This window comes from Camponotus floridanus, unplaced genomic scaffold (genome assembly GCF_003227725.1).
Source record: "Camponotus floridanus strain SB8 unplaced genomic scaffold, Cflo_v7.5 scaffold34, whole genome shotgun sequence".
NCBI lineage: Eukaryota > Metazoa > Arthropoda > Insecta > Hymenoptera > Formicidae > Camponotus > Camponotus floridanus.
The window spans coordinates 901336-973424 of record NW_020229481.1 but is presented as its reverse complement, the minus strand read 5'-3'; the positions used below and the strand labels follow the sequence as shown (position 1 = coordinate 973424).

The 72089-nt window shown below is 28.0% G+C and overlaps 4 protein-coding genes, 1 long non-coding RNA gene and 2 pseudogenes across 5 annotated transcripts in view; 1 reads left to right on the top strand and 6 right to left on the bottom strand.

The window, feature by feature from the left end:
• The window catches only part of LOC112638656 (cytochrome P450 4C1-like), a 13087-nt gene extending 4998 nt beyond the window's left edge, over positions 1-8089 (bottom strand). The window contains exons 1-4 of the mRNA XM_025410736.1: positions 7968-8089; positions 6756-7052; positions 2607-2716; positions 2283-2373 (exon numbers count right to left, since the gene is read on the bottom strand). Coding sequence (XP_025266521.1) covers positions 2283-2373; positions 2607-2716; positions 6756-6909 — 355 coding nt within the window. The 5' untranslated portion in view covers positions 6910-7052; positions 7968-8089. The remainder of the gene's footprint in view (positions 1-2282; positions 2374-2606; positions 2717-6755; positions 7053-7967) is intronic.
• On the bottom strand, positions 873-2276 carry LOC112638660. The gene is made up of 3 exons (XR_003123111.1): positions 1897-2276; positions 1659-1825; positions 873-1357 (listed from the first exon to the last, which is right to left on the bottom strand). It is a non-coding gene; the product is annotated as an uncharacterized LOC112638660 (long non-coding RNA).
• Positions 8090-10200: 2111 nt separating the features above from the next.
• Positions 10201-12537, top strand: LOC105253505 (annotated as a pseudogene).
• Positions 12538-12735: 198 nt separating this feature from the next.
• LOC112638657 lies at positions 12736-22076 on the bottom strand (annotated as a pseudogene).
• Positions 22077-28688: 6612 nt separating this feature from the next.
• On the bottom strand, positions 28689-30168 carry LOC105259173 (probable cytochrome P450 4s3). Its single transcript, XM_025410741.1, has 4 exons — positions 30013-30168; positions 29679-29769; positions 29371-29483; positions 28689-28769 (listed from the first exon to the last, which is right to left on the bottom strand). Exons 1-4 carry the CDS (start codon positions 30163-30165, stop codon positions 28737-28739), a joined length of 390 nt encoding a protein of 129 aa, XP_025266526.1. The 5' UTR covers positions 30166-30168; the 3' UTR covers positions 28689-28736.
• Positions 30169-32787: 2619 nt separating this feature from the next.
• LOC105259175 (cytochrome P450 4C1) lies at positions 32788-40409 on the bottom strand. The gene is made up of 13 exons (XM_025410738.1): positions 40240-40409; positions 38983-39211; positions 37785-37894; positions 37431-37521; positions 36312-36497; positions 35902-35995; positions 35273-35375; positions 35006-35111; positions 34670-34776; positions 34522-34590; positions 34085-34253; positions 33311-33490; positions 32788-33064 (listed from the first exon to the last, which is right to left on the bottom strand). Exons 2-13 carry the CDS (start codon positions 39134-39136, stop codon positions 32898-32900), a joined length of 1536 nt encoding a protein of 511 aa, XP_025266523.1. The 5' UTR covers positions 39137-39211; positions 40240-40409; the 3' UTR covers positions 32788-32897.
• Positions 40410-47347: 6938 nt separating this feature from the next.
• Positions 47348-52802, bottom strand: LOC105259172 (cytochrome P450 4C1). The gene is made up of 12 exons (XM_025410739.1): positions 52501-52802; positions 51161-51270; positions 50839-50929; positions 50413-50598; positions 49820-49913; positions 49204-49306; positions 49005-49107; positions 48658-48764; positions 48513-48581; positions 48109-48277; positions 47724-47903; positions 47348-47650 (listed from the first exon to the last, which is right to left on the bottom strand). The coding sequence occupies exons 1-12, from the start codon at positions 52652-52654 to the stop codon at positions 47484-47486; spliced, it is 1533 nt and encodes a 510-aa protein (XP_025266524.1). The 5' UTR covers positions 52655-52802; the 3' UTR covers positions 47348-47483.
• Positions 52803-72089: the final 19287 nt, after the last annotated feature.

Genomic DNA, 72089 nt, shown 5'->3' with positions numbered 1-72089 from the left:
ATTCTTTAAATGTATTTTCTTATGAAATTTCTACGTTAAGTATTAAAAGTATGACTTGAATAAAACTTGAATTTAATTATTATTTTGTAATTAAATCTTTATATCAATCAAAAACAAATTGCAGAAGGCTAAAAACCAAGCGCCCATGTACGAGCGTAAAAATAAAAAAATATGTAATTTTATTATGAATAATTTACATTAAATTATAATAAATCAAATAGAAAAGTCGAGTTACAAACATTTCGGCTTAATCCAGGTTCTTATCAATGTCATTACAAAAATGTTATAAAACATGAGCAAAAAAATTATAAAAAAATATAAAATCGTAATTCAAAATTTAAATCTTTACAGATTGATAAATAAAAAATATACTAAATTTTATTAAAAATGTCTGTCACGTAATGATGTATGATTTACTTTTGAAAATTTTAATCGGAATATCTTATAGAGAGATCATCTGTATTACTTCTATTTAATTGAGAATATGTGTATCCGGCAAAATTATCTCTCGAAATAATCCCATTTGCAGGTTTCTTTTAAATTTATTAATTCATGAAACGATATTTATTTTTTTATAAAACGATATTTAATTATTAATACGATTTAAACGATATTAAATTTATTAATTTATAAAACGATATTTATTAGTTTATAAAATGATATTATTATTAATTTATAAAACGATAAAGTTTTGTAAGTTATATTATATATATTCATCATTTAAAAAAGATAATATTTAAATCTAATTATAATATTATAATTATAATATTGTAGTTATTTTATTTTTTGTGACAAAAATAAATTGCAAACTTTAGTGCAACCAAAATAATTAAGTATTTCGAATGAGAAAAATTATTGCAACAGGATGTGAGTCTTATTAAAATTAAGTGTATTTGTACAATGCGTAATTTATTTATATTGTCACTCGAAAATTTCGTTACTTCAAAAAATCATGTTTGCTCCGACAGGATTTATTTAGTATTATTTTTTACAATTTTAACGTTTCGACCAGTATAGCAATTTCTATTATTTTTTTTATTTATTTAGTTCATTATTTGTCTTCTACTTTGCGTTGTTATGTTGACACAAAGGGGTACTAAGAGAGTGTTCTAGTCTAGAAGCTGAATTTTTATGTTACTTTTTCAAATTTTTTTAAGTAAGTTTTTTGGGATGTGGTTTTTCTCACCGCATCCCAAAAACTTATATGTACTTGAAGTATATTTCCAAATTTTTTTACTAAAAAATAATTATAAATAAATGTAATACACAAAATTGAATAAGGTAATAAAAAAAATGTATTCTTATGATGACTGTTCTGGCATGGCTCTTATGATTCTGGCTATTCTGCTTCTAAAATCTAAAACAAAAAATCAGAGAGATTCTTAATTAGTATGAGTTTGGCTATAGCAGATATCGAAATGAAAAAAATATTGAAAATTTAAAAACTGTAAAAAGGCTCTATAAATAAAAAAAAATATTTTGATTTGATTTTGGGAGGTGCTTTAATTATACTTATGCTGAAGATGTATGCATATACGACTCAATTGATCAACTGGTTTTAGAGATATCATGAGATATCATAAGATATGTGACAGGCAAAAATTAAATAACGTATTTAAAGTTTTTCATAATGATTACACAGAAATAATTTTACTTACTATCAATCAGCTAGTGCAGGGCCATGCAGGGGACCTTCTTCCTGCATATAATAGTCTTACTGCGCTGTTCTCTCTTCCCTGCGATTTAATCTCTTATCTTTAAGGAAATCAGTTGAACGCCGTTTCGTGCGAGTTTTCTTCCGAAAATTTGCGTACATCTCCGCATGCTGTGACCAAAAGTCACTCATAAAGTTCATAACTTTCAAAATATAAATCCTGCATTGAAGATAATAACTACCAGAAAAGTTGCCACTTCAATCTTTGCCCCAGAATGAAGATGTTTTGGAGCAAAAATCCAAATCAATACATTTAAAAAGTTTTAGTTATTATTTTGTGTTTCTCCTAAACAACGTTTCAGCAATTCATTAGCCGAACCTAACCAAAACGCAGCCGGAATGCTGAGCGCGCGGCGGAAATCGCTCCTTACCAGGTGCTATAACTTTATCAATTTTGTGAATCGAGCTAAATCTTCTTGCAGACATATTTTCTATATCAAATATTTGCAAAATATGCAAAAAATCATTCTTTCCGCTAGACTAGAATATTTCCGCAATACACGATAACAAACTGTAATAATGTTTGTACGTTTTTATATGTGAACATTATTATAACATTATAACATACCTGTACTGGTGAGGAGACCTGTGCCAAACCAGGGTTGTAGTATATTATATAAACGACTTTTCTCGATGTGCCTAGTGCTGCTTAATATCTTCTATAATCACCAGAAACATTTATTTATTATAACATTCAATCTCAGATGCACAAATAATTAATTAATTGTATCTCATACTTTAATCTAATCTGTATAGAGTTCTGTATTGATCTTTTTTATGTTTTTAAGGAATATTTTCAACGAAAATCTTCTTGTGAAATACAAGATTCTGTAATCTCTAGTTAAAGTAATGTCTATAGAGAATTAAATCTTGTCAGAAATTTCTTTATTACCTCCAGATCATCTGGATGACGGATAGACACAACAAATTCGTGTAATCCCCATACTTTCAGAATAGGATAATACTTATCAATTAGTGTACAAAATAATTTCCATTGTTCCACTAAAAAATATATTAAATATCCATACAAATAATACTAAAAAATATATTAAATATCCATACAAAAATTAAATAAAATAAATTATAATTAATTAAATTTGAATAAAATTGAAAATTATTTTGAATAATAATAATTAAAAATTAATTCAATATTGGCAAATTTAAATACACAGCGCAGTTGGAGCGCAAGAAAGAAATAGCATTTCTTTCCTTCTAATTATTCGTATATTTCAAATTAAATATAATTACACTGACAAAAGCGAACGTTTTGAATAATCTTTTGATTCCCTCACAGTTCAATGCGATAACGCATTAAATTATAAAAATATAACGAACTGTCTTATAACGATAAATAACGTTAGAATAACGTTGTGTAGATAACGTTAAATTATATCTCGCAGATATCTGATACATTTTACATTATTTTAAATAATTCCTCATATTATAGTACTGTAATGTGCCAATGTGTTAAATCCAGAATCTGTAAACTCCTTTGTTGGAATTTGTACCAGCGTTAGTAACCTATCTAGAAATCTGCTTTCAGATAATATAAACTATATTCCGAAAAAATCAATATGGTGGATCAAAATACCATAGATCAAATACGATTAAAGACATGTGTTACAATATATTGTTGTCAATTGTAGTGTTAATTAATTGTTTAACACTACAACAATACATTGCATTACCATTACATGAAACTTTATATATTGCTGCATGAAATTTTTAGCATTATGTTTTTATGACAAAAACTACGAAATTTATCTAGGCCGAAATAAAATAATCCCGTGTAATTATCGCTTATAAAAAGATGCCATGCACAAATTTTTAAAAATTGAAAATACATTAGAGAACATACCGAAGAAATGCCTGGTACAAGTCCACAACATTCATGTAAAATAGTTGGAAGGACAAATGAAAATCAGGATTTTCAGGATTATATTAGTTTTGATCATAATCTTGAACATAATCTAAGTAGAATTGTAAGTATATCAAAAAAATTAGTGCTGTTTGCACTAGATTTAAGAATAATGATAGGCTAATTTATTTATTTATTTATTATTCATATATTAACTTTCTTTCACATGTGTTATATAAATTTTTGTTTTAAGAAAACAATAAATACTGAGAAAGAAAATACAAGTGCTGTCGATTCTAAAAAACTTAAAGATATAGGTATCTGGCCATTATGTCTAACTCAATCTCAGATAACATTTTTAATAGAAAAAGGCCTTGAAAGACATTACATACATTACTATCCAAAAAATGACAAAAACAAATCCTTTTCTAAGATATATTATAACAGAAAAATGAGCAATGGAGAACTAATTGATAGGGCATGATTAATATATTCATAAACAGAAAAATTGTATTTTTTGTTTCCGATGCAAGTTATTTTGAATTGGTTTCGGTCAACTTGAAACCAATGGTTTTAATGACTGGCAGCACACATCAGAGAGATTAAAGCAGCATGAATTGTTTAAAGTACATTTTAAATCGATGGATATGTAGAATGACGCACACAAAAGGCTTACAAACAAAAATAATATTATTCACGTGTCTAAAAAATTATTTATCCAAGAAAAACAAAAATGGAGGAATATTTTAGAAAGAATAATATCTATTACCCAATACCTATCCGAGCGTAATATGGCCTTAAAAGGTTTGTCTGTGCTTTGCACAAAAAATAATGGGAATTTCTTAGGATTAATTGAACTTATGTCTCGATACGATCCTGTTTTGATGGAACATGTCAATGCAGTAAAAAATAAAAATATAAAGTTTATTATCTCAGCAAAGATATACAGAATGAATTAATAACATTGATAGGAAATCAAATTAGTAATACGATCGTGATCGTGACTGATCGTGTGAAGGCTGCCAAATATTTTTTAATTCTCTTTGCACAACTGATACCTTCCATGAGGAGCAACTATCCTGCATAATACGTTACGTTTATGCACATGAAGACGAAGTACAAATTTGTGAAAGTTTTATAGGTTTTTTGGTTGTCAAAGACAGTAGCGGATTGGGATTAACACAAACCTCAAAAGAACATCTCACAGATCTTGGACTTGATTTAAAAAATTGTAGAGGACAAGGATATGACAATCGGGCAAATGTGAAAGGACACAAATCTGGTGTTTAGGCACAATTATTACGAGAAAATCAAAGAGCATTTTTCACTCCATGTGGTTGCCATAATTTAAATCTCGTACTTTTCGATATTGCTAGTGTTTCTTCAAAGGCTATTACATTTTTTGGAGTCAATCAACGCATATATACTTTTTTGTCAGCTTCTAACTACAGATACGATATTGCGAAAAATATTTAAAGTTTACACCAAAATTATGATCTGAAACTAGATGGGAATGCCGGACAGAAAGTATAAAAGCTGTACGGTTCCAAGTTAAAGAACTTATAAAAACATTTGAAGAAATTTTAAGCGAGAGAGAGAGAGCGAGAGAGAGAGAGAGAGAGCCTAAAGACGCAAAAGTTGTTAGTGAAACACAATCTTTGTTGAAAGAAATTAAATCTTATCAATTTATATTATCAATTGTTATATGGTACGAATTACTTGTAGAAGTAAACGGAGCGAGTAAATTGCTGCAACAAAAAAGTATGCAAATAGATGTCGCAATATTACTTCTAGAAAAAAGTGTTATATATGTAAAGTGTTATATAAGTGTGTAACGCATGGAATTATAAAAATATTTGCCCTTGACCCGTAAATTAGAACGCATGTAATGTACCAATGTGTTAAATTCCAAAAGATTATCTGAAACGTTCATTTTTGTAATTAATGTAATTTATTATTATTTAATTATATTTATTTTAAAATATATAGAGTAATCAAAAGGAAGGAAGTGTTGTCTCTTTCTTGAGCTCTAATTACTGCGCCGTCCCTTGTAGAAAAAGTAATAAGGTTTTAAAAAGGACCTGATTAATATACTTTAAAAATTAATTGGGCCCTACTAGTATAGAACACTTGGATCCTACATGGCTTGTAACAAATGGCGCTTTAGGACCTGATAGGGAAATGTTATCAGGACCCTAAATGGAAACACTATCAGAACCGCATAAGAAAATTTTATATTGTTTGCAATTGATATTCATTTCTACATGGATATTTATTCTGTCTTCTACGATATACAGGGTGTCAGGAACATTTTTACAGTCCCGAAGTGTGAAGGTGGATTGGCTCAAATAAGAAGAAAGATACTATACTATTCGCAATAATTAACGAAAAATTAATTAAAAAAGACCGGCCAATACACGAAAAGTATGAAATAAATAAGTTTTTTTAAATAGAAATTTTTTGTTAATTGAATTCATTGTTCATTAATGTTATTATTAATGCAATATTATTAACTTTTTTTGAGTTTTTTATAAATTAGTATTACATGAATTCTTCATTTTAAAAATGCGGCACAGTTAAAAAATCTTTATAAGGGCCTTTCTAATTATTTTCATTAAAGCCTAAGTTTCAAAATTATTTAATAAAATAATTTAATAAAATGTTAAATTAAACTATAAACATTGGATAGTTATTAGTTTTTTAATTATATGTCCTTAGTAATATTTAATAAGGCCTCATATTGATGATGATAAGATAACCTTTTCTATGGCATTCCTATATTATTCTTATCAGGGCCAATAGTTTCATGTAGTCCTATAAATTCCAATAGTTTCGTACTAGCCAATAGTTTCATACTAGCCCTAAAAATTTTTTACACGGGGTGTCTCTAATTTGTTAATTTTGATTTAATATTTAATTATCGATTCAAAAATTTTAGTGAGACTAATTTTATTGTTATTTTTAATTAACGCATTTTAATCTTGGAAATAGACAAATAATAAAAAAAATTAATAACAAATGGTTATTCCAAAAAGAAATGCTCAGATATGTAATCTGCATGTAATAATCTTGATATACATTTAGAGCAAAAGATTTATAAATTTAATATTTTTGCTTAAATATATGCATGAATGACGAGTCATTTGTCAATTAACGCAAATAGAGTAGAAATTTTGTACTTGCCTGCTGAAACTTGGGCTAGGAGTGTGTGACCAAAAATCGGAACGCTCGGAGGTCCCGGTAAAAGATGAAGAAGTCGTCCTTTTCTTCCATAATGTACGTAATAATAATATATCGATATAATAAATATGAATAATAACAATATATTTATAAACATCGTTTCTTAACGTTGATATTTTTAACTGTCAAATTAAGCTTCTTCTGTTTATTGTTTCTTTGATTCTTCACACATGTCACAAAATAAATGGTATTAATTCTCCGACAAAATTGATAATTATCTTGTTATTCTAAATGTTAATCCTAAATAGAAAGAGACATAAAGAGAGAAAGAATAATAGAAAGATCACTGAAATGCGGAATAAATCGTATATTTTTTTTATAATTAACTTTTACGATTAACTAAAAGATTCATGAAACAATATGATAAATTTGTTCATTATTTACGTAATAAAAAATCTATGAATACAATAAAAATATTTTAAATTTTTCGACCATTATTGCAATTGCTTTTTATTGTAAAAAATAAAATTTCGAGAACTTATTGCAAATAATTAATTAAGGCGAGTATTCCTTATCTCGGGAGTTTTCCTCATATCAATTCTTATATTAATTCTTGTGGCAAACATTTATAAATTGTTTTTAGCATTAGTATTTTAATTATAATTTTATTTAATCCATAGCTCTGTATAAATGTATAAAAATCTTAAACAATTACGTCACAATATCCACTTAAAATTCTCTTGTATGCGAATCTTTGTTCGAAAGTATCTTAGATCTATAAATATACTTTCATTATTTTATAAACAGAGTTTTTGTTATAAACCAAATCTATTTAATTTAGCATTTGCAAATTGTATCAAAACAAAAAATTATTTGATTAATTTTTATATGATTTTTATTAAAAATCATTATTTTATTATATTGTGTTTTCATATACTATACAATTTGTATTATCGTAATTTCTTAAAAGAATTTCTCTTTCTGTTTTGTTGTGTATCTAATTGTTAAACATATTTCTGTAAAAATACTTTTGTTATAATATACATTTAATAAAATTATAACAAAGAATAAAAATCGTACAAAACTGACAGCTTGTAATATTTCAAAAATTTATATAAAATATTTATATAAAAATCATGCTCTTAAAATAATTATATTATCATTAATCAGTTGGGATTTTACAATAGTATTATAAAATTTTATTTTATATATTACCTGATAAATTTTCGAATAAAACGATCAAATAAAACACTCGAATATTTAAAATGCAATTGCAAATCTGTCCAAGCAGATACACATGTCAGTAAAACAAATCTTCTCGAACTAATAATGTAAATCTCAGACTTATACTTTATATCCGTTCATCAGCTCATGAGCACACCTGGTAAAAAGTTTTTCATGTATATTCATGCAGCATTGAATATAATTGTACAAAACTATATATGCAAAAATAATTATGCAAAAATATGTATAATTATAAATAATAGAGTACAGGAGATATTATATAATTGCAATAATATTACATATAATTATATATAATTGCGCATTTTGCATATATAATGTTCACAATGTTTTTCAAAAGTTTTTCATGTATATTCATGCAGCATTGAATATAATTGTACAAAACTATATATGCAAAACTAATTATGCAAAAATATGTATAATTATAAATAATAGAGTACAGGAGATATTATATAATTGCAATAATATTACATATAATTATATATAATTGCGCATTTTGCATATATAATGTTCACAATGTTTTATGTATAATTATACATGGATTTTTGTTAGTTTAATATATAATTATATATAAGTCTTGCGTCATATATAAATATGTATAAGTAACAAATATAGTTTAGATATAATCATACATAATTGTATACGATTCTATATAAACGAGAAATTTTGATCGAAATGTATATATATCTTTCTCTCAATGCACTCATGAACAACGGATAGGTGAAACATTTTGTTTTGTGCTTAATGATATTAATAATCAGAATTGTATGCCTTTTGACATACCGACGGTTGAATAATTCCACATTCCTTAAGCCATTCAGACCTGAATTTTTTATGGTAATGTTATGTTATGTTATGTTATGTTTTTGTGCACAATTATGTGCATAGGGTCTGAATAGGTTAAAGACACAACACACACACACACACACACACACACACAAAGAGAGAGAGAGAGAGAGACGCGCGCGCGCGCGCGCGTGTGTGTGTGTATGTGTCTCGATTAGTTCATGTCATTAAAGAATATTGATATTGAAAACAATATGATAATAAAACAATATGTCACTTCCACTTCCAGAAAAATTGTTGTTAAAGTGTTTATAGTGCATAGATATGTATATAAGTGTATACGAGTATATTGTTTAAGTCTGCTTTTTTTCTATAAAAATAATTATATAACTTTTGAAAATTACGTTTATTAGAAATACAAGAATTACAAAATTATATTTTTGATTTATAATGTTTTGAAATATGTTATATAAAAATGTTATATAATAAAGATATGTGTAAAAATCATAGAAACTAATCAACCGACGCGGTAGTATCGTGATGTCAAATACATAACAATAAATGAACTGGATCTGACCGTTGAGAGTCACTATTTCCGATATATCGAGGCGTTATCAAGTAGTTTATCCGGGATTTTTTTATAAATAAACTTCCGATTAAAATATCTCAGAAACTAAAGTCATAATCAAAAATTTAACAACATTTTGTAATATTGATGCAATTTTTCGGTTGCGGCTTTTGAGTTTGAATAAAATTAGTGCAATCAATTCTGAAGTATGATAATCCTGTACCAGTTGTGACATTTTTCAACATTTACACACTCTTGCAAGCACATATGCAAAGCGATTTTGTCTCTAATAAAAATCGCAACATAATTTATAATTTACGATTGTAAAAATCTATTAGCGATGTTCACAAAACAAGAGCGGTTGTTTAGTCAATCAGAGATCAAATAACTATTTTATCGATGCATCAATGATTATGAATGGTTATCAATTGTCTTTTGTTTATAATGATTTATAATGATTCTTCCGAAAACGATCATGCTCCGATTTGAGTCAAATTTTGTAAATAGGTTCCTTTATTAAGGCAAACTGTTTAAACGTAATATTCACTTTCAAAAAAAAGGGCGTAAAAAGTGCCTTAATTTTCGAGTCACCAAAAATCCTTCTCGTATACTTCTTTTATACTTAAAAGGAACCTATTTACAATTTGACTCAAATCGGAGCACGATCGTTTTCGGAAGAACAGCCATTATTATTATTTATATAATTATTATAATTAATAACATAATATTAAAATTAATTAATTAATATTTTAAAATTGACTAATCTTCCTGTAATTAAATTTAATTTATTTTCTAATTTATTTCCTGTAATTAAATTTAATTTATTTTAAAATGAAATTTTTATATTCATCAATGTTAATTCGTATTGAGGAGAGTCCAGACGAGGACCGAAACGTTTACGTTAGAATTTTTTTTGTTAATATTATGTGCGAAATTAATTTTTCAAATCATAACTTTTTAATTAATTTTTTACTATGCGAACAAATAATATGATTAAAGCTAACCTATTTAAATTGTATTTTTTGTATTAAATTAGACATACGTTCGTTTCTAACTTCAAAGTTTTTTTTTTTTTCTTTTTTGCTCCTCAAGCCCGATTAATTACTGATTGTTATATATAGGAGCCACTTCATATATTTATATTTAATTGATTTTCCTTCATTTTCTTTCAATCATTCTGATTTTTACACATCTCTTTCCTCTTTTTTATTTTCTTATTCTATACAATCTTCTCTCTTTCTTTCTCATATTCTCATATTTCTTCTTATTCTTTCCCAATCTTTTTATTTTCTCTCATTCTATATAATTATATAATATATAATATATAATATATATATATATAATATATATAATATATAATTATATGCACTGCTTAGTACATAAATTGGTTAGTGGAATCCATAAAGGAATTGACGCAAAAGTTAATGTTCTGAAGTCTTGCTTGATATTTCTAAGACGTTTGATAGAGTCTGGCAAATTGCAATATAAGATGAAATAAAATTTATCAATCAATTATTTTACTGTCATATTATCCTACTATCCTACAAGATAAAACAAAATCTGTCAATCCATTGTTTTAATATTCTATAATTTTACCTTAAAGCTCGATATTTTATGAAACAAGATGATGCGGTCTCTCAGCTTTACGGTGTAATTTTTCAGAACAGCGTGATTGGCTCTTGCTGTACTTTTACTATATACTGCGGACTAGTAATTATTGTAGGGATTTTTAGATTTTCCGCTATTATAGATGGATAGTTAATAATTCGATTGTATGAAGTCGGATAGATCGCCGAAGGCATCGAGAGAGAGGCCGCGGGAACGGTTGACAGAGTCGAGATCGAGTGTTTAAAACAACAACACACGGAGATTTGAGCCGTTACCGCGATTATTGCCGACTCTTTGCTGACTCATCTTCTTTAATGTACTTTTATGTATTTTTATTTAAAATAAGCACATATGGAAAATACCACATTCCTTCCAATAAATAAACAATTTTTCTTCCTATAATTTCAAATATTAAACTGTATAAAAATATGCTGAGATTTTTATAAACGTTTCACTCTCCTTTCTTGAGAACAAATATTTAAATAACAATGATGTGGAAGTGTACCCTTTAGATGTGCTTAATTTGGACGATTTGCTTAATTACTCGCACGCAAAAGCATTCCTACACGTAATCAACAAATTTTGCAAAGTACGTTTCACGTATTTACGATCACGTTGATTTGCGCAGTTCGATGAAATCTTTTATGTATATTTGTCATTTTTTATTATATTAATATTTATTATTTATTTACTATTTATTATTTATTAATTAATACTTATTATTTTTTATTTGATCGAAAAAGAATCTTACTACCATATGCATTTCAGTTGGATATACACGTTAATAATGCTGGTCGAAATCAACGAACGCAAAGGGAAAACATTCAAATAGCAGTCGATAGAGAAATATTTGAATTGAATGTATTGTCCATTGTATCTTTAAGTAGATTAACAGTTAGGTATTTTTTACAAACAAGCTATGGCTAAATTGTCATCAACTCTAGCGCCGCGGGATTTTTTCCGGCAATTATGTCAGGGTCCTATAATGGTATTAAACATGCGTTATACGTACTTTTAAGCCGTATACGATAATTTTGTTGAACGAATAATTTTGCGAAAATTTTTAAGAGAAATAGGTAGTAACATTATATTATTTGCAGGGTTATTTTAAATCCTTAATGTTAGAACACTCTAAGCATATCGATGTGACAATCGTTTGTTCGGGTCCGGTACAGACGAATTTTCTGGCCGAAAGCTTTACAGAAAGATCTGATGTAGTATGTATTATTACATGAAACACATTTCAATAAAAAGTAACAAAAAGAGTGAATAAAACTCACAATTCCGCTCGTTTTTCCGAGATTTTAGTAAAACTCTCTCTCGAGTTTCGTGAAACGCTCTGTGTATTTTGCGCGTTAATTGATTATAATATTTACACATATTTAATCAATTACTGTAATTTGGTTTGTTTAGAAATACAGTATAAACACGGAAATAGACAAAAATAAAATAAGTGCAAAACGTTGCTCAACTTTAGTGGGGATAGCGATTGCGAATAAGTTGGATGAAGTATGGATTGCCAAACCGTCTCTGTTGCGATTGCTCTACATAATTTATTGTTTCCCAAATTTTGGAAAATGGTACATACATATACATCTCCGTTTCATTTATAATTTTTTTACTTACTACTATGTAATTAAATCGATCAAAAAATTTATTCAGTTTTAAAATTTTACTTTTGTTAGAATATTTTGTTTACAATTGCATTTATATAATATATATAAGGATTTTCTCGCAATTTGTACATTTTACACTCATGTAGTATTTACGTTAGTTTCAAACGGCTATTTGCATTTGATGGGGATAAATCTCATATAAACCGGATGAGAAGGACGAAGTATTATATCAACCTTCAGTTGAATATTCTTTAAATCCTCAACGGATTCCAAGTAAAAATTGTGCACCAAAGGAGCTATCATAGTCTTCAATTCCAACAGACCGAATCGTTGACCTAATAATATACAAAATTCGAAGTCTCTCAAAAACTATCAGCATGAAGAGAAATGAAAATCCTAACCAATTCACCTATGCAATTTCTCGGTCCTGCGCTGAATGGTAGGTAGGAATAAGGATGACGCTTCCGTATGTTTTCGGACAAGAATCTATCAGGATCAAATACTTCTGGATTTGGCCAAAAATTAGGATTTCTATTAACTCCGTAAATATTAAGATGTAAGATTGTTCCAGCAGGTACGATATATGAATCTGAAAAGTATAAGAAAATTTCAAAATTTACAAAAGTAAGATTTTTTGAAAAAGAAAAATAAAATGTATATAATATTGTATTTTTAAAATGTAATATAATATATTAAATTTTACATTCGACAAATTTTAATTTAACGACAATTTAAATTTTACAATATATACTTCGTGTGATGTGACATATTCAAAACCATGTCAGAAAAGTAATTAATTACGTAGTTGTACATCTTCCGCAGTATTTCGTGATATTAAAAACACGCTGGGATACAAACGTAGAACTTCTCTTAAACATCTATCTAAATATGATAAATTTTGCAATGATTTGATGGTAAGTTTCCCTCTGTTCTCTTGCATCACGGTATTAATTTCTACCCTCACACGTTCCTATGTCATCGATAATGATTAAAATATATTTTTCAATTTAGGTTTTTATATGCATAAATATAAATAAATTTATAATAAATTAAAACATATTGTTTATATTTGTTTTAAGATGTTTTTTCGGAATTTATATATTGATGTATGTATAGAAAAATACACTGTGAACAAAAACTTGATATTTGTACTTTGAATAAAATTCTCAATTTAAATAATATATTATAAGATATTGAAGTATACCTGAACATCTTTGTGTTCTAATAATAACAAAGCAAACATTATACCCGCTGCTGTAGTATCATGATCCTGTAATCAGATCATCATATTGTTTTATGTGCTTAGATAATATGTACAATTAATATGTACAAAAAATTTAAAAAAATATTACATATAAGTACTTCAAACATGAAAGTATTGACTTCCTCTCTTATGTCCAAATCAGTTAAAGAAGTTTCTCGAGATGTGGCTATTAAAAGGTCCAACATGGCTACCCGTTTCTTTTTAATTAGAAATAAGCAAGGCACATTAACGATTATCACATTTTTATATATTCCGCTTTAACTATAAAACATTGTTCTAGTTTAAAATTTAAACTTCCTTACAAATAGTAATTCTTAAAAATAGCGATAATTTATTTTTATACCGGACAAATAACGCATCATTTCGTGTCATTATATATTATTTAATGTAAATTAGTGCAAGTATAATTTATAATTTTAGATTGCAAAATTGAATTCAAGTTAGAAGCTTTGAGTTCTTTTCATCATTTTTGCACATCGTGCTTTAACTATATAACATTGTTTTTGTTTAAAATTTAAACTTTCTTGCAAATAGTAATAATTTATTCTTATAGCGAACATGTATTGCATCATTTCGTGTGAGTATACATATATGTTTAATGTAAATAGAGTATAATTTATAATTTTAGATTGTAAAGTCGAATTTAAATTAGAAGCTCTGAGTTCTCACATACTTCCAAATACTTCGACATCTTCTGCCTCCGTCTCTTTATTATCTCCAAGATTCTTTAAGTATCGATTACCTGTACGTTCATGATAAAGTTTTCTTTCCGCGATGACCTATACACAGATACGATATTTAATTTTTGTATTAAATAGCAATGGCATATTGTATTACCTTATAAATATTAATAATATGTTATTAATATTACGATTTATTGTAATTTTTAAAAGTATTATTTGAAGGACTTGAAACATGACTTATAACGTACTTTTTTTGTAAATCCATGCAATATCTTCAAGAGATTTTTTTGTTTTCTTTCTTGTGGTGATAATGAGAATAATAAATCATTATACAACCAAGGCCTTAATCCTCTAAACCGAAATTCATTAAGTTGTATTATAATATCTATAATAATGTTATTATTTTGTAAAGCCTTATAAAGTCATCGTCGAAGTAATAGAGTAATCTTAAATCTAAATAATCATAGGTTATAGACAATATATAAAAAATTTTAAACTATGTGTGACGAAAAAAGTTATGTAGATCATTCTCCAAAAACATTGTATTTTTGTTTTAGCTAAAACAGCGTAATATTTTTTTATCACAGATAAATGTTTTTTAATTTACAAATTTTGCCCACACAATTTATTTTCCTTAATTGTTCAATAGTTTCATGATTAAAAGCAATTTGAAATAAAGCATTTAATGCAGCATGCACAATATAATTTTAATTGCTAATTATGGGCTTAAACAAATCAATGTTTATATTAACATTGATATAAACAGTTGTTTACTTTCACATGACTTTAATAATCAATCTTTTTTAAAATATATAAGTATATCATTAATAAAGGATCTTAAATATGTTACACAATTATTTATTATACTGTCATATATTGAATTACCTATAAACTATCAATTCGATTATTTCATGAATTGCATTTCGATACTGTTGTTGGAATTCGCCGAATTTTTGCAGAGAGACGCCCATGGAAATTTCTAAAATATATTTATTATACAGTTTCCAGAAATCGAGGACATAAGATGTACAGTATGATTGTCCGTGCCAAACAATGTTTTCCTCTGGCAAAAGTGCGTTAAATATTACTTTTTAAATGGAAATAATTAATTAAAGGATTTGTTAAACAAAACACATTTGTTGAAAATATAAATAAATAAAAAATATTTTTTATAGAAAATATGGGAATTATATACTTTCATTTTCTTAACTTCATTGAACTTAAAATCATAAATTCGAAATAATAATCACTCAATTGAAGCACTTAGATGAGTTTGCTTAAACCTATCAAATTTCCTTCGTCTATAAATTGATACATCGCTGATCGCTTAATCGTCATTACTATGCGTGAAAACCCGATTTTCTTAATATCATGCTGTACACCATATATGATTCAACTGCGTATCTGGCCCAGATCACTCATTCGTTAGTTTAAAGTTGTTTTTATTTCAAAAGTAATGTTTGAACAAACATGTTTTTGCCAAAGAAAAAAGTTGTTTCTTCTGGCACGGACATTCAAGCTGTGCATTTCGTGTCCTCGAATTTTGGCACACTCTGTGTCGAGATCGAATCATCGAAGATTATTACGGGTGAATATTTCATTGATAGCTTTGACAATAAAAAAATCGAATATTATTTATTTTCACTGTACCATTGTATGCATGCGTGTGTCTACGTCGCGATATGTGTGTGTGTGTGTGTGTGTGTGTGTGTGTGCGCGCGCGCGCGCTTGTGCATGTGATACTTCGTGTAGAAATAAATTCTTTTCTTAAGTTATAGTCATTTGGAATGTTACCGCATATCGCGTTTAACGTATGTTCACTAATAAATGGTAATAAATCTTTCACAACTGTCCCTCCGACATCCTTCAAAGATCTTGTCATGCAATCACTTTCCTTGATCAAGATATCAACAAACTGGTTTAATATATTAAAATGGAAGGCAGGAGTTAATATCTTTCGCCGTGTGTTTGCCATTTAACGCCTGGAACAAAAACAAGATAAAAATTATACGATAAAATACAAATAATAGAATATAAGATTTATACATATTATAGCGTCTCTTTTACAATTAGTTTAATGTTTACTGCCCATTATTAAATAACAATATTATTTTGCGTTTTTTTTTATATCGTAAAATTCTTTTATAATCTTTTAAATACATCTTCTCAAGTTAAAAGTTTTACAAAAGGTAAGTATTGAAAGTATTAACTTGAATTTAATTATTATTTTGTAATTAAATTTTTATATCAAAAACAAATTAGAGGACGTTAAAAACCAAGCACCGATGTACGTAATGAGCGTAACAAAAAAATATGCAATTATTATCAATAATTCACATTAAATTATAATAAATTAAAGATTAAAATACATACAATTTGGTTTAATCCAGATCCTTATCAAAGTTATTACAAAAATATTATAAAATGTGAGCCAAAGAATCAAAAAAATATAAAAACATAGATCAAAATTTAAATCTTTATTGATTGATGAATAAAAAATATACGAAAAATTATTAAAATTGTCCGTTACGTAATGATGTTTGATTTACATTTGAAAATTTTTAACTGAAATATCTTATAGAGAGATCATCTCTACTATTTCTATTTAGTTGGAAATATATGTATCCGGCAAAATTATCTCTCGATATGATCTCATTTATAGGTTTCTTTTAAATTTATTAATTTATATAACAATAAAGTTATATAAGTTATAAAGTTATAAGTTATTTATATTATATAAGTTCACCATTTAAAAAAGATAATATTTAAATCTAATTGTAATATTTTATTTGATTATTTGTAATACAGATAGATAACAAAACTTCAGTGCAACCGAAATAATTAAGTATTAAGTATTTCGACTGAGAAATATTATTTCATCCAGATGTGAATCTTATTAAAATTAAATGTCTTTGTACACAATGGGTAATTTATTTATCACACGAAAATTCCGTTACTTCAAAAAATCATATTTACGTCATCTCCAACCGAATTTATTTAGTATTAATTTTTGACGTTTCGACCAGTATAGGAATTCCTATTATTTTTTCATTTATTTAGTTCATTAATTGTTTTCAACTTTGCGTTGTTATGTTCACACAAGATGGTATTAAGGGAGTATTCTAGAAACCGAATGTTTGTATGTTTTTTTTGCAAATTTTTTTAAAGAACAGTGTAAGTTTTTTGGGATGTGATTTTTCTCACCGCATCCCAAAAATTTATATGTACATACTTGAAGTATATTTCCAAATTTTTTTACTAAAAAATAATTATAAATAAATGCAATATTGAATAAGGTAAAAAAAAATTTGGTTCATGGCTCTTATGATTCTGGCTGTTCTGCTCCTAAAATCTAAAATAAAAAACCAGAGAGATTCTTAATTAGTATGAATTTGGCTATAGCAGATATCGAAATGAAAAAAAATATTGAAAATTTAAAAACTGTAAAAGGCTGTAAGAATTAAAAAAAATATTTGGACTTGATTTTGGGAGGTGCTTTAACTATACTTATGCTGAAGATGTGTGCATATTCGACTCAATTGATTTTAACTCAACTGGTTTTAGCGATATCATGAGATATCATAAGATATGTGAGAGGCAAAAATAAAAAACATATTCAAAATTTTTCACATTGATTACATAGAGATAATTTTACTTACGATCAATTAGTTAGTGCAGGAGTATGCAGGGGACCTTCCTGCTCATAAAAGTCTTACTGAGCTGTTCCCTCTTTCCTGCGATTTAGTCTCTCATCTTTAACAAAATCAGTTGAACGCCGTTTCAAGCGGGTGATACGAGTTTCGTTCCAAAAATTTGCGTACATCTCCACATGCTGGGATCAGAAGTCACTCATTAAGTTCATAACTTTCAAAATTGGTATAAATCCTTCATTGAAGATAATAATTACCAGAAATGTTGCTACTTCAATCTTTGTCCCAGAATAAAAATGTTTTGGAGCAAAAGTTCAAATCAATAAATTCAAAAAATTTTAGTTGTTATTTTGTGTTTCTCCTAAGCAACGTTTTAGCAGTTCACTAACCGAATCTAACCAAAATGTAAATGGCGACACAATGCTCTATTGTGCGCCGCGCCACCGAAGTGCGCGCCGGAGATCGCTCCTTACCGGGTGCTATAACTGTGTCAATTTTGTGAATCGAACTAAATCCTTTTGCAGACATATTTTCCATACCAAATTTTTGCAAAAAATCATTTTTTTGCTAGATTAGAATACTCCCACAATACACGATAACAAACTGAAATAATGTTTTTATATGCTAACATTATTATCTTACCTGTACTGATGAGGAAGCCTGTGCCCAACCAGGGATGTGTTATATTATATAAACGACTTTTCTCAATGTGCTTAGTGCTGGTTAATATTTTCTATAATCACCAGAAACATTTATTTATTATAGCATTTAATCTCAGATGCACAAATAATTAACTAATTGTATCTGATATTTTAATCTAATCTGTATAAAGTTCTGAATCAATGCTTTTTATTTTCTTTAAATATTTTTATCAGCAAAAATCTTCTTGAAGCATCTTTGTGAAATACAAAATTTATAATCTACCTAAATTGTAATGTCTGTAGAGAAATAAATCTTTCTAGAAATTTCTTTATTACCTCCAGGTCATCTGGATAACGGATATACACACCAAATTCAAATAATCCCCATATTTTGAAAATAGGATAATACTTATCACATAGTGTACAAAATAATTTCCATTGTTCCACTAAAAAATATATTATAAATATCAATACAAAAATTAAATAAGATTGAATAAATTTAAAAATTATTTCAAATAATAATAATTAAAAATTAAATCAAAATTGTCAAATTAGAAACACAACATGGTAATTGGGGCTCAAGGAAAAAACAGCATTTCTTTCCTTCTGATTATTCGTATATTTCAAATTAAATATAATTATACTAACAAAAGCAAACGTTTTGGATAATCTTTTGATCTCCCTTTTGATTCAGTTCAACTTTAATAATATGCGTTATAAAGTGTTATACGATGACACATTAAATTATAAAAATATCTGTCTTCGTTAGAATAACGCAGTGTAGATAACATTAAATTATATCTCGCAGATATCTGGCAGCACATTTTACATTATTTCAAATAATTCTTTAAATTATTGTACTGTCATGTGCCTATTGTATTAAATCCAGGGTCTGTAAACTCCTTTGTTAAAATTTGTACCAGCGTTAATAACGCCATCTAGGAGGCTGCTTTTAGATGATTATGGCGTACGGGAAGACGCTCTGGATGCTTTGAAACATCATTCTATCTTTGTACTATATTCAATGAAAATAAAGAATGAAGTTTCGGAGCATTCATAGTGCAGTCTTGACCGCAGCCAATATAAACTATCTTCTTAAAAAATCAACATGGTGGTTCAAAATACGATAAATCAAATACACTTGAAGACACATATTATATTGTTGTCAATTGTAATGTTAATTAACATTTTAACTATATCATTATGTATCTTTCAAGTTGGCTGATGATTCGATGATGTAATGTTTAAATATGTCTTCGATTGTTAGAAAGTAAACATAGACTCAACCGAGAACAAACTCGATTGATTTGATAATAACAAACGTATAAATATATGAACAAACATCTCATATGTTTGATAAATTATCAATTATCGTCGCAAATGCGTGATGCAAGAATATTATTTATAAATTCAAGTTATTTTTTATCACTTGATGAACAGTATTTCAGAGACGAATCTTTTGTCAAATCAGGACTCTCTGTCCAAAATTTCAGGTTCTTCTCAATTAAAATCATGACCAAATTTGAATCTATGATTGATTATGACTGAAAATTGCGAAATATTACTCTGGATATGGTTTCGATGTCCCGAAATTCGTTGTTTCAATTGTCTACTAATCTAACCAACATGACGCTTCGCAATCATTGCATGAGACTTATATATTGCTGCATGAATCTTTTGGCATTATGTTTTTATGGCAAAACTACGAAATTTATCTGAATTGAAATAAGATAATCCCGTGTCATGATCGCTAAGAATTCGTTTAAATTGTTCCAAAAATCATTGTTCATATATAAGATATAGTGAAATATGAAGAGGATTCTTTGAAGGATGGTTCTCATTAAACTCTAAATTTGTTTGATTCTTGGCTAATGGCAACCTCAGGTGTTTTCGTATTACATTGAAAATATAAAGCAGAGGATAACACTTGTCCAAGAAAATGCTGATCAGCTCAAAATTTTTTTGAGTGAAATTTGGGATGTGACAATAAAAAGGTACGATCTATCAATCCCACAATTATTCGTCTCTTATAGAATAGTGGGTGATTCCATTTATAAATTAGATATTTCCCAGAAAAAGTGGGTTTATGATCTCAAATTCAATTAAATTATTATTCACGACTATCGTAACATCAAAGAAATTAAGTTTATTATTCCTTCTTCCATTGTGAACTAAAATCTCGGATAAAAAGAATTGAAGATCTCATTGAACATGGAAGAAGGAATCGCCAAAGTTATCTACATACCTGTAATAAAATAGCAAATTGAAAGAAATATGTCTAATTCCATCATTAAATCTCAAGTCAACATGAGAGACAACAACACAACGATATATCATTATCAATTTGTAAAAAGCGCAGAATCTGATAAATCATGTTTTTGACTAGTAATTAAAATATAAAAAGTTAATTTATGTATATTTCGTATATTACGCATGTTACATAACATTTCCTTGTATTTATATTTTCACTTGACTTGTTAGATTTAACACATTGGCATATTACAATAATTTGAAGAATTACTTGAAACATGTGCTACCACATATCTAAATACAATCTAACATTTATGCGTTCTAATGTACTAATGTACGCATCAAGGACAGATATTTTTATAATTTGATGTGTCTGCAATACTTTGTAACGCATATTGTTAACGTCGCACTGAAGAAGGATTAATAGATCATTCGAAACGTTCATCTTTGTTAACATAATTATATTTAATTTGAAGTACACGTGTAATCAGAAGGAAGGAAGTATTGTTTCTTCCTTGAGCCCCAATTACCATATTGTGTCTCTAATTTGCCAATTTTAATTTAATCTTTAATTATGGAAAAATTTTAGTACAACTAATTTTATTGGTGTATTTTCAATATTAACGCAATTTTATCTTGAAAATAGACAAATAATTAAAAAAATTAATTACTAATAATTATTTCAAAGAGAAGTGCTCAGTTATGTAATCTGCTTGCATAATAATAATCTTGATAAGTATACGTTTCAGAGCAAAGATTTATGAATTTAATATTGTTGCTTGTGCATGTATGCCTGAATGACGAGTTATTTGTCAATTAAATAGAGTAGATAGTTTGTACTTGCCTGCTGAAACTGGGAGTAGGAATATATTGCCGAAAATCGGAACGCTTGGGGGTCCTGGTATAAGATGAAGAAGTCGTCCTTTTTTTCCATAATGTACGTAATAATAATATATAATAAATATGAACATATACAATAAAATAAATATAAACAATAACGATATATTTATAAACATCGTTCCTTAACATTGATATTCTTAACTGTCAAATTAAGCTTATTCTGTTTAGCGTGTTTTTGATTCTTCACACGTATCATAAAATAAATGATAGTAATTCTCCGACAAAATTGATAATTATCTTGTTATTCTAAATGTTAATCCTAAATAGAAGGAGACATAAAGAGAGAGAGAGAATAATAAAAAGATCACTGAAAGGCATTAATCATATATTTTTTATAATCAACGTTTATTTATGATTAACTTTAAAGTTTCATGAAGAAGTATGATAAACTTGCTCATTGTAAGTGGAAAAAAATATTATTTATGTAATAAAAAATATATGAATCCAATAAAAATATTTCTAATTTTTCGACCATTACTTGCAATTGCTTTTTATTGTAAAAGATAAAATTTCGTGAGAACTTATTGTAAAATCATTAATAGTATCATAAATAGAACTAATATTATTCTTATATCAATTCTTATATCAATTTTTATATCAATTCTTATATCAAGTCTTGTCGCAAACATTTAACATAAAAATTGTTTTTATTATTATTATTTTAATTATAATTTTATTTAGTCTATAACCGTATAAATGTTTAAAATTCTTGAGCAATTACATCACAATGTCCAGTTAAAATTCACTTCTGTGCAAATCTTCGTTCGAAAGCATCTTAGATCTATGAAATACTTTCACAGTTTTATAAACAGAGTTTTTTCTAATAAGCCAAAATTATTTATTTAAGCATTCGCAAATTGTATCAATAAACAAAGAATTATTTTATTAATTTTTATAATCATTTTTCTATTATATTGTGTTTTTATATAATATACAAATTGTATAATTCTCGTGATTACTTATAAGTGTTCGTTCTCGTTTTGTTGTGTATCTAATTGTTAAACATATTTCAGTAAAAATACTTCTATTATAATATATATTTAATAAAATTTTAACAGAAAAGTCGTAAAACTAACTAGCTTGTGATATTTGAAAAATTTATATTAAAATCATGCTCTTAAAATAATTATAGTAATATTAACTATTGTTGGAATTTTGTAATAGTATTATAAAATTTTATTTTGTATATTACCTGATAAATTTTTTAATACGACGATCAATTAAAACACTCGAATGTTTAAAATGCAATTATAAATTTCTCCAAGCAGATACACATATCAGTAAAACCATTCTTCTTGAATTGATAATGTAAATCTTAGATTTATACTTATAGCCGTTTATCAGTTCAAAAACGTATTAATAATTAGAAAGTAGTTAGTATTAGGTCGGTTCTAACCCTGATCCTTTCAGGGGGGTTGAGGCGCGAGGGGAATTTCGTTGGCGCGGGGGCTGCGGGGCGGGGGAACAATAGCGCGAGATGATCGCGTGCAAGAGAGGGAACGTAAAGACTTATAACTAGCGCAAAGGATGGAAATATGTGCGAAGAAATTACGTCATGATTTAGTAAACTTGAAACTCTTTATTCTTGTTTTTACATATTTTTTTTACGTACTATGTGAACTAAAAACTAAAGCTGCCAATTCGCAATCGACGAGTTGATGCGAATGACTTGTTGAAAGCGTCACTCGCGTGTATTGCATTTGATACTTCTTTCGGATTTATTACAGTAGACGCGATATTGAAGAATTGCGTAAACCTTACATCAACTGTTTCGATAATTTTATCCAATCGATTGAAAGTTCTATGCATTGATCGAGATCGAACATACGATGTAACGTCGATTCGACCATCATCATGCATACGTTTGAAGATTCGAGACATATAAGTTTGTCGTTAATCGTGTGAACTCTCACTGTGCGGTCCAACGCTTATAAAATTGTAGTCATCTTTAGAGTTGTTCCGAAGGAAATGTTGAATATTGTGATTGTTGCTCGTAGAATCCCTTCCACGTTTCGAGAGATAATATCAGTTCCTTTCCCCGATGATCTCCTATGATTATCTCCACGTAACTCGATGGACTCAACTGTTGATATCAATTTCGAGGAATTTGAATTCCGTATCTGTCAATGCGTATCGTCTGCCTAGTATATGAACCGCACGACGCTCCAACGAAATGCTACAGAAGAAATTAAAATTAAATTGAAATCTCGGATGAAAAAAGTTAAAGATGTCCACGATCCTATTGAACATGAAAGAGGGAACCGCCAGAGCTACATCATCCGCATACCTGTAATAAAATAGCAAATTGAAAGAAATATGTCCAATTGCATCATTGAATCTCAAGTCAATATGAGGGATACATAACGACATATCATTATCAATTTATAAAAAGCGCAGAATCTGATAAGTCATGTTTATGACTAGTAATTAACATCAAAAAGATAATGACATAAGAGCCAACGCGCGGTAGTTGGAGTGCAGAGAAGCAACAACACTTCTTCCTTTTTTCAATATTAGTTTATTAAAAAACACATTATAATAACAAAAAGCGAATATTTCATCTTTTGATCCTTCTTCAGCGCGATGTTAACAATATATATTACAGATAGTAACGCATTACATACAAATTCGTTTAATGTACATACATAATAATATATGAACTGGATCTGACCGTTGAGATTTTTGATACATCGTATGAGGTATTATCAAGTAGTTTATTTCCGGGATTTTTTTATAAATAAATTTCCAATTAAAATATCTCAGAAACTAAAGTCATAATCAAAAATTCAACAGCATTTTTCTAATACAATGTTGATACAATTATTCGGTTGTGGCTTTTGAGTTTGAATAAAATTAGTACAATCAATTTCTGAAGTATGATAATCCTGTACCAATTGTGACATTTTTCAACATTTACATACATACTCTTGCAAGTACACATGCAAAGCGATTTTATCTCTCGAATGACAATCGCAACATTATGATTTACAATTGTAAAAATCCATTAGCAACGTTCACAAAACGTAAGCGATTGTTTAGCCAATGAGAGATCAAATAACTATTTTATCGATGCATCAATGGTTATGATCAATTGTCTTTTGTTTATAATAATAGAATATATTATTATATTTATTTATATTTATTATTATATTTAAATTTATTACATTTGTATTTATTTATATTTATATTTATTTAAATTTATTATTATTATTTTTATAGTTATTAAAATTAATAGCATAATAAATTAATTAATTTACTAACTCTTTCCCTCTTTCCCTCTTTCCCACTTTTCCTCTTTCCCTCTCTCCCTCTTTCACTCTTTCCCTCTCCCTCTCCCTCTTTCCCTCTTTCCCTCTATCCTTCTATCCCTCTTTCCCTCTTTCCCTCTCCTTCTTTCCCTCTTTCCCTCTTTCCCTCTTTCTCTTTCCCTCTTTCCCTCTTTCCCTCTTTCCCTCTTTCCCTCTGTCCCTCTCCCTCTCCCTCTTTCCCTCTTTCCCTCTTTCCCTCTGTCCCTCTCCCTCTCCCTCTTTCCATCTTTCCTCTTTCCCTCTCCCTCTTTCCCTCTTTCCCACCCTCTAACATTTAGCTTTTAACTTTGAAAACGATTTATATCAAAATAACATAAAAAAATAACATAAAAATAACATAAAAAATAACATAACCATATTATATAATACATATAGAAAAATACACTGTAAAGAAAAACTTGACATTTATATTACTTTGAATAAAAATCGCAATTTAAATAATATGTCATAAAATATTGAGATGTATTTGGATATCTTTGTGTTCAGCTAATAATAATAAAGCAAACATTATATCCGCTGCTGTAGTATCATAGTATGTAGTCCCTATAATCAGATCGTTATCAGATCACATTGTTATATGTGCTAAGATAATAAGTACAAACAATTTAAAAAAATATTACATATACGTACTGCAAACATCAAAGTATCGACTTCCTCTCTTATGTCCAAATCAGTTAAAAAACTTTCTTGAGATGCGGCTATTAAAGGGTCCATGGCTAGCCGTTTTTTTTAACTAGAAATAAGCAAGGCATATTAACGATTATCACATTTTTGTATATCACTTTAACTATATATAACATTGTTCTCGTTTAAAATTTAAACTTCCTTACAAATAGTAATTCTTAAAAATAGCGATAATTTATTTTTATAGCGGACATATAACGCATCATTTCGTGTCATCATATATATATATATATATATATATATATATATATATATATATAGTTTAATTTATTACAAGTATAATTTATAATTTTAGAGTGCAAAATTGAATTTAAATTAGATGCTTTGAGTTCTTACATACTTTCAAATATTTCGACATCTTCTGCCTCCGTCTCTTTATCATCTTCAAGATTTTTTAAGAATCGATTACCTGTACAATTATGATAAAGTTTTCTTTCCGCAATAACCTATATACGAAATATTTAATTATTGTATTAAATAGCAAAAACATATTGTATTATATTATAAATATTAATAATGCAATATGTTATTAATATTATGAGATTTATTGTAATTTTTAAAAGTGTTTGAAGGACTTGAGATAAAATGACTTGTAACATACTTTTTCTGTAAATCCATGCAATATCTTCAAGATTTTTTTTTGTTTTCTTTCTTGTGGCGAAAGTGAGAATAAATCATTATACAACTAAGGCCTTATTACTCTAAACCAAAATTCATTTGTAGTTATATAATTTTAATAATAATGTTATTTTGTAAAAGCCTTATTTAAAGCCATCATGAAGTAATAGAGTAATCTTAACTCTAAATAATCATTGATTATAGACAATATATGAAAAATTTAAAATTATATGTGTGACGAAAATGTTATGTAAAATCTTTTAAAAACATTGTATTTTTAGCTAAATATTTTTTTATCTAAATATTTTTTACTCTACAAATTTTATTGCCCACACAATTCATTTTTCTTAATTTTTCAATAGTTTTAAGATTAAAAGCAATTTTAAATAAAACATTTAATGGAGCATGTACAATATATGTTAATTGCTAATTAGACTTAAACGAATCGATATTTAATATTGATATAAACACTAATTGTTCATTCAAAGAAATCATGAGAGATTTATTATTAAGAAATTTATTATTAAGAAATCATGTGAAAACATGATTTCTTAATAATAAATTTATTTTTCAAAATGTATAACTAAATCATTATAATAATTTAAAGGATCATAAATATGTTACATATTTATAATTATTTGTTATACTCTCACATATTGAATTACATATAAAGTATCAATTCGATTATTTCGTGAATTGCATTTCGATACTGTTGTTGGAACTCGCCGAGATTTTGCAAAGAGACGCCCATGGCAGTTTCTAAAATGTATTTATTATACAGAGTGATCTAGAATTCGTGGATATAAAATGCACAACATGATTGTCTGTGTCAGAAGAAGTAACTTTTGCCTGTGATAAAAGTGCGTTTAAATACTACTTTTTAACAATTTAACAATTATTTAAATTATTTATGAATTAAGAGTGATACGCACACAGTCTGCGTTTATAAGAATTATGCATGATATTTTTCAATATCGATATTTTGAATATATAATTTATTTAATAAGAGAACAATTTCTAATTGATATCACTGAAACAACGATTGAAAATAAAATTAATGGATTAGATAACACGTGAATAATTTCAATTCCAACGTTTTTAAATATTAAAAAATAAACATAAAATAACGTACAGCCTCAAGTGCCATACACGCCGTACAATGTTGGCAAATAGGTCAGGTTTTTTATGCGCACGCACGGTCTCAATAAAGTATCTAATGTAGATAAAAAGATGTACCGCTTACCCGTGAAAATTTTTTACTAATGGTAGCGATACATTTTTTTGCTTATGTAAATATATATTTATATGTATATAATTATAAGAAATTTAATTAAACTAGAACAGAAAAAGATTCGTTAAACAAAACACATTTGTTGAAAATATAAATAAATAAAAAATATTTTTTTATAGAAAATATGAGAAGTATATATTGTTAACTTCTCAACTTTACTGAACTTAAAATCATAAATTCAAAATAATAATCACTATTAATCATTCAATTGAAGCAGTCAGATGAGTTTGGTTAAGCCTGTTAAATTAACTTCGTCTATAAACTGATATATCGCTGGTTAATCGTCATTACCACGCGTGAAAAATCCGACTCTGCTAACACTCATGTACACGCATCTGATTCAAGTCTAGAGCACTGACTGGTTAGCTTAAAGTTGTTTTTATTTAAAAAGTAATGTTTAGACAAATATTTGCCAAAGGAAAAAGTTGCTTCTTCTGGCACGGACAGCTGTACATTTCGTGTCCGCCAAATTCTGGGACACTCTGTCGAGATTGAACAATCGAAGATTATTATGGGTGAATATTTTATTGTTAGTTTTGAGCATAAAAAATCGAATATTATTTATTTTCACTGTATTATTATGTGCGTGCGTGCGTGCGTGTGTGTGTGTGTGTGTGTGTGTGTGTGTGTGTGTGTGTGTGTGTGTGTGTGTGTGTGTGTGTGTGTAATACTTCATGTAGAAACACATTCTTTTCTTAAGTTATAGTCATTTAGAATATTACCACATATCGCGTTTAGCGTATATTCACTAATAAATGGTAATAAATCCTTCACAACTGTTCCTCCGACATCCTTCAAAGATTTTGTCATGCAATCACCTTCCTTGATCAAGATATCAACAAACTGATTTAATATATTAAAATGGAACGCAGGTCTTAATATCTTTCGTCGTGCTTGCCATTTAACGCCTGAAACAAAAACAAAATAAAGCGACCTTGTGCGATAAAATAATGGAATATAAGATTTATAAATATTATAGTGCCTCTCTTACAATTAATTTAATGTTTACTGCCCATTATTAAATAACAATATTATTCTACGTTTTTCTTTTTATATCGCAAAACTTTTTTATAATCCTTTAAATATATCTTCTCATAAAATTTTTACGGTAAGTATATTGAAAGTATTAACTTGAATTGAATTATTATTTTGTAATTAGATGTTTATAGATTGATAAATAAAAAATATATTAAAATTTATTAAAAAGTAATGATGTTTGATTTAAAATTAAAAATTTAAGCAGTAATCTAGTCTAAAAATCGAATTTGTATGCCATTTTTGCGAATTTGTTTAAAAAGAATAAGTTTTATTGGGATATAGTTTTCTCTAACATATTTATATGTACATACTTCAAGTATATTTCCAAATTTTTTTATTAAAAAATAATTATAAATAAGCGCGGTATACAAAATTTAATAAAATTATGAAAAAAAGTTAGTTCATCACTTTCATGACTCTCCGGCTATCTTCCTTAACTACCAGAAAAGTTGCCATTTAAACAATCTTTACCCCAGAATGAAGGTGTTGTGGAGCAAAAGTCCAAATCAATGCAGTAAAAGAATTTTCATTGTTATCTTGTGTTTCTGCTCCTAAACAATGTTCCAGCAATTCACTAGCCAAACCTAATCGAAATATAAATGCTGACACAATGCTCATTGGCTACATTTTTTTTCAGGCATATTTTCCATACTAAATATTTGCAAAATATGCAAAAAAAAGTCAATTTTTCCGCTCGACTAGAATACTTCCTTAATACGCGATAACAAACTGTAATAAAAAAGTTTGTACGTTTTTATATGTTAACATTATTATGTTACCTGTACTAGTGAGGAGACCTGTACCGAGCCAGGGATGCATTATATTATATAAACGACTTTTATCGATGTGCTTAGTGCTGCTTAGTATTTTCTAAAATCACCAGAAACATCTATTTATTATAGCATTCAATCTCAGATGTACAAATAATTTACTAATTGTATCTCATATTTTAATCTAATTTGTATGGAGTTCTGTATCGATTCGTTTTTTTTTAAGAAATATTTTCAGCAAAAATCTTCTTGTAAAATACAAAATTCCTAAATCTCTAGCTAAAATAATGTCTATTGAGTTTATAGAGAATTATGTAAATCTTTTCAGAAATTTTTTTATTACCTCTAGATCATCTGGATGACGGATAGACACAGTAAATTGGAATAATCCCCATACTTTTAAAATAGGGTAATATTTATCACATAGTTTACACAATAATTTCAATTGTTCCACTAAAAAATATATTATAAATATAGTGATACGGAGGACTTGCATTTGTGCAAGTCGATAATTTATCGAAAATAGATGAAATGTTTGTTCATATATTTATATTTTTATTTACACAATAGATGAGATGTTTGTTCATATATTTATATTTGTTATTATCAAGTCAACCGAGTATGTTCTCGGTTAAGTCTACGTTTACGTCCAAACAACCGAAGACATATTTATACATATAAATTAAAATACTTTAATAATAAAGCTCGTTAATACGAATTAAGAAACATAAATACAATAAACAGCCTGATACGAGCTAAACTGTGGATGATAGGTCAATTAAAAAAACAAAAGGGTAAAAAAGAATGTCAATAAGTCTCATTTATTAAGAGAGCGACAAAAAAGTGAGACGTTTCGATGCTTACTTGCATCTCTTCAGTCACGAAGTGTCACTTCTTCCAACATTATTCTTGTGCTCCCTCAATCTAGTTTCAAGATGTCTCTTTGTCTGTCCCACGTAAGAAGCGTCGCAATCATTCTATAAACAATCAATTCTATAAACTACATTATTTCCTTTTAGACAGCCTTTTAAATCGTCGGTTATCACTGACCATATTATTAATGAAAATCACTCTATAGGATGGGATGAAATTAAAATATTGGACCATGAACCCCATTACTTTAAAAGATTGATTTCGGAAATGATTTTCATCAAAAACCAAAAAAAAATGGATTAAATAAAATTGAGGATTTACCAGCTTTAAATAATATATATTTTCCACTATTAGATTCATTATGATAGTTTGTTTGTCTCGCATTGTACTTGTTAATCTTGATCTATTTATATTGCGGTGAGAATAACATATTGTCACATTGTCTTACTGTCTATCGTTTCCGCAACAATGTTTTTAATTTTTAATACTAAGACTCGAGTCTGTGTGGAGGTTTCAAATTTTAGGAGATTTGGTAAGATTTTTTACAAATGATCTATTTTAATTGTAACGGTTTCCTTAAGTTTCACGCAATTTTTTCTTTATTTAATCTTTTATGTTTCATGTATCTAATTTTACGTATGTAATTTTTATCAGAAACCAAGCTGTCACACAACACACGTTGACTTTATATTCGAGATGCGATCACCATATTTTTGAATCTTAACACTTCGTGACTGAAGAGATGCAAGTAAGCATCGAAACGTCTCACTTTTTTGTCGCTTTCTTAAGTTTCTCTAAATGCGACTTATTGACATACTTTTTTTACCCTTTTGTTTTTTTAACTGACCTATCATCCACAGTTTAGCTCGTATCAGGCTGTTTATTGTATTTATGTTTCTTAATTCGTATTAACGAGCTTTATTATTACAGAGATTTTAGTTTACTAAAATTTGTAATGCTCAGCTTGCAAAATATTGTAATTCTGCATCTGCATCTTTATATCATTAATCTAATGAATCGATTAACACATTAAAAAAGTTGAACATGAAAGGAACATGATAATAAAAAAAGTGTTAAGTCTATAAATATTGTTTTATAAAAAAATGGTGCTAAAATATTTTTTATTGTTTAAATCTGCTTTATCTTTTGCAAAAATAATTATAATTTTTGAAAATTGCATTCCAAAATTGCATCTTATTACAACGAGGAAAAAGAACTTAATAACTCATATACAGAGTATCTCAGAATATCCCTTTTAAAATGAAAATAAATGACTTTTATCAAAAATTGCAAACTATTTTTAAGTAAATCGGGTACGTTCTATCAGATGGTGATATTTTCAACTTTTGATTCCGACCGGAAATACGCCATCCAGATCGAAAGTTGAATTTTTTTAGGGGAACATGGTATTTTTTATTACAGATTTAAATTATACGTGAAAAAATAAAAAGCTTTTGTATACAACTTTTTTTCTAAAAGTGCTTCTATCAATCTCAAAATTGACCTTGAAAGATAAACTGTGAAGAAATAATGAAGGTCAATTATCAATATTTCATAAATCGTACCATTATTTTGAGGTAATGCTAATGCTGTTACATCCGATGAATACGGTGCATGAAAACTTATGTATTGTTTTGCATAAGAAATATTTAAAGTGATCATGCATTAGTTAATGAGATAATTATTGAGTAATATTAAATGCATGTTATAATGTATCGGAAGTATATCATTTGATATACTGCTTGGTTTGTTGTTTAATACACTATGCACGACTTTCGATTTTTCATCGATTTCTATTTCTTTAATTATTGATTCCTCATCAGCTATATTATTTTATCACAATTACTTTCAAGAACAATTTTAATATATATATATGTACAGAGTGTCCCAGTTATCGAGTGTCAGAGAAAAACCATAAATAGATATCGCTGAACTAAAAAGTTCTAAATATCACTTTTGCAAACAACCATGTAAAATTTCAAGATATTAATTAAAGAAGATCGTTTCATAAGCTCCCGATCGGCGTGATTAAATAGTCGGCTATTTCAGCGAGGACGACGCGGAGTGATCGAATCGTACTTTTACGACATTTCTACGCAATTTTATAAGAAATTTTAATCACTTTCTAGTCAAATAATTATTTTTCAAATGAGAACCATATTGATTTTTAAATGTTAAAAATGTTGAAAAATATCTATATTTTTTTAGCAAACCATATCCACCTTCATATTTTTACAATTAAATATAATGTTTATATACAATGTGTATTTTGTTTATAATTGCATATATAATATTGCATATATTTCTCGCAATTTGCACATCTTACATTCACGTATTTGTGTTAGTTTTAAACAGCTATTTGCATGTGATGGGAATGAATCTCACATGAACCGGATGAGAAGGACGAAGTATTATATCGGTCTTCAGTTGAATATCCTTCAAATCTTCGATGGGCTCCAAATAAAAATTGTGCACCAAAGGAGCTATCATAGCCTTCAATTCCAACAGGCCGAATCGTTGACCTAATAATTATATATAATAATATATATAAATATTTATATATATAAATGTATATATAATATATATAAATATTATATATAAATATTATATATAAATATTATATATAAATATTATATATATAAATAATATATAATAATAATATATAATAATATATAATGATATATAATACTCGTAATAATAATATACAAAATTCGAAGTATCTCAAAAACTATCAGCATGAAGAGAAATGAAAATCCCAACCAATTCACCTATGCAATTTCTCGGTCCTGCGCTGAATGGTAGGTAGGAATAAGGATGACGCTTCCGTATGTTTTCGGGCAAGAATCTATCAGGATCAAATACTTCCGGATTTGGCCAAAAATTAGGATCCCTGTGAGCTCCGTAAATATTAAGATGTAAGCTTGTTCCAGCAGGTATGATATACGAATCTGAAAAGTATTACAAAATTTCAAAATTTACATAAATAAGGTTTTTTTGAAAAAAGTAAAATATACATAATATTGTATTTGTAAAATACAATATAATATATGTATTAAATTTTTATATGTATTAAAGAATCCCAAATTTTATATGAAAAAGGTGGCTTCGGACAAATTGAAATAAGTTGTAATTTAGGTGGTGTTGATCAAAAGTTTCCTGAGGCAAAAAGTCCAAAAATCAAAAGTGTAAAAGATACGATTTGAAGAAAGTAGTAGTTAAGTTTAAAAAATATTGTAGAAGTGACACACATTATATATAAATTTTTTTTTTCAAACATTTATATATTAATTTAATCTATGTATTCAAAAACAGATGCTTTTTAAACTTCAATACCACCCATTTCAAATCATCATATCTCTTATACTTTTGATTTTTGAACTTCTTGCCTTAGGAAACTTTTGATCAAAACCACCTAAACTACAACATATTTCAATTTCACCCAATTTGACCGAAGCCACCTTTTTCATATAAAATGTGAGGGATTCTTTTACATTCGATAATATATGCGACATATATTTAAAAATAATAAAGTGATTAATTACGTAGTTTTACATCTTCCGCAGTATCTCGAAATATTAAAAACACACTGGGATACAAACGTAGTGTTTCTCGTAAACATCTGTCTAAATATGATAAATTTTGCAATGATTTCATGGTAAATTTCCCTCCGTTCTCTTGCATCACGGTATTAACTTCAACTCTCACACGTTCCTATGTCATTGATAATAATTTTAAAAAATATTTTTCAATTCAGGTTTTTATATATATAAATAAATATATAAATAAATTATATATATATATAAATAAATTTGAAATAAAATATATTGTTCATATTTGTTTTGAGATACTTTAATTTTTTTCGAAATTTATATATTGATATATGTATAGAAAAATATACTGTGAAGAAAATCTTGATATTTGTACTACTTTTAATAAAAATCGCAATTTAAATAATATATCATAAGATATTGAGGTATACCTGAATATCTTTGTGTTCAGCTAATAATAATAAAGCAAACATTATACCCACTGCTGTAGTATCATGACCCTGTAATCAGATTGTCATATTGTTATATGTGCTTAAATAATATGTACAAAAATTAAAACAAAATATTACATATACGTACTTCAAACATGAAGGTATCGACTTCCTCCCTTATGTCTAAATCAGTTAAAGAACTCTCTCGGGATGCCGCTATTAAAAGATCCAACATGGCTAGCCGTTTTTTTTTAACTAGAAATCATTAGCGATTATCTCATTTTTGAATATAACGCTTGAATTATATAACATTGTTCTAATTTAAAATTTAAACTTTCTTACAAACAGTAATAATTTATTCTTAGCAAACATGTATTGCATCATTTCGTGTTATACATATATTTAGTGTAAATAGAGCAGGTATAATTTATAATTTTAGATTGCAAAGTCGAATTTAAGTTAAAAGCTTTGATTTCTTACATACTTCCAAATACTTCAATATCTTCTGCCTCCGTCTCTTTATCATCTTCAAGATTCTGTAAGTATCGATTACCTGTGCGTTCATGATAAAGTTTTCTTTCCGCGATGACCTATACACGAGTACAATATTTAATTTTTGTATTAAATAGCAATGGCATATTATGTTACATTACAAGTATTAATAATGTAATATGCTGATTAATTAATATGAGATTTATTGTAATTTTTAAAAGTGTTTGAAGGACTTAAGATAACATAATTTATAACGTACTTTTTCTGTAAATCCATGCAATATCTTCAAGACCTCTTTTTGTCTACTTCCTTGTGACGATAGTGAGAATAAGAAATCATTAAGCAACCAAGGCCTTATCGCTCTAAACCGAAATTCATTTATAATTATATAATCTCAATAACAATGTTATTTTGTAAAAACCTTATTTAAAGCCATCATGAGGTAATAGAGTAATCTTAACTCTAAATAATTATAGATTATAGACAATATATAAAAAATTTTTAATTATACATGTGACAAAAAAGTTATGTTGAATCTTCTAAAAACATTGTATTTTTGTTTTAATTAAAATTTTTTTCATCAAAGCTAAATATTTTTTAATATACAAATTTTATTGCCCACACAATTCATTTTGCTTAATTTTTCAATAAATTTAAAATTGAATGCAATGTAAAATAAAACATTTAATGGAGCATGTACAATACATTTTAATTGCTAATTACGAGTTTAAAATCGATATTTATATTAAACATTAATATAAACAGTTGTTCACCTTCACATGACTTTAATAATCAATCTATTTTTTAAAATGTATAGCTACATCATTATAATGGAGGATCATAGATATGTCACACAATTATTTATTATGTTCTCATACATTAAATTACCTATAAAGTATCAATTCAATTATTTCATGAATTGCATTCCGATACTGTTGTTGGAACTCGCCGAGTTTTTGCAAAGAGACACCCATGGCAGTTTCTAAAATGCATTTATCGTAAAGAGTGTTTCAGAATTGAACATAAAATGCACAATATGGTTGTCTATGCCAGAAGAAACAACTTTGTCCTCTGGTGCGTTTTAATATTACTTTTTAAATGAGAACAATTATTTAAATTACTCATGAATCAGGAATGATACGCACATAGCCTGCGTTTATAAGAACTATGCATGATATTTTTCAATATCGCTATTTTGAATTCAATTTATTTAATAAGAGAACATTTTTTAATTGACATCATTGAAACAATAATTGAAAATAAGATAAATAGATTATGAATTATTTATAGAATATTACCGCATATCGCATTTAACGTATATTCACTAATAAATGGTAATAAATCCTTTACAACTGTCCCTCCGACATCCTTCAATGATTTTGTCATGCAATCACTTTCCTTGATCAAGATATCAACAAACTGGTTTAATATATTAAAATGGAATGCAGGAGTTAATATCTTTCGCCGTGTTTGCCATTTAATGCCTGAAACAAAAACAAGATAATTATGCGATAAAATTATGCGCGATAAAATATAAAGAATAGAATATAAGACTTATAAATACTATAGTGCCTCTTTAGTTTAATGTTTTTTTACTGTCCAATATTAAATAACAATACTATTCTACATTTATTTCTTTTTACATCGCAAATTCTTTTATAATTCTTTAAGTATATACCTTCTCATGAAATTTCATAAATGTTGAAAATATTAACTTGAATTTAATTATTATTTTGTAATTAAATCTTTATAGATTGATAAATAAAAAAACATACTAAAATTTATTAAAATATCTGTTAAGTAATGATGTTTGATTTACTTTTGAAAATTTTTAACTGAAATATCTCATTGAGAGATCATCTCTATTACTTCAGTTGAATGCCGTTCCGAGCATATGATACGAGCTTTGTTCTGAGAATTTGCGTACATCTTCGTTTGCTGTGATCAATAGTCACTCCCATTATGTTCATAACTTTCAAAATTGGTATAAATCCTTCATTAAAGATAATAACTGCCAGAAAAGTTGCTACTTCAATCATTTTTACCCCGGAATGAAAATGTCTTAAAGCAAAAGTCCAAATCAATAAATTCAAAAAATTTTTGTTGCTATTTTGTATTTCTGCTCCTAAACACCGTTCTAGCCGAACATAACCGAAATATAAATAACCAAAATATAAGTAACAAAATGCTCTTGTGCGCCGCGTGGTTCGAGTGGCGAGATCGCTCAATATCAGGTGCTATAATTTTGTCAATTTTATGAATCGGACTAAATCTCCTTACGGGTATATTTTCCAGATCAAATATTTTCAAAATAGGAAAAAAGTCGATTTTTCCGCTAGACTAGAATACTCCCTTAATATACGATAACAAACTGTAATAAAAAAGTTTGTACGTTTTTATATGTATTATTATGGTACCTGTACTGGTGAGGAGACCTGTGCCGAACCAGGGATGTAATATATTATATGTACGACTTTTATCGATGTGCTTAGTGCTGCTTAGTATCTTCTAAAATCACCGAAAACATCTATTTAGTAGCATTTAATCTCAAATGCAGAAATAATTTATTAATTGTATCTCATATTTTAATCTAATATGTATGGAGTTCTGTATCGATTCTTTTTATTTTTTTAAGAAATATTTTTATCAGGAAAAATTTTCTTGTGAAATACAAAATTCCTAAATTTAAGTAAATTGTAATGTTTGTATGAAAATAAATCTTTCCAGAAATTTTATTAATTTAATTTAATTTTATTAAATTTCGTTATTACCTCAAGATCATCTGGATGACGGATAGACACAGTAAATTCGAATAATCCCCATACTTTTAAAATAGGGTAATACTTATCACATAGTGTACACAATAATTTCCATTGTTCCACTGAAAAATATATTACAAAAATTAAATAAAAGTAAATAAAATAAAATTGAATAAAATTGAAAATTAGTCGGAATAATAATAATTAAAAATTAAATAAAATTGGGATATTAGAGACACAGCGCAGTAGTTGGAGCGCAAGAAAGAAACTTCCTTCCTTCGAATTTATTCGTATATTTCAAATTAAATATAATTACATTAACAAAAGTAGAATGTTGCGGATAACTTTTAATCTCTCTTCAGTGCAACTTTAATAATATATGCGTTACAAAATGTTTTCAAGATTTCAAAATCTTATATCTTAAGAACAAAAAGATACCGCCGCAAAATTCAAACGGTGTATTACTTAGGAATGTATTATATCCTCTACAATATATGTGAAAATAAAACTTTTTTGAGCTGTGTAACCTAAAGTAAACATTTACCATTTATTTTGTATATTACTTATATTACGTAATATTTCTTTGTATACATATTTTTACTTGTTAGATTTATTGAGATTTAACACATTGGCACATTACAATAGAATAATTTGAAGAATTATTTGAAATAGATATTTTCTAATATAATTTAACGTATTTGCCAGATATCTGTGAGATATAATTTAGCATCTATATATATTAATACCTGTTCTACTATTTTATGTATCAAGGACAGATATTTGTATAATTTGATCACACACTTATATAACATTTTGTTATGCATATTGTTAATATCGCGCTGAATAGGGATCAAAAGATCCAAAACGTTCATTTTTGTGAATGTAATTATATTATTTAATTATATTTAATTTTAAATATATGAGTAATTAGAAAGAAGGAAGTGTTGTTTCCTTCTTGAGCTGCAATTACCACGCCATATTTCTAATTTGCTAATTTTAATTTAATTTTGAATTATCGATTCAAAAATTTAAGCAACTAATTTTATTGTTATTTTCAATATTAGCGCATCTTTATCTTAAAAATAGACAAATAATCTTCTATACGTTTTAGAGCAAAGGATTTATAAATTTAATATTTTTGCTTTTATGTATGCATAAATGACAAATCACTTGTCAATTTACGTAAATAGAGTAAAAATTTTGTACTTGCCTGCTGATACTCGGGCTAGAAATATATTACCGAAAATCGGAACGCTCGGGGGTCCCGGTAAAAGATGAAGAAGTCGTCCTTTTTTTCCATAATGTACATAATAATAATATATTGATAAAATAAATATAAATAATAACAATATATTTATAAACATCGTTCTTTAACGTTGATATTCTTAACTATCAACTTAAGCTTCTTCTGTTTATTGTTTCTTTGAATCTTGAGTCATCTGTGTCACAAAATAAATAGTATTAATTCTCCGATAAAATTGATAATTATCTTGCTATTCTAAATATTAATCCTAAATAGAAAGAGAGAGAGAGAGAGAATAAAAAGATTACTGAAATGCGTCAATCTTATATTTTTTTATAGTCAACTTTTATTTATGATTAACTTTAAATATTCATGAAAAATATGATAAATTTATTCATTGTAAAGGAAAAAAAATATTATTTATGTAATAAAAAATGTTTGAATCCAATAAAAATATTTTTAATTTTTCGACCATTGCTTACAATTTTATTGTAAAAAATAACATTTCGTGAAAATTTATTGCAAAGTCATTAATTAGGGCATTTATTATTCCTTATCAATTCTTATATGTATATGTAATAATTCTTGTTGCAAACATTTAACATATAAATTGTTTTTAGCATTAACATTTTAGTTATAATTTTTAATTTAGTCTATAACTGTATAAATGTATAAAATTTTTAAGCGATTACATCACAATGTCCACTTAAAATTCATTTTTGTGCAAATCTTTGTTTGGAAGTACTTTAAATCTATAATATACTTTTATTGTTTTGTAAACGTACAGTTTTTTTTTGATAAATCAAAGCTATTTAATTAAGCATTCGCAAATTGTATCATAAACAAAAGAATTATTTTATTAATTTTTATTTAATTTTTATCAAAATTATCATTCTATTAGATTGTATTTTCATATAATAAAAGTTGTCAATTATCATGATAAAGGATTTCTTCTTTTGTTTTGTTGTGTATCTGTTAAACATATATTTCTACAAAAATATTATAATATATATTTAATAAAATTATTTAATAAAATTATAACAGAAGATCATGTAAAACTAACAACTTGTGATATTTGAAAAAATTTATGTTAAAATCATGCCCTTAAAATAATTATAGTATTGTTAACCATTATTGGGATTTTGCAATATTATTATAAAATGTTATTATATATATATATATATATATATATATATATATATATATTTTATTTTATATATTTACCTGATAGAGATTTCCTAATACGATTAACCGAAGCATCCGAATGTTCAAAATATTTAAAATTGTAAATCTCTCCAAGCAGATACACATGTCAGTAAAACAAACCTTCGCGAACTGATAATATAAATCTGAGATCTAGGCTGCTTTGCGTTTCATGCATTATGCGCAGAAATCTATAATATACGTAATGTAAACTATAGATTTTCTGCGCATAATACATAAAAACAGCAAGGCTATACTTTAACCTTTCATCAGCTCAAGAGCGTATTAATAATCAAAATTTTATGTCTTGAGATACAGACGGTTGAGAATAATTTCACTTTGATTAATGACACATATATACTAAGATTTGAAGTAGCCAGTTTCTGATTAAAATGAATTTTTTTTTCAATCAAGATATCAGTATTTATATTAACCACAAATAAGGAAAAATTTTATTTCTTTTATCAATTTTTTTTCTTATTTTCGTGAAAAAAAATGTATATGGTCAAACTTTTATCAATTCGATAGCTTAATAAATAAAAAAGACGTGCATTGAACGATTTAGTAACTTATCGTATTATTTTTAGAAAAGTCACGAACAATAATCATTGCTAATCTTGAATTATTTTAATTGTGATAAACGCACTTATTACTCTCAAATCAGGTGGTCTATTTCGAGAGAGATTATACTTTATCAACAATTAACAATTACATATTTTTTCTTGAAAATAACTATGTGTTTTCTTTACACTAATTGATTCCTCTCATTATTTTGTACATAAAAGTATTAAGGTAAGATAATCGAAAAATGAATATTTTACAAGATCTTTTACGGTTTATGTAAAATTAAGAAATGATTTCAAGCCTCATAACTCGGAAATTACTTAATAAAAATTAACTTAATTATAGTATTAGACAAGCTCTCGAAATAAGCTACAAGAATATGTAATAAAAAATAGGCAGTTCTATTTAAAAAAATTAAACTGACCTTTAAATGATCATTAAATTCGATCTTTAGATCAAAGTCAAAGTCATCATCAGATGTCCCCCTCGAAATCCTACAATTTTTGCTTGAAATATTTTTTCGTATCTTTTAAATTTTACGAGATATTTCGATGGCAAAGTTAAAATGGAACACCCTGTATATACACATACACACAATTATTATATATTCCATTTTAGTGTTACTTTTAATTTTATAATTTATAACTTATAATAATAATAACTTTTGAATTAAAAGTGTAGCGAAAGACATGTCAAGTCCATATGATTTACGATGATGACAATTAATACTATTCCTGAACTCGAGTGTCTTACGTCTCCGCGAGAAGCTATGAAACAAAAGAAGTGGAGATAATAGAAGATTAAAAAGTGTAAATCGGATGCAAGCTTGATTTAGATAACATATTCAAAGTTCATCAAAGTTCATTAGAGATATTTGTTTCATTTTCCTTGTAAGATATCTCATCTCTTTCTCTTTCTTTATCAAATTGTAAACTTCTACTCGATAAAATACATGAAAATTCAATGCAACGTAAGGAACGAAAACAATAAAGTCTTTGAAAATATAATTTCTTTAATCTCTTTTTTTTCTTCTTCTTGAAGGGCTTTTATTTAGCCACTCCTGGATATAAATCCCTCTTTTTTCCTCCACTCTGATCTGTTTTGTGCCTCCTAAATCCATCTTTTGCCCACTTTTTTCTTGATGTCGTCTATCCATCTCCTCTGTGGTTTGCCAACACTCTATCTATGTTGCCTTGGTCTCTATTGCACGATATATTTTGTTCACTTTAGTCTCCTTACCTTGCTATGTGTTCCACCAACCACCCAATTCCATTTTCATAATCCTTGCTATGATGTCTTTTACCTTTATCCTTCCTCTGATTTCCTCATTCTTAATTTGGTCGCTCTGGCTGATTCCGAGCATAATTTGTTCGATACTTCGCTGCACTACTCTGAGTTTATTAGCTGATTTTACAGTCAATGCCTTTTCGTAGCTCATATCCAAGAGGATATACATGCAAAGATTTTTTTTTTCAAATTTATTAAGATACTGCGATCTATTAAAATGAATCCCAACTTTCCCATTGCAACCCATGTCATTTGGATTCGTTTCACTATTTCGGCCATTTAATTTGATTTTCCTTGTATAGTCTTATTATATGATTTAGATATATGTAATCTTTAACTTTATTTATTATTTTATTCTTTACTTTAATTATTGTTTGTTCTAGAGTCATGACCTTGATTTTCCCGACATTCATTTTGAGGCTTCTTTCAGATACAATATTTAATTCGATTAACATTTCTTTCAATTGTTTTAAATCGCTATTAATAAGTAAAATGTTGTCCACAAAGTGGAGATAGTTTAAATATCGGCTATCGATGTTTATGCCATTTCTATCTCAAGGGTATTTCTTGAAAATATCTTCCAGTGCTAGGTAAATAGTTTGGGAGATATTGTATCTTCCTATCATACTCCCACTTTTCATAGGTATTTTGCCTATAGTTATATCTTCTGCGAATTTGACCAATAATATCGAATTTTAATTCTTTTGTATCTCCATCAATATTCTTCAGCTGATGTAATGGCAATTGAAATCCATCAATCGAAATTTAGCAAGTAGCAAGGAGTCAATTGCATAATAAAAAAATATAATTGCATAGTAAAATTAATTATAGTTGAGATTTTCTATTTTTATAATAATTACCATTATATTTTATTATATTTTATTTTATTTTATTTTACTATTATATTTTATTATATTTTATTACTATTATAATGTTGATAATAATAATCTTGTACCTAGTAATAAAAACTATAACTTTATAGTTGATGCTGAAAATAACTATATTTATTACAACTATTTTTATTTTTAATTACAAATATTTGTTTAATCTTTTCTAAAAAAGGCATATTATGTCGAAAGTCTCGTAATCGATCGTTGCTTTTTTTTACGGTGCTGATATGTGCGCTGCGAATTGCTTCGCTTATGTTATTTGCAGTTGTCAAATCAGCTCTCAATTTTGACAGTTGTGCAAAATAAAATAAAATTATCATTAAAAATGTATAATCCCATACAACATCGAAAGATTCCAAAAACGTTACAAAGACCTAACATTGAAACATTGTAATATTGCAAAGAAGATGCGAAATGTTTCTGCAACATTACACTACAAGCTTGCGGCAACATTGAAATGCCTACCCTTAGAAATATTACAATGTAAGATTATAGTAATATTATAGTGCAACGTATTTATAATATTAAAACGCGTTTTGCTACAAGTGCAGAACGGTTTAAATTTAATAAATAAACTTTGAAAATATAAAAAGATGTGTTTAAGATGAATAAGAAAAAATGTCTTTAATAAATATCTATTAATTTTATTAATTAGTGTTTATTATTGTTTCTTATTAAATACTTATCTTGATCATATATATATATATATATATATATATATATATATATATATATATTGCGACGCCGTCGCCCGCCTCGGAAACGCCGCTCCTGAGGAGGCGTGCAAATTTGGCGGTGTCAGTAATTGGCGGTATCGGGATCTTAAAATGGCGGTAACGGTATCTTAAAATGGCGGTAACGTACGGTAACAGAATCTCCAACAAAAAAAAGAGATAGGTTATAGGCGCCAGGCGCGGTATTTCCGCGCCACGATATCGAAACCGTAACGGCAAGCTCAGTTTATGGCAGAGGGGCAGAGTTCTTTGCGAATTATTTACCGTAAGGGAAAGAGAGCGCTAGATTATCGTTAAGAGAGAGAAATGATTAATACTCAGTTATTTGGTTCACAAATAATTACATATATTGTAAAGTTAAAATACACACACAATTAACAGTATAATCGAATTTAATATAAGATAAATGAATTTAATATAATCGAGATAAAATCGGTAAATATCGGTAACTGTACAAGGAAGCAAACCACAAATAAACTAATAACAGAAATCAGCTAAATTTCGAAAGATAACGGTTATTATAAATTTCGGAAACAAAAGCCATGTTATAACGGCTGATGCGAAGGTCAGATACAACGATCTCTGAAAGGTTGCTTGAAATATCGATTCTGAGTCGGCAATAAATAAAAGGAAAAAAACGGTATTAAAATAGTTTTAGCCTCTCAATAATGACGGTAATCGAAGGCAGTGAACATTAGCTGCGAAATATCTACCAAACTCGAGAACAAATTACGTCTGATTTCAGCTCGCACGTCGAGACGTTCGTCTCGCTAACAAATTTCGGTATAATTATCAACTAGTTTTATGGCGGTAATCAACGGAATTAACGGTAACCAGAGTGTACAGGAGTTTTACGATCAGACAATTATACGCGGATGGTTTACGAACACTCCTGGAGGCGCGAGCCTCGTGCTAAATATCGATATAAATCGAACCTAAATTTCCCTACAATTTTGACGGTAACTTTTACGATCAACAATAATTAACGGTAAAGAACAATAGACAACCAAGAAATGAACAGAATTCTAATCTTAAGTAGACGGTATACGTATTTTATATAAGTTCGATATAACTCGAATCGAACCTTTTCTTACGGCAATTAACGATGACTTTCGACAATGTTTTGAGGAAAAACAAAAGCTTTATTTAACGGTAGTCTCAAGGAGGTAGACGGAAATTGTTTACCCGATGTAACGGTCGCAGCACGACCTTTTGTTTCGTTAACAATAGCACGACATCCGCGTAACGGAAGTTTCGAACAAGCGATACGTTAAATACTTTTCGGCGGAGATTTCGCGTGGGGTAATATTCTTGCAGAGCCGTTCTCTTAATTTCGGTAACACACGCTCGCAAAGAAATTACGCGCTCAAATCCCGCTTTCCGGTATGCGATATACTCGACCAAAAATTGCCGCGTCACGCTCGGAGTATCGATACAAAAAAACAAACGTTAACAGAAACGATACACTTTCAAACGGTACGGAAACGATACACAAGACCACGGACTGACGGCACGAACACCCCTGAGAGGGACAAATCCGCGACTCCGGGGACAGCTGGCGTCCGACAACTACGGTACAAGTATCAAACTTCACGGTAATCTTTATTACTATATGATAGCCGCCCTGCGACGGTATCTCGGCACGATGACACCAGCTGATCCCGGATGAAAATTTCTAATCGGCTACTTGTGCGACGGCTTACAATTTTGTTCAGGTGGCTGCTCCCTCAGGGTCGTCTCTTCTAGGTTCTCGCTGATGTGCACAGGACACTAGCTCACCGTACAGTGACGATCTTCGTCTGTGCTCGCAAGGCCCTCGAATCCCGCGCCGATCTTCCGCGCATTTTTGTCAATTTCGGGAAAACGGGGTTGATTTTCCACCCCCTCGAAAGTTGCTGATGTTGTACGGCGTTGCCCTTACGCAGGGGCCCAGTATTCCTCAGCGACGGTGCTCGTGCTGGTGCCGATTTTCGGGGACGTGACCGGCTGGCCAGGCCGTATCCGCGTCTCCCTCCGAGATTTTTGTTTTCCAGTCGGCCGCCTGTAAAGTTGCTTTCGGCACCGTCGTCTGGATTCGCTGCCATTTCTTTTTAAATCTGAAAAATATGCAGATTTAATCTCCCTGACATTACTAAGAGCGGCGGCGCGGGACCTTAGTACTTGACCTGATGCTTGCGGTATCTCCGGTATCTTCTCGGTATCCTTGGTATCTTGCGGTAGCTTCTTTTACAAATGGTCGATCCTGCACGCACGCACAGTAGCCGTATTCGCATCGCGGGTCTTAAATTTCGCTAAACACAAGTCTATACATTTGAATAATAAGTAGCGGTAGTCTCCTCTCAGGCGCGAGAGACGACCCCGCGCACGCTGTTTTCCCTCGGCAGGGAAATCGTGACGGAGCTTAAAAAGCGTCACGTCACAATATATATATATATATATATATATATATATATATATATATATATATATATATACAATTATCTTATATACATTCGACAAAAAATATGTAATTTAAATGCAATTAATTTGAAAAATTGGGATGGGAGAGGGAAAGAGAGGAATTTTTCGAGAGGAGAGGGTTGAGTTTGATAGATGTAGAGAGGAAAAGGGTAGAGAGAGAAGGATGGTATGACATGATGGAAAGAGATGGGGAGAGAATAGGTGGATGAGGATGGTGAGGTTTAGGATGGGGAATAAAATAGAGGAAAGAAGGTATTGGGAAGAGAAGGAGAAGAAACTATGTAGGTTATGCGCAGGAGAGGTGGAGACATGGGAACACGTATGGAAGAGTTGTAGGGATTGGAAAGAGGGAGGGGGGACTTGGCAGGAAACGGTGAATTGGATCTTAGGAGAAAATGGGGAAGGAGAAAGATGGATGAGGGAGTGGGAATGGGAAAGTAGGAGACGGGAGGGGAAGGGGATGAAGGAGGAGGATGAGCAGGAGAGAGAAAGAGAGGAGGGAGAGAGTGAAAGAGAGAAAGAGAGAGAGAGAGAAAGAGTGAGAGAGATTATGGAGGCGCGAGAGGGATGGGATAAAGGGATAGAATGATGAGAAAGAAAGCGGAAGTCCGCGAGGCGGTGTATGCGGCGGGTACTGGCAGGGAGGTAACTCCGTGCCAGGACAAAGTAATTTTAAGATTAGTTTCAGTTTAGGTTAAGTTAGGTTAAGTTAGAGTAAGGATACATATTGTAAGAGATTGGAACCCTGAGGGAAACAATCAAATTCATACATACATACATACATACGTAATTTGAAAAATTAAAATTACGTATTAATATTTACATATTTTTTTCGAAACAATTATGTGTTTTCTTTACACTAATTGATTCCTCTCATTATTTCATACATAAAAGTATTAAGGTAAATATTACGATAAGTATTAAAAAAGAAAAAATATTTTAATACATATATAAATATAAGTATTAAAATAGAAAAAAATATTAAGATAAATATTAAAAAAGTATTAAGGTAAATATTAAAATAATCGAAAAATGAATATTTTACTAGATATTTTATGATTTATGTAAAAATTAAAAAATTATTTCAAGCCTCGAAAAGTACTCGATAAAGAAAATACTTTATTATAGTAGACTTTTAGTCAAATAATTTTTTTAAATGTTAAAAGTTATCTACATTTTTGTTAGCAAATAATATCCATCTTATATTTTTAAATACAATGTTCATATACATTGTGTATTTTGTTTATAAATGCATGTGTAATATGTATAACGATTTTCTCGCAATTTGTACATCTTACACTCATGTAGTATTTGTGTTTGTTATAAACGGCTATTTGTATGAGATGGGGATGAATCTCATATGAATCGGATGAGAAGGACGAAGTATTATATCAGCCTTTAATTGAATATCCTTTAAATGCTCAACGGGCTCCAAATAAAAATTGTGCACCAAAGGAGCTATCATAGCCTTCAATTCCAACAGACCGAATCGTTGACCTAATAATATACAAAATTTGAAGTCTCTCATAAACTATCAGCATGAAGAGAAATAAAAATCACAATTATTTACCTATGCAATTTCTCGGTCCTGCGCTGAATGGTAGATAGGAATAAGGATGACGATTCCGTATATTTTCGGGAAGAAATCTATCAGGATCAAATACTTCTGGATTTGGCCAAAAATTAGGATCTCTGTGAACTCCGTAAATATTAAGATGTATGATCGTCCCAGCAGGTACGACATATGAATCTGAAAAGTATTACAAAATTTCAAAATTTACAAAAATAAGATTTTTAAAAATAAAATGTAATATTGTATTTTTAATAATATTGTATTAATATTGTATTAATAATATTGTATTTTTAAAATGTAATATAATATATTAAATTTTACGTTCGACAATATATTCTTCGTGTTATGTGACATATTTAAAAATAATAAAGTGATTAATTACGTAATTTTACATCTTCTGCAGCATCTCGTAATATTAAAAACACGCTGGGATACAAACGTAGCGCTTCTTTTAAACATCTCTCTAAATATGATAAATTTTGCAATGCTTTCATGGTAAGTTTCCCTCCGTTCTCTTGCATTACAGTATTAACTTCAACTCTCACACGTTCCTATGTCGTTGATAATAATTTTAAAAAATATTTTTCAATTCAGGTTTTTATATATATAAATAAATTTGAAATAAAACATATTGTTCATATTTGTTTTGAAATACTTTAATTTTTTTCGAAATTTATATATTGATATATGTATAGAAAAATATACTGTGAAGAAAACCTTGATATTTGTACTACTTTTAATAAAAATCGCAATTTAAATAATATATCATAAGATATTGAGGTATACCTGAATATCTTTGTGTTCAGCTAATAATAATAAAGCAAACATTATACCCACTGCTGTAGTATCATGACCCTATAATCAGATTGTCATATTGTTTTATGTGCTTACAATGTACAAAATAATTAAAAAAAATATTACATATACGTACTTCAAACATAAAGGTATCGACTTCCTCCCTCATATCCAAATCAGTTAAAGAACTTTCTCGAGATGCCGCTATTAAAAGGTCTAACATGGCTAGTCGTTTCTTTTTAACTAAAAATAAACGAGGCATATTAGCATTATCACATTTTTCTATATCACGCTTTAACTACATAACATCGTCCTAGTTTAAAATTTAAACTTTATTACAAATAGTAATAATTTATTCTTATAGCGAACATGTATTGCATTTTGTGTAATTATACATACATTTAGTGTAAATAGAGCAAGTATAATGTATAATTTCAGATTGCAAGATCGAATTTAAGTTAGAAGCTTTGATTTCTTACATACTTCCAAATACTTCGACATCTTCCTCCTTCGTCTCTTTATCATCTTCAAGGTTTAAGTATCGATTACCTGTGCGTTCATGATAAAGTTTTCTTTCCGCGATGACCTATAACACGAGTACAATATTTAATTTTTATATTAAATAGCAATGGCATTTTTAAAAGTATTTGAAGGACTTGAGATAACATAATTTATAACGTACTTTTTCTGTAAATCCATGCAATATCTTCAAGATCTTTTTTTGTTTTCTTCCTTGGGGCGATAATGAGAATAAAAAATCACTAAGAAACCAAGGCTTTAATGCTCTAAAACGAAATTCATTAAGTTATATAATTTCATATAATAATAATGTTATTTTGTAAAAGCCTTATTTAAGGCTATCATGAATTAACTCTAAATAAAGATTAGAGATAATATATAAAAAATTTAAAACTATATGTGTGACGAAAAGGTTATGTAGAATCTTTTAAAAATATTGTATTTTCGTTTTAATTAAAAATTTTTTATTAAAGCTAATATTTTTTAATTTACAAATTTTACCTACACAATTTATTTTTTAAAATTTTTCAATAATTTCAAGACTGAAAGCAATTTTAAATATAACATTTAATGGAGCATGTACAATACATTTTAATTGCTAATTGCAGACTTAAACGAATCGATATTTAATATTGATATAAATACTAATTCACCTTCACATAACTGTTTAATAATCAATCTATTTTTCAAAATGTATAGCTATATCATTATAATAATTTAAAGGATCACGGATATGTCACATATACAATTATTTGTAATACTCTCATATATTAAATTACCTATAAACTATCAATTCGATTATTTCGTGAATTGCATTTCGATACTGTTGTTGAAACTCGCCGAGTTTTTGTAAAGAGACACCCATGGCAGTTTCTAAAATGCATTTATCATAAAGAGTTTCAGAATTCGTGAACATAAAATGCACAATATGGTTGTCTATACCAGAAGAAACAACTTTTTCCTCTAGTAAAAATGCGTTTTAATACTACTTTTTAAACGAAAACAATTATTTAAATTATTTATGAATTAAGAGTGATACGCACACAGCCTGCGTTTCTAAGAACTATGCATGATATTTTTCAATATCGATATTTTGAATACAATTTATTTAATAAGAGGACAATTTCTAATTGATATTACTGAAACAATGATTAAAAATAAAATAAATAGATTAGATAACATGTGTATAATTTTGATTTCTATGTTTTTAAAAAAATTAAAAAATAAACATAAAATAGCGTACAGCCTCAAGCACCAAGCACACCGTACAATGTTGGCAAATAGGTCGGGTTTTTCGTGCACGCGCAATGAACACGGACATTAATAATGTATCTAATGTAGATAAAAAGATGAATTATTTATATAATATTACCGCATATCGCATTTAGCGTATATTCACTAATAAACGGTAATAAATCCTTTACAACTGTGCCTCCGACATCCTTTAAAGATTTTGTCATACAATCACTTTCTTTGATCAAGATGTCGACGAACTGATTCAATATATTAAAATGGAATGCGGGTGTTAATATCTTTCGCCGTGTTTGCCATTTAACACCTGAAACAAAAACAAGATAACGCGGTTCGAGTGGCGAGATCGCTCCATATCAGGTGCTATAACTTTGTCAATTTTGTGAATCGGATTAAATCTCCTTACGGACATATTTTCCATATCAAATATTTTCGAAATAAGAAAAAAGTCAATTTTTCCGCTAGACTAGAATACTCCCTTAATATACGATAACAAACTGTAATAAAAAAGTTTGTACGTTTTTATATGTTAACATTATTATGGTACCTGTACTGGTGAGGAGACCTGTGCCGAACCAGGGATGTAACACACTATATGCACGACTTTTATCGATATGCTTAGTGCTGCCTAGTATCTTCTAAAATCACCGGAAACATCTATTTAGTTAGCATTCAATCTCAAGTGCACAAATAATTTATTAATTGCATTTCATTTTAATCTAATCTGTATGGAGTTCTGTATCGATTTTTTTTTATTTTTTAAGAAATATTTTTATCAGCAAAAATCTTATGAAATAGGAGATTTTGCAAATCTAGCTAAATTGTAATGTTTATAAAGAATTAAAGCTTTCCAGAAATTTTTTTATTACTTCCAGATCATCTGGATGACGGATAGACACAATAAATTCGATGAATCCCCATAGTTTGAAAGTGGGATAATATTTGTCAGATACTGTACACAATAACTTCCATTGTTCCACTGAAAAATATATTATAAATATTGATATAAAAATTAAATAAAATGGAAAATTGGTTCGAATAATAATAATTAAAAATCAAATCAGAATTGGCAAATTAGAGACATAGTGCAATAGTTAGAGCGCAAGGAAGAAACGACACTTCCTTCCTTCTGATTATCCTCCATATATTTCAAATTAAATATAATTACATTGAGAAAAGCGAACGTTTCGGATTATCTTTTGATCCCCCTTCGGTGCATAATATTGCTTTAATAATATATGTTACAAAGTGTTATACGGTGACGCATCATATTATAAAAGTATCTGTCTTCGATAGATAACGTTAGATTAACGTAGCATAGATATCTTTAAATTGTATCTCGCAGATATCTGGCGCAAGTACATTGTTTCAAAATTGAGATTCAAGTCAATATGAGAGATACACAACAACATATCATTATCAATTTGTGAAAAACGCAGAATCTGATGAGTCATGTTTCTGACTAGTAATTAAAATATAAAGAGATTAAAATTAGAATTAAAATATAATATACGAAATATACGTAAATTACGTATATTTCGTATATTATGTACATTACATTGTAATATTTTTTTGTATTCATATTTTTACTTATTAGATTTATTGGGGTTTAACACATTGACACATTACAATACAATAATTTGAAGCAGATATCTGCTTGATACAATTTAACGTGCTTGCCAGATAGCTGAAAGATACAATATCTAAAGTTTATACTAATTTACGCATCAAGGACAGCTATTTTTATAATTTGTTGCGTCATTGTATAACATTTTGTAACATTTTGTAAGCATATTATTAACGAACACACTGAAGAAGGATCAAAAGATCATCTGAAACGTTCATTTCTATTAATATAATTATATTTCAATTGAAATATACGAGTAATCAGAAGAAAGGAAGTGTTGTTTCTCTCTTGCGTTTCTCTCCAACTACCGTGCTATGTCTCTAATTTGCCATTTTGATTTAATTTTTAATTATCGATTCAAAAATTTTAGTACGATTAATTTTATTATTATTTTCATTATTAACCCATCTCAAAAATAGACAAAGAATAAGAAAATTTAATTACAAATGGTTATTGCAAAGAGAAGTGCTCAGATATGTAATAATTACCTTAATTCTCTGAAGGATTTAATGAATTCAATATTTTTGCTTGTATGTATACATTTGTCAATTAACTTAAATAGAATAAAAATTTTGTACTTGCCTGTTGAAACTTGGACTAGAAATACATGACCAAAAATCGGAACGCTCGGAGGTCCTGGTATAAGATGAAGAAGTCGTCCTTTTTTTCCATAATGTACGTAATAATAATATATCGATAAAATAAATATGAACAATAACGATATATTTATAAACATCGTTCCTTAACGTTGATATTCTTAACTGTCAAATTAAGCTTATTCTGTTTAGTGTTTTTTTGATTTTTCACATCTATCATAAAATAAATGATAGTAATTCTCCGACAAAATTGATAATTATCTTGTTATTCTAAATGTTAATCCTAAATAGAAAAAGACGTAAAGAGAGAGAGAATAATAAAATCATTAATTATAATTTATTATTTCTTATCAATTCTTATATTAACTTTTTCGCAAACATTTAACATATAAATTGTTTTTAGCATTAACATTTTAGCTATAATTTTAAATTTAGTCTATAACTGTATAAATGAATAAAATTCTTAAGCGATTACATCACAATGTCTACTTAAAAAATTCACTTCTGTGCAAATCTTTGTTCGAAAGTATCTCAGATATATAAATATACTTTTCTTCTGTTTTGTAAACGTACAAAGTTTTTTTGTAATAAATCAGAATTATTTAATTAAGCAAATTATTGAGATTTTGCAATAATATTATAAAATTTTATTTTATATATTACCTGACAGCTTTTCTAATACGACGATCAACTAAAACACTAGAATGTTTACAATGCAATTGTAAATCTCTCCAAGCAGATACACATGTCAGTAAAATAAATCTTCACGAACTGATAATGTAAATCTGAGACCTATATTTATAGCCGTTCAGCAGCTCAAGAGCGTATTAATAATCAGAATTTTATGTCTTGAGACGGAATAATTCCACTTTGATTAATGACATATATATTCAATGTGTGTGTGTGTGTGTGTGTGTGTGTGTGTGTGTGTGTGTGTGTGTTTTGATCTTTTATGAATTAGAAAATTGATTATTTTTTATTATTTTATTATAATTTTATTTTTTATTTTTATTTATTATTTATCATTATTTTATTATTTTATTTTTATTTTATTTTTATTATTATTCATTTATTAAATTTTTTACATTTCCTTTTTAACGGAAGAGACCACCATCTTCTCGCGGTTTCTGTTGAGCAACAAGATATACGTCATACATTAATACAAAATAATAATAACAAAATACAATTCTATTAAAATAAATTTAAATATTATTTTATTACAATTATTGTTTTAAAGAAATTTTTTTTTAATAAAAAAGTGTATATATTGGCCAAGGATAAAATTTAGATAAAAATATGTAAAATTTGTTTTTGTTATATTTGTATACGTTATATTCTCTATTTTAAACAATATACAAGGTGACCCATTTTAACTTAGGCAGCCAAATAACTTGAAAAATAAGCACACTACGAAAAAATGGTTAGAATCAAAATTTCGTCATTTCGAGGGGTAAGAAAACATACAGTTGTTTTTAAGAAAAAATATGGAATTGTTAATTGCAAATTACATATTTTTTCTTAGAAACAACTATGTGTTTTCTTTACACCAATTGATTCCTCTCATTATTTTGTACATAAAAGTATGAAGGTAAGATAATCGAAAAATGAATGGTTTACTAGATATTTTATGATTTATGTAAAATTAAGAAATTATTTCAAGCCTTATAACTCAAAAAGTACTTAATAAAAAGTACTTAATTATAGTGTTTTGGAAAGCTCTCGAGATAAGCTACAAGAATATGCAATGAAAAATAGGGGGTTCCATTTAAGATTTCAAACTTGCCCCCCCTCACCGCCCAGGAGGAGGGGTGGGGGGGCTGATTTTAACGTCATTGTACGTCCCCCTCGAAATGACGAAATTTTGATTCTAACCATTTTTTCGTAGTGTGCTTATTTTTTGAGTTATTTGGCTACCTAAGTTAAAATGGGTCACCCTGTATAAACTTTTATATTAAAAAATTAATAAAAAAATATTATAAATGTAATATGTGTGATAATAAGTATCGCACATGTTGCACCGTAAATTCGTCAACTCGAGATTTCATCCAATGGATACAATAGATCTTCTCAAGAGAGAAGGAGATAGAAGCTAATCTATCCGTCTTTCTCTGTAAGCCAAAGGTAACCGAAGATAACCGAAAGTAATCGAAAATAGTCGAATGTCGAGCGTACACGGATGAGAGCTTATGCCTTATTGTGCGAAAGTGGTGGGTTAAAATCAATAATAACCTTCTTATAATTGCAACGCAACAATGGTAGAATATCAGAGAAGAGCGTATAAAAATCTTTGCTAAATATACACTAAGCAAGGAGCCAACTGCATAATAAAAAAATAATTAAAATATAATAAAAATAATTTTAAAAAATAAAAAAAAATAATATAATTGCACAGTAAAAAAAATGACAGTTAAGATTTCTATTTTTATAATTATTGTTATTATAATGTTGATAATAATAACCATGTGTCTAATAATAATAACTTTAACTTTATAGTTGACGCTGAAAATAACTATATTTATAGTAATTACAATTATTTTTTTAATTCTTTCTAAAAAAAGACATATTATGTCGAAAATCTAAAAGTGTATTGTTGCTTCTTTTTTACGATGCTGATATGTGCGACTTGCTTCGCTCATTATTTGCAGTTATCAAATCAGTTATCAATTGTGACAGTTTGTGTAAAATAAAATAAAATAATATAATAATTAAAATAAAATAAAATAATAATTATCATTAAAAAGTATAATCCCATACAGCTGAAAGATTCCAAAAACGTTACATAAACCTAACATTGAAACATTGTAATATTGCATGGAAGTTGTGAAATGTTTTTGTAACATTACACTGCAAATTTGCAGCAACATTGAAATGCCTACCCAAGATTTTCTAATATGCATAATAATATATAGTATATAATATGTAGAGATCTTAGTTTGCTAAAGTTTGTAATGTTTAGTTTGCAAAATATTACAATTCTGCATTTACATTTTTATATCATTAATTTATTATTTATATCATTAATTTAATGAATCGAGTGTCATTAAAAAAAGTAACATTGAAGTTGAGAAGTTGAGAATTGAGTTGACAAAAACACGATAATAAAACAAAGTGTTAAGTCCATGTTATGAATATTGTTTTGCAAGAGAATGTTGCTAAAATATTTATTTTTATTGTTTCAATCTGTTTTTCCTTTTAAAATAATTATAACTTTTGAAAAGCTGGATATTGACAATTTAAGATAGAAAAAGAACATTGAATAGCTCTGCTTTCTATTCTATAAACTGTCAAGCTGTCTTGGCAACATGGTATGATATCACGCATAAAATATAATCAGCGTCCAGAGCGTTCAATGTTGGAAAACGACTGATAGAAACTGATTAGAAATATGGGTAAATGTTACTTTAAGTTACACAGCACGGGTAATTTTTATTTCGACATATATTGCAGAGGATACATTTCTAAGTAATACACTATTTGAATTTTATGGCACTCTGTCCTTGGTTCCTAAGAGACAATTTTGGAATTTCGTACTTTTATGGCTAAAAAAAACCTTCTGAAGGTTATCAGGAAAAGTAATCTCGATAAATATAAATAAAAAAGAACACATAGGATGTAATAAAAGATGATACAAGTAAATATGAAATTTCAAAATCGCATATCTCAAGAGTCAAGATAAAGCGCCGCAAAATTATTTAGCAATGTACCTCTACGAGTACAATATATGAAATGAAAATGACTTGTACTGCTATATAATTTAAATTAAACATTACAACAATATCGATCTATTCTTAGTCAAATTTCACTCCTTAATCTTTAACCTTTAATCTTCAATGTATAGTCTGATAGACTTAATGAATATGGCGTCACTATAAACATTGCGATTTTAACAAACGCGTCGTTATCGTGACGAGAGCTTTTTATTTGTAACAGAAATTTTCGATCATTATTCTTCAAACATATTTCGAAGTAAAAATGTATGCGCGATATGACATGTATGCTGCCAATTCATATCGCCGACAATGATGAAGATTTTAAAAAATATAACAATGGATAGATTTCTACGATAAATGCCGATACTGCGCAAATCATCATATCGAATCTTCGATCATTTTTGGTGATTCGTAGCTGATTCAAAGGGGAGTGATTGCAATATATAGTCATATTTATCGTTATGATGTTAGAAAAAATGTTAGAGTTTGAAAGTACGGCGGAAAGATATTTACATATCATGCAAGAAAACTTTTATTCATATTTAATAAACGAATACATTTTATAAACGAATACATTTTATAAATGAATACATTTTATAAATGAATATATTTTTTATCATTTTTCGCCTGATGTTGACAATGTGCGATTTCTAGACAAAGTGTACAGTATGATTACGAATCGTTTCTATTTCAGTAATTTTCCTTATGAAAATAGGATATTCCCATAGCAACTTTATAATTCCTTGCTATCACAGTTTATGACAAATTAGAATTTTGCTTTTTAGAATTGATAAGTAAATCTAGTTATCTTTTCTTGATGTAATAATATATTCTTTTATTAAAAACCAATAAGAATATTTTGTACCATGATTATATATTTTATTTATTTTCTTTATTGTTTTTTCTTTATCTCTATTTATCAATGCATCGGCTGACCAATATTGATTTGTTTGATCGTCGAAGACAAATTTGAACTTTTTATCTTGATAAGTCGTTTCGAAATTGGGATTTATATCATCGCAAATATAGGGATACATGGCTAGTTTAGGCTTTCCATGATCGAGGAGTATAAACGTATCAGCATCCGTACCAGTATCCGTATTAACCACTTCGATACCTTCGGGATAATACAGATCCCATTTATCAGTAGGAGATTCTACCGCTTGTCTATCACATGTCAGCTTGCGATTTTTGCAATCCCATTTTAGGTGGTATACGAATACATTGTTGTCGCCCTGTGCCCATAAATATTCCTTCTCAACGAAAAAAATCACATCGTTATCCGCATGTCGATATATACGTATCCATATATCTATAGTATGATTATTGTAATCGCAAAGTATATATTCGTCTACGCTAAAACGGCCGCGTTCACTTTTCTTGTCTTGAGTATAACGCATTTTGGGACAATTATAAAAATGTCGCATGATTCCGATGTTGCCATACGAAAACACGAAGCCCGCCTTCAAAAGTGGTTTAGGTTTGTTAGGTTCTGTAACAAATGTCTCAGTTGCACCAGTATGGCTTGGAATTTTACAACGTTCTTTTACAGGTTTATCTGGATTTTCCTCTGCGTACTTTTCATAAAAGAATCCGACATCCGGAAATTTAGATTCGTATTCTTGTTCAGCAAAGTGAACATTTCTATATTGCACCCAATATTGGGCCATATCGTAATCCGTAAGATCCGATTCATAATATGCTATCCACGAATTTTGTCCACGAACAGCAAACGAGTAATCATCACCGTACATACGAATGAACAAACATGTGGGAATGACCTCTATACCGACCTTACTACCCTTGAATGAGAATGATTTTAACGTAACACCTCGGCTGTAAAAACCAACCGGTCCGTAAGAAATCGTCGGATGAGCTAGAATTTTCTGACATTTTTCCAATTTTGGTAAGAACTTCTGCGCCATATCATTGTCGAAAAAGAAGAGTGGCAAACTCATATTTGCTATGCCTCTCAAATATCCATAAGCCAAACAATTTTCATGTGTGATATATGTATAATCGAGATACAATCCTGCGTGTTTGTTATTTTTGACTGGCTGCAATTTTACATAATCAATAACATATTTGTAATCTGCAGATTGAGAGGCAGATTCAACATCCCCTTTATAATAATGCGCCACTATCCATGGCAGTGCCATATATACGCTGTTAGCGTCCTTGCGACCTTGACTGAGTGATTTTTTTGGTGTCACAATGATTGCCAGTATCACTTCAATCGCTATCTTTCGTCCCTTTTCTCCGGCTATCAACATATAATAGAAGAGCATCAAAGTCGAAGTGATAGAGAATTAATACCAATTGCGACCCCACGGAAACGTACGATTGTATTTCCCCTCCATCGCCTTCTGATATCGCGGCACAAAATCGTCCATGACATCGAGACATTTCTTACAACGTGTCTCGTCGTTCTCCTCGCGAAGATAGAAAGATGCGCAATGAATCAGCCAATTGCACATATTTCCCAATTCCTTCTCACTAGAATTCCATTCGGTATAGATTCCCGTATCAGCAGCACCGATAGTATATTTATCCAAATTCTCCGGTTCCTCAGGTGTTGTATTCAACGATTTCTTCATACGCTCTTCACTGAATCGTTCTTCTTGCAATCGTACAGATGGATTTTTAATCTTGTACTTATCGTTGAAACTGTAATAATGATTCGTGTCATAAAATTTAATGGAATCTTTGATATCATTTAAAATTCCGATCGAGCAATATCATATGTATGCAAATAAGCAAATATACAGCTGATCTAGTCTTTCTCGATCAACTTGTTATTTATATACGCAACAATGAAGTTGATTTAAGAAAACCCTGATAATTCGCGAGTTCAGAATCTATTGATCACCACCACTATTTTATTGTCCCGAAATTTTATTATATTCAGTTAAGTATCGCTATTGATTATACTGCGATTAAATAAATACTCATTTTATACAGTATTAAACTCAGTGGAATATTAAATATATCATCTCAGGATAAAATAGCAATATAATTTTATATCATCGTTGATATAAATAAAACATTTAGCAAATATATCCATTTTCGCGAAAAATTTACAGTATCATTCGTGATATCTTGCACAAGAAACTCGTCAAAAAGCATTACTATACAAAAATTGTGAAATCAATACTATCGAAATCAACTTGCAAAAATTGTGCTTTTGTCCAAGAATCTCTTTCGTCAATGTTGAATTCACTTTGCAATATGATATACCTTCCTGTTTTATTCTCCATTTTCACGGAGTACGACAATCTCGATGATCCAATAATAATTGATAGAAAATTTTTCTTTTTTACTTGTTATCAATCAATACATTCGTGATCAAGAATTCCTTCGCGATCTTAAATTGAAAGACCGCAAGATTCTGCAAGTAAGACAAAATTTTGAAAATTTGATCTTGAATATCATGCTTTAAATCACTTATTATTCGTAATTGGAATAAATATAAAAAATTTTTTATTTTTTATTTTTATTGCTGCAATGCCGTATGGAATATTATCAAATTAAGAAGGTGTTAGTGTTTCGCTCATGAGCAATAACAGTAAGACGCTTTATGTATTTATGATTTGAATAAACATTTTAAATGATTAAAATTTGCTTGATTAATTTTTAATTTTTTTTAGCAGAATAAGCATTATTATTTCATCACCAAAGTATTTATATATTATGTCATTGAATTTAAATACTTCATTGCAACAACTTTTAATATGCACTAGTGTAATGTAGAGCGGATAATGCAAATTCATCATTATCCGAATACGTAGTTTTTCAACTAGTGCATATATTTGACTCCTTTTTTAATCTTTTTTTAAAAAGATTATATTATTATATAAAAAACTTTGTACAAATAATCATGATATTAAAAATCACTACATTAGTGATTTTCTGCTTTAGCCATAAAAAAATGTAATACTTCAGTGGCTTTTAATATATTGACAAATAAGAGTTAACGGTCCGTAATAATAACTCAAAATTAATAAAAAAAAAAGGCTTAAGAGGCATAGGGTATCGGTACGAAATAACATAATATAAATTCATGTTTTTTCATTAAACTAGCTTATTAATATATGAGATTAATTTTGAACAATTTAGAGATTGACAAAAATAATATATTATAAGTATTTGTGTATAAAAATCTTCATAAGATGTAATGTACATTGGGATTTAATTAAATAAAATGATATTAATTTATACAAAAATATGATCAGGATCAGAAATTTTTAAAATTTTATTAATTGTTATCGTATGATAAAAAAATGTAGAAGAAATGCAAAACAAAATAAAATGATTATAAATTTATACAAAATCTGCAAAACTCAGCAAAATCCTTTACATTATTAATAAACAATTATTTTAGAAAATTGATAAATTTAATATGAACATGAAAAAATAAAATATTAGATGATAATGATTAAAATAAATAAAGATTAGATAATTATTTGTTAGAAAATTAAAATAAAATTGCTGCATAAATAAACTTGAAAGATAAAATGTAACACTGTATCAATAATTTTCATGTTTATCTATTCCGACAATTCCGTTTATATTTTGCGATTGTTTAGAGAGAGTTATGGTTCCGCTTATGATTTAATATTGAAGGATTAATAATTTATGGTTTAGAAAATTTATTTAAATCTATGGGAAGAAAATAAAAAGAAATTAAATTGACTTACTACTTATTTTTCATAATTCTTTCAAAAAATTGACAGATGAAAGAATGAGATATTTCGTCTCAAATGTTCCGCTCACGAAAACAAGATGTGTATGTAAAAGACTATACAAAATTGTATTAATTGTAAGACTGAATTGCACTGCGAGCAAGAATTGTGTACTGAGAATTGTGTGTTGTTTCTCTTTTTTATATTCCTTTTTGTCCTACTTTGCCTATTTTAATGATCAGCTATTATCAAATATTAATTTATAATTTAGGTTACAATTATATAAGTTATTTTTGATGGATTTTCTCGTAATTCTAATTGATAAAATTCTTGCTTTCCGATTATTTATTTTATCACTAATATTGCTCAGATTTTAATGCGTCTCGTCAACATTTTATTATCGATTTTTTTTGTCTTTTGCTAAAAAAATTTTACTTTAGGAGATATTTGCTAAGTTACAATTTCTATTTCTTTAAAAAAGATCAATCATCGATTACATAGGTCTTTCGCCAAAAAAATTTAACTTTAGGAGATATTTGCTAAGTTACAATTTCTATTTCTTTAAAAAGAATCATCGATTATATAAGTCTGCAAAGATCAATTACAGAAAGCAAAGTCAGTGAATCTGATATATTTATTGCTAAAAACGAATCTGATTGCAGAAATATTATATATTTTTTTCAAAATATATAATATCTCGAAAAAATTAAGTTCCCCCATAATAAATACGATAAATTCATGAAATTGGCCAAAATAAGCATTTTTTATTTAATCACAAATATCTGACTACAAATACTCAAAAACTTGATGTGCTAGAAAATTCTACAGCCAGATTCGTTTTTAATGCCAAAAAATCTATCAGATTCACCTACTCTGCTTTTTGTAATTAACAAGATTTAAAATTTCGCAGGCCTGATATCGAGAACCTCATCATCGATTTACTCACCTGTAATAATTATTACATAAAACATTAGAAATGTTAAGAAAATTAAATATAACAAGACTCTGTTTTCTGAATAACTTTTTATTTTTATCATTAATTATACATCTATTTTTATAATTTCTTTCATGAAGATTAACATAATCTTCAAAAAGTCCTACTTTTATGTCCATTATGTTTATTTTTTACGACGAAGAATTAAATGATATTTATGTAATTCAATAAATAATTTAAATTCTTTTCCCTTAAAATATTACATAATAATTCGTTTATATTCAAATCAATGGAGTATAGTGCATCTTATACATTCTATCCTGTACGTTTCTCTTCTCTGCATTAGTTATTTTCATTATTACACATATTAATATTATTAAGAATATATTCAGAAAATAATGTAAAGATTTCAAATACTCTCAAGAGGAAGACATATTCATAGAAATAGATAGAATTGTTAAATAATCTTAGAATTTGCTCAAAAAAAAACAAGACCGATCTGTCCGCGTATCTCGTTATAAGTAAACTATTATCCAAAAATATAATTATATATATATATTTCTTATTATTCTGCATTTTGTTTATACAACTCATACATAATTACTCTTCAATCTTAAAGTAATATGCGCTGTCAAGAAGCGTTGATAACATTATATTCTTTTTTCACAAGTTAAATAAAAAATGACAAATGAGAACCGCGTAAGTGAAGCGTATATTCTATTATAAAACAAAAATTAAATAAAACGAACATTTCCTTTGTTTGAACCGTCTTTAACATATAAAAAGCCATAACTATAACGAAATGACTAAGTAATATTATCAAAGAAAGAATCACATTTACATAAGTATAAATTAAATAAACAAAATATAAATTTCTCCTAAGGTAAAGATTCGTAGAATGTTTAAAATCATTAATTGATCAATAAGATTATTTTTTTTTAAATTCAATAAATTATCCACGTGTGAAAAAACTAAAAATCTAATACATTTATATAAAGAAATTTTTAATTTATATTTAATAATGAATGTACGATGTTTTTGATCTATAATTTTATAAAAATGCAAATAAATAAGCGCAATAATTTTCTAATAAAAAAATTTTTGGAACGTTTAAAACCATTAACTGATTGATAAGTAAGATTATTTTTTCAATTTGTCAACAAATTATTCACGTGTAAAGAAATTAAGTATCTAGCACATTTACGTAAAAAATCAATTTTAATCTATTTTTAATAATAAATTGACGATACTTGAATTATATTTCATTATCGCTTACATAAATAGATATTAAATAATTACTACAATAATTTCTAATTAAAAATTTCTAATTAAGAAACACTTAAAACCTCTAATTGATCTATGATAAATAAGATTATTTTTCAAATTTTTGTCAATAAATTATCAACGCATGAGGAAACTAAAATCTAATATATTTATGTAAGAAATTGGTTTTTAATTTACTTTTAATAATAAATTTACAATGCTTGATCCATGATCTTATTATTTACCTAGAATGTATAATGAAAGTAGTATATATACTACTTTTACTAGAGTGAATCAGTGTATTATCACTGAAAAACAGTAAATACTCATTGTTCACAAGTAGTTATAAGTACAGCACTGATTACAGTGATAATACACTGATTCACTTTTAGAGAGTAAATGCTTGTATTATATAAACATAGATTAGGAAGAACATCATTTACAAAGATTATAAAGTGTAATTATTTATCTATTTCGTTTATGGATTAATTAAAAATTGTAATTGTAATTATGATTTTATAATAGCGAGTAATAAAAGTATCAAGTTTTATATTTCATCTATATATTTTTAATTTAATACACATACTTGATAAATTTAATACATCCGAATTATAATGTTAAGTAAACATATATATTTAAAAATATTAAATTAATATCATAAATGTATCCATATACAGGGTGTCTGCTAAACATGCGGCAAAAATTCAGGGGGTGATTTATTGGGTTATTTTAAGACTTTTTTGTTATCTGATGATTTTCGAAAAAATGCTTTGTTTCGAAAATAAAAGCAATAAAAGTGTTTTGACCAATTTTTTATTCCATAGATAACAGGCGATGCAGGTTTTTTAACTTAAAATTATTGATTTTTAACTTAAAATTATTGAAAATTACAAGAACTGTTCAAAATGACTACCACCAGCTAGGATGCAGGAATCTAATCTTCTCCTCATTGACAGCCGAACTCTTTCAAAAATACCTGGGTCGTTTCTTATTGAATTGCATCCATCATTTATACGATTTCTCAAATCTTCCACATTTTCCACCTCCACGTTTTTTCAATGAAAAATCCTCGAAGACGTTGATGAATTCTTTCGAAGGATTTTCTATCAGGAACATTACGGTTGGGAAATCGTTCAATGTACAATCGCCTAGCCCGTAACGAATTTCCATCGGTAAGACCATACATGAAATGCATGTCAGTCATCTCAGCGTTCGTATAGCGATTCATGAACACTAACAAAAGTTTAACTATCAATGGCAAATAAACAAATTTTGTTATTGTTTTCAACATCTGCACTAGCTTGCTACGTTTATTTAGACTACGTTAATACTTGAAAAAAACCTGTATCGCCTATTATCTATGGAATAAAAAATTGGTCAAAACACTTTTATTGCTTTTATTTTCGAAACAAAGCATTTTTTCGAAAATCATCAGATAACAAAAAAGTCTTAAAATAACCCAATAAATCACCCCCTGAATTTTTGCCGCATGTTTAGCAGACACCCTGTATATATGTAAATAATAATATTTATGATAAATATATATATATATATATATATATATATATGTATATATATATATATATATATATGTATATAATAACTACATAATATTATAAATACATATTATAAATATGTAATATTTATTTTATATATATATATATATATATATATATATATATATATATATATATATACAGGGTGTCCGTCGATTTTCGACCAAAATGAAATAAATAAGTAGATTGGCTCGAATTAAGAAGGAATGACCTGTATTGTTTTGGGATTGTCGCAATAATTAACGAAATATTAAATAAAACAGATCGGCCAATCTGCGTGAGTAAAAGCGCGCGGCGACGAGAGTCGTCCCACCGTAATCCGATACTACGAGCGCGGCGAAGCGGTGGGCGGGTCGCTCTCCGAGACATGATGGTGGTTTGCGATATACCGCGCCGAAAAATGACCCGTCCCCCCTTTTCGTGGCGAGAAAATGATGCGCTATCATTTCCACACCACCTTGCGGTAGATAGCATGGTGCGCTTTTTTTATAGTGGTTTCCCCCATAGGCCTATTCCACTCTCAATTTAAAAATTATTCAAAATGCCATTTACTATACGCTGAATATATCGTAAATGTAAAAAATTAATAGACAGTACCTCTACAAAAATTAATTCGTGGTTGAAAATCCCTCGATAAAATGTATTGCACACGTTGATAATGTGATACGATGATAAAATTCTTCAAGAATCCTTTCTTCATCTCGTACACGAAGACGCACTGCTGGACCGGTTATCCCGATATTATGCACGACACTCAGTTTCACATAATTATTGCACAACACGTAAAATTGTACGGCCACTTGGTTTTCGTGCACGCCCGAGAAATGATTCCATGTAAATTGCGGCCGCACGATAAGTATTTTCTCCCGTTAGTCCGTATGCCACAATCATATCCGTATATTCCTGCAGAGTACACTTCATTTTCTCTGTTAATTTACTATGCACAAGATTTTTATTAAAACGTCTTAGCTCTCGCACGCTGTTACCAGACTGCGTACGCCAGCAGCACGCAACTACAGCTGACAGCTGAGCGGACATGCGAGTGTAAGCGTACGTGTGAGTTCGACGCCTGCGCACTATGATTACACTCACAGTCCGCTCAGCTGTCAGCTGTAGTTGCGTGCTGCTGGCGTACGCAGTCTGGTAACAGCGTGCGAGAGCTAAGACGTTTTAATAAAAATCTTGTGCATAGTAAATTAACAGAGAAAATGAAGTGTACTCTGCAGGAATATACGGATATGATTGTGGCATACGGACTAACGGGAGAAAATACTTATCGTGCGGCCGCAATTTACATGGAATCATTTCTCGGGCGTGCACGAAAACCAAGTGGCCGTACAATTTTACGTGTTGTGCAATAATTATGTGAAACTGAGTGTCGTGCATAATATCGGGATAACCGGTCCAGCAGTGCGTCTTCGTGTACGAGATGAAGAAAGGATTCTTGAAGAATTTTATCATCGTATCACATTATCAACGTGTGCAATACATTTTATCGAGGGATTTTCAACCACGAATCAATTTTTGTAGAGGTACTGTCTATTAATTTTTTACATTTACGATATATTCAGCGTATAGTAAATGGCATTTTGAATAATTTTTAAATTGAGAGTGGAATAGGCCTATGGGGGAAACCACTATAAAAAAAGCGCACCATGCTATCTACCGCAAGGTGGTGTGGAAATGATAGCGCATCATTTTCTCGCCACGAAAAGGGGGGACGGGTCATTTTTCGGCGCGGTATTGCGATATATCGCAAACCACCATCATGTCTCGGAGAGCGACCCGCCCACCGCTTCGCCGCGCTCGTAGTATCGGATTACGGTGGGACGACTCTCGTCGCCGCGCGCTTTTACTCACGCAGATTGGCCGATCTGTTTTATTTAATATTTCGTTAATTATTGCGACAATCCCAAAACAATACAGGTCATTCCTTCTTAATTCGAGCCAATCTACTTATTTATTTCATTTTGGTCGAAAATCTACGGACACCCTGTATATATATATATCTGAATTTATAACAAATATTACGTAAATATAATTCGTAACTATATTTATATAAATTATATAAATATTATACCTTTTAAAAAGACAAACATATGTAAAAATAACTTAAAGTATAATTAAAAACAACTAAAGAATTATTAACAATGAAAATAGTGATTAACGTATATAATAGTGATTACATACATCAATTCATATATCTTAAAACAATTATGCTACATTTTCGGTTTCTAAATAGTATATCGCGTTATAGATCTTTATAGATATTTTAAATTGATGAATAAAGATTGAAGAAATATTGTCTGTTTTTCGATCTCTGACCAGCCTGTTTCTATTTTACGTTCAACATCCGAAAGAATTGATTCTTTAACCTCCTTCTTAATGAATTTTTTAATCTAAGAGAGATAATTTTAAGTTATCAAGAGACACGGTAGTATCTTGAAGTCGAGTCATCACTCAGGCGCAAGACACACCGTGTATCTTTACGCGAATGGCTAAGTTGCGAGTAATGCATATTATCGGTTCTAACCGTTGAATCAATTAAATTCTTATTAGGTTCAATTGCGTGGGTTCGATTTATATAAGGAAAGTGTCTTTATTTTTGCTCTATATGCTCTATAAGCAGAAATATAACGATACAAATTCTCAACGTGAAACTTTTTGATTAAGAAATGTCACCATCGTGGCTACATTTTTCACATATTTTTCTTGTACGATTCGCACATTTGACGAAAGAAGCGCTGTATTCTCGTGACGATGAGAGATGTGTAATTTTTTTATCATGCAAGAAATTATCGACTGTAATTGGAATGAATTGATCGGTACATAGTATACTTTCCGATTCACGCATGATGCACATGAAATGACAGAAAATGTATAGTTCATGTCACGCATATTATACATTTTCTGTCACTTTATGCGCATCATGTGTGAATCGGAAAGTATCTATAGATGTCAATTATTTGAATCGACCATGCATATCGAATGTAATACTTATCCAAATAATTGCTACCTATCCTGTATCGATTAATTTATTGCAATTGCAATCATCCAGGTAGCAAGCACACGTCATTTTGACGTTTCAAATTGATCATTCACTGACTATTCTTGACGTCACGAATTGACGTTTTTATGACGTAAAAGTGACGATCTAATGTCACAGATTCCTGACATCATGACATGTACCGCATTTTGACGTCTTTCTCTTAGCATAATAATATATTTAATAATATTGTCGAATAAAGCACTCTCTAAAAGTGAATCAGTGTATTATCACTGAAAAACAGTAAATAATCACTGATTACAGTAATTATAAGTACAGCGTTGTAAATCAGTGATATTTTATAGAAAGAATCAATTAATAATTTTGACTATTTCAGTAATATCTCAGTAATATTTCTTTCGTTATTGTCAGTAATATTAAACTTCATAATTATAACAATTCATCTCTCTATTTCATAAATATAATATAATAAACATAAAAATATAAATATATATAAATATATATATATTTATATATATATATATTTATATATATATATATCTATATATATATATATATATATATATATCTATATATATATATATATATATATATATATATATATAAAGTCTGATCGCGAAATAAGTCATGTACTAACTAATGACATTCATAATAAAATAATCGTCACTTCATGACTGAAAAATGACGTCAAAATAATGTTATAGCAAGACGTCAATATAAAGTCATGTAACAATAATCAGTCATTTTGACGACATATGACCAAAAATGACTAGTTTGGAACGTCAAAATAACGTGTGTTTGTTACCTGGGCAGTAATCCCTCGCATAAAAAAAATTGGTACACGAAATAAAACTCATCCTATATGCAGTCTCCTACACTATCACACTATCTAGTAACATTAATAACAGATTTCTAAAGTTATTTAGAGACGATTTTTCTTCATTAAAAATGTCGAAGATTTGTAACTAAACCAAAAATTAAAATTTTATTAAAGTGAACTTCACCTGGAATTAATTGAAGAATGTAACTTTGTTAATATTTATTTCAACTTTACGAAGTTTGCAAAAAGTATATTAAGTAGAGAAGATCGTCATATTTAATGAAATTTATATAATGAAATGATGGGACTGGTGGCAGATTCTTTGTTTATTTATTTGGATATTTAACATATTCTCAAAAATTACTTTTTTAACAAGTATAAAAAAGTTAATCATGTGTCAGTATTAAATTGCAAAAAATTTTATGTTATTGTAAAAAACTGTTTTATGCACAAGACATAGTATTATTTAAACTACAAAAATGTTACATTAAACAAAGTTAATGTACAAAATAGTTATTTCTTAATTGTCTACAAAAATTAGTGATATCCTTAAAAAATTACTTTTTCAAAAAAAGGTAAAAAAAAGAAGTCGAATCATCTCAGTAGTAACATTATTGTATAAAAACATTATTGTATAAAACTATTTTACAAAAAATTATTTTAATAAAAAATTGCTGTATTAAAAAAAATTGTGTAAAATAGTTGTCATAATTATCTACAAAAATTAATGATATAATTAAATAGAAAATTACGTCGAGAATAAAAGAGTGCGATTTTATTTTACGTTTATCAACAGTGTGTGTGTTTGTGTGTGTGTGTGTATGTTAGATGTGATTGACTGCTGATAAATAATTAGATGAAGAAAAATTATGTTTATATTTTCGAAAGTTATTATATCTTTGTCGTAAAAGAATCCCGATTTATTCAACGATGAACAGTTGATTCAGCTCGTAATTTAAAAAATTTTAATTATTAAAAAACTCGACGCTGCCAAATTTATTTGTATATTATTCAGCAGCGTCGAGTTTTTTAATAATTAAAATTTTTTAAATTACGAGCTACATGAATCAACTGTTCATCATTGAAGAAATCGGGATTCTGACTTTTACGACAAAGATGTAATAACTTTCGAAAATATAAACATAATTTTTCTTCATCTAATTATTTATTAGCAGTCAATCACATCCAACACACACACACACACACACACACACACACACGCGCGCGCGCGCGCGCACGCACGCACGCGCACACACGCGCACGCACACACACGCGCACACACACACACACACACACACTGTTGATAAACGTAAAATAAAATCGCACTCTTTTATTCTCGACGTAATTTTCTATTTAAATATATCATTAATTTTTGTAGATAGTTATAACAACTATTTTACACAATTTTTTTAATACAGCATTTTTTTATTAAAATAATTTTTTGTAAAATAGTTTTAGACAATAATGTTTTTATATAATAATGTTACTACTGAGATGACTCGACTTCTTTTTTTTTACCTTTTTTTGAAAAGATAATTTTTTTAGGATACTATATTTACCACCAGGAAAACTTTTTAAATGTTTAATAAAAGTATTGAAAGAATTATTTATTTTTTCTCATGATTATATTTCATCACTTATTAAAAAGGAAAATTGAAAAAAATAGTTTTATACATTTAATATATTAAAAATAAAAATTAATGATAAATGCATAGACATATAATTATATTTAATTTTCTTAAGTAAATAAATATAATTAATATATAAACTATAAGAAGGTGATAAATATCAGATCCACAAGTACATTGATGTGAAGACAATAATTATATACATGAAGTAAAATGTATAAAAGAAGTCGAGTCCAAAAAGAAATTTTTTCTCTGTTCATAATGTATCGTAAAAATTCAAAACAAAGGTGTGAATAATCCACACAATCACCACTCTTTTAAACCACATATGCATCTTTTGATATATCTTTGAAGTTCCTAACTTTTTCAAAGTATTATCCACAACAGCACAGCAAGTTTTCTCATAAATATTTGAAATTTCTAAAATAATAGACAACGATTTGAAAAGGTATGTACGATGCTATCATCGTTTATAATATAAAATACATAGATTCTGTAAAAAATGTTTATAAAGTAGAATATAACAATATCAGATTCTATGTTGAAAATTACGGAAGCGTAATGATTTTACCATACTATAATATTATAATTAATATAAATTTAAATATGTATACATAATTATATAGAACACGATTAAATAAAAATATACATAAATATATATCTTATCATGATATATATATATATATATATATATATATATATATAATATATATATATATATATTAAGAATCGTAGATATATTTGCGATTATCATATTAATTCCCATACTAATTATTATAATATTAGTCCGAAATATTGATATCAGTGAATAAGAACTCCACAGTATAAAACATACCAATAAATAAACCATATTGTTAAAGAATACAGAATACTTAAATATGTAATCCACTTAATCTTCGGTCTAGATGTTTTTAGAGGATAAACACCTAAACCGTCAATAAAATACATAAGAAAAGATGTCGTACTGCCTGTTGGATCGTGGTCATCATTGTTATAAAATGCAAAATAACACTGTCAATTTAATAAAACTCATTTATGGTATTCATACGCTTTGCAATTATAACAATTTACAATGTTATTAATTTTTTCACCATCATAATACATGTTCTTTTCAGCACCTACACATATTAAGATAATCGATCCGCTCTATTAAAAAGATGATTTATTATTAAACATGCAATTAAAACTATTAAAATTTTAACTTTATAATAAGATAATAATATAATTACGATAAGAAAGGGACAAAGAAAAAGATTTATTTGTAAAGTATGTGAAAATATAAAAAGTAGTTTTATTAAAGTGAGATATACATATCATTACAACATAGAAATGTATAAGATTTTATGATAAGCCTTTTAAGTTAGTTATGTTAAAATGATCTATATGTATTTATTTTTGCTTTTATTGTGTGTTAGTTCTAAATAAGATTTTATTTCTAACTTTATATGAATATGCTATTAATATATTACTATTATTATATATTACTATTTATATATTATTATATATTACTATTTATATATTACTATTATTATTGTATAATATAAATATATTATTATAATATATTAATGCATTTAAAATAATTCAACAATGAACATGTTTCTAATAATGATAAAAACGCATTTACAAAGTAATAGAATAAAATCTAAAAAATAAATTCAAATTATATTTAAATCATATTTATTATCATTTTAATGTAGCAATAATAGTAAATTTTGTCTTTTAATTAACTATACTAAAAATTAATAATAACAAAATAAAACTTAATTTAAATATTATTAATTATCACAAAATATTATAAATTTAGAATATTTTTTGTTTATTTTTAGTATTCTATTATTATCAATTTGTAACAAAAAAAATGTGCTTGTTACAACATTTCGTCTAGCGCCAAAAATAATAAAATAGATAATTAAAAAATGTTGTATAATCTTGCATCATGATAGATCGTGGTCATTTTTATCGTAAACTAACATAG

Excerpts from the sequence above, each read along its gene's own strand:
- LOC105259173 (XM_025410741.1), bottom strand. The coding sequence starts at position 30,165 with ATGCAAGTCCTCCGTATCACTATATTTATAATATATTTTTTAGTGGAA. Across the intron at positions 29,770-30,012 it reads GTCATCCAGATGATCTAGAG|AAAATACTAAGCAGCACTAA; the intron begins GTAATAAAAAAA and ends TGGTGATTTTAG. Across the intron at positions 29,484-29,678 it reads AGGTCTCCTCACTAGTACAG|GTTTGGCTAGTGAATTGCTG; the intron begins GTAACATAATAA and ends TATTTCGATTAG.
- LOC105259175 (XM_025410738.1), bottom strand. The coding sequence starts at position 39,136 with ATGTTTATAAATATATTGTTATTATTTATATTTATTTTATCAATATAT. Across the intron at positions 36,498-37,430 it reads AGGTCTCCTCACCAGTACAG|GCATTAAATGGCAAACACGG; the intron begins GTACCATAATAA and ends TTTTTGTTTCAG. Across the intron at positions 34,777-35,005 it reads AGATATTGAAGTATTTGGAA|TTAAAAAAAAACGGCTAGCC; the intron begins GTATGTAAGAAA and ends AATGATTTCTAG.
- LOC105259172 (XM_025410739.1), bottom strand. The coding sequence starts at position 52,654 with ATGTTTATAAATATATCGTTATTGTTCATATTTATTTTATCGATATAT. Across the intron at positions 48,582-48,657 it reads TCGATACCTTTATGTTTGAA|GGTCATGATACTACAGCAGT; the intron begins GTACGTATATGT and ends ATCTGATTATAG. Across the intron at positions 47,651-47,723 it reads AGGACCGAGAAATTGCATAG|GTCAACGATTCGGTCTGTTG; the intron begins GTAAATAATTGT and ends GTATATTATTAG.